The sequence below is a fragment of the Arachis hypogaea genome, chromosome 10, assembly GCF_003086295.3.
Source record: "Arachis hypogaea cultivar Tifrunner chromosome 10, arahy.Tifrunner.gnm2.J5K5, whole genome shotgun sequence".
NCBI lineage: Eukaryota > Viridiplantae > Streptophyta > Magnoliopsida > Fabales > Fabaceae > Arachis > Arachis hypogaea.
The window spans coordinates 37,182,889-37,254,977 of NC_092045.1; the positions used below are offsets into that span (position 1 = coordinate 37,182,889).

At 37.3% G+C, this 72,089-nt stretch overlaps 1 long non-coding RNA gene and 1 other non-coding gene across 2 annotated transcripts; both read left to right on the forward strand.

Moving 5' to 3' along the window:
- The first annotated feature begins 346 nt into the window (after positions 1–346).
- Positions 347–453, forward strand: LOC112718560 (small nucleolar RNA R71). The gene has a single exon (XR_003160894.1). It is a non-coding gene; the product is annotated as a small nucleolar RNA R71 (small nucleolar RNA).
- Positions 454–2,858: 2,405 nt separating this feature from the next.
- Positions 2,859–5,459, forward strand: LOC112715562 (uncharacterized). Its single transcript, XR_003159833.3, has 4 exons — positions 2,859–3,051; positions 3,145–3,200; positions 3,279–3,410; positions 5,197–5,459. It is a non-coding gene; the product is annotated as an uncharacterized lncRNA (long non-coding RNA).
- The last annotated feature ends 66,630 nt before the right edge of the window (positions 5,460–72,089 follow it).

The following is a 72,089-nucleotide window of genomic DNA, read 5'->3' on the forward strand; positions in this document are numbered from 1 at the left end:
ATAAGGAGCTTCTTGAGGGGCATTTTGAGCATTAACAACTGAAACCTGCATCTCACTCAATTGTTGAGTAATCATATTAATCTGATGAGACATAACTTTGTTCTGAGAAAGAAGAGCATCTAAAGCTTCTACTTCTAAAACACCTTTTTTCTGGGGCATCCCAGAGTTCACAGGATTCTTGTTAGATGAGTAGAGATATTGGTTGTTAGCAACCAACTCAATAAGCTCAGTGGTCTGCTCAAGTGTCTTCTTCATGTGAAATGAGCCACCTGCAGAATTATCTAAACACATTTTGGACATTTCACATAAGCCCTCATAAAAGATCTCCAGCTGAGTCCATTTAGAAAATATGTTAGGAGGGCATTGCCTAGTCAGCAGCTTGTACCTCTCCCAGGCTTCATAGAAGGTCTCACCATCTCTCTACCTGAAGGTCTAAACCTCCACCCTTAGATTAGTCAGATTCTGTGGTGAGAAGAATTTAGATAAAAATCCAATGACTACCTTATCCCAAGTATTCAAGCTCTCTTTGGGTTGAGAATCCAGCCACAGCTTTGCTCTATCCCTCACAACAAATAAAAAGAGCATGAGTTTGTAAACCTCAGGGTTCACACCATTTGTTTTCATGGTATCACAAATCTGCAGGAAAGTAGAAATAAATTGATTTAGGTCTTCCTGTGGAAGTCCGTGATACTAATAATTTTATTGCACAAGAGTGACTAGCTGAGGCTTCAGTTCAAAATTGTTTGCAGTTATAGAAGGCACCATAATAGTTTTCACATAAAAATCTACATTGAGGGCAGTGTATGAGCCAAGCACTCTTCTAGGTTGTTCATTCTGATTCAGATTTTCCACATTGGCATTAACAGCACGGTTACGATCCATAGTGGACTCTGTAGCTTCCTTTTCAAAAGTCTCACTCATATTTTCACTAGCCTTATAAAGTCTAGCTTGTTGCAAGAGCTGCCTCAAAATTCTTTCAAGTTCAGGATCAAAATTTGTAAGAGGTTCCTTGTCTTTATTCCTGCTCATAAACAAATAGAAAATAAGAAAAGTGGGCTTCTCTATTACGTCAAAGTGTAGAGAATTCCAGTGAGGTAACATGTGTAAAGAAATAAAATAAAACACTAAACAATTAACACAAGGAATTTTTGAAAATTATAAATAGAATTAAGCTAGAAATTTGAAATAAAATAAAAAAATGAAAAAGTAAATTAAAATAAAATTAACTAGGTAACACCAAACTTAATTTTAGAAATTAAGGAAAAGTACTAAGTAGAATTTTTTAAAATTAAGGAGCAAAAATTAAAAAAAATTAAATTAAAATGCCTAATCTAAGCAATCAAACAACTAATAGTTGTCAATCACAGTCACTCTCCGGCAACGGCGCCAAAAACTTGGTGCGGAATTTATAGTCCACAAACTAACCGGAAAGTGCACCGGGTCGTATCAAGTAGTACCTCAAGTGAATGAGGGTCGATCCCACAAGGATTGATGGACTAAGCAACAATGATTGAATGATTTACTTAGTTAGACAAACAGAAAATGGTGTTTTGAGAGTTCAAAAGCATTAACAGTAAATTTAGAGAATAAAAAAGCAAGCAGTAAATGGGTTGTGAAATATATGGAGAGAACCGTTAAGGTTTCAGAGATACTTATTTTTCGGATTAACTTTTCTTACCAACTATTTTAATCATGCAAGATTCAATTCCTTAGACCTTTTTAGTCTCCTCTAACCTTCATCAACTGCCAATTCCTTGGTCACTTGATTCCAATTAGAGGGTTAAGTTCAATTCTAGTTGATATGCCATAAAAATCCTAATTATCCAAATATAAGAGGATTATATGTCACGTATCCCGTTAAGTCCGAATAATTAGAAATTTAGGAGAAATTATTTTCAAGCTGTTGTTCAAGCAAAGAGCTTTTCCAATGCCACTGGAATCACGTCAATCGGACCTCTGTAGCACGAGTTATTTATGTTAGAGTGTAGGGAGGTCAAGGTTGACAACATCATTCGCTTTCTTCTCTTTTTCTACAGAAACTCCATCAAATCCATCTAAATGCTATCTGAAATAAACAGAATTGCACACGACTCAAAGTAGCATCCATAGTGGATAAAAGATAATTAATTCTTGATTAAACTCAATAATTTGAATGCAAATTCACTGGGAAAAGATAGGAAAGATGCTCACGCATCAATACACATAACCTAGCTCTCCAAAATATATCATAAGCCACTAAATGCAAATCTTAAAAACAAGTGCATAATATAAATATTTCCAAAAGAATGAGAGTCTAAAATCAAAGCGAAATAAAAGGCCTTCTTCGCTGTCCTTCCAAATAAACCTTCGGCTCACTGAGAAGCGTCGGGACTTGCATCTGAAATGTAATAATTTCCGAAACGGGTGAGAACATCATCCCTTATGGGGTTCTCAACAGGCAATAATTCTAAATAGAGACTATGTGTAAGAACGGCAACGAATCAACCGGTTAATTAAGTGAATTAATTGCCCAAATTAGATTCCGAAAGGTTAGAGAGAGAATTTGAGGATTTAAAGGTGATTTTTGGACTCAGTGGGTCTTTCTGAGTCAGAAAATGTGCTTTCTACGAAAAACCGTGACAAATTGCGAACCGGCAATTGAACCGGTTGAATCGGTTCAAGTCTGCCTGGTACCGCACGAGAAAAGTGAAAACCATCGAAAACCTTAGAAAAACATTAGAAATGGAAAACCGGGCTTTAATTTTAAAGATTTGGCCCGAAGTTAGGCCAAACGGGCTAAAAACGCTAACGGGTTGGACCGGACCCAAGTTGGGTCCAAGCCCAACATATAAATACACTTAAATGAACCCATTTCAGCCACTTTCACCCTCATAACCTAAACACAACAGCAGCTGAAGTGAGGAGAGAGGTGAGAGCTTTCCACCATTGTTACTATTCACTTCAAACTTCCCAAGCTCATATCTTGAGCTATGGAGCTCCGATCGCCACACCGTTTGCGGCTACGCGTTCCTTGTGAAGAGCTCTACAAAACCCACCCAAGAAACCCTCAAGGTAATCACGAAATCCTTCCAGTTCTGCTCTTCAAAATTTCGGGTTTTATTAGAGTTTTGGGTTAAATGGGTTTTTGTGATTTTGGATGTTTAGGTTTGCTCTAATCCTTGCTTAGCTTTGGATTTGTGTTATCAAATCTGTTGGGAAAGGTAAAAGCTCTTAAACCCTTGTGAGATTATGCTTATGTTGAACCCTAGGTTGATTTGTGGTGATTTATATGTATATAGTTTGATTATTGTGGCTTTGGGAGCTTTTGGAACTTATTTGTGCTTGTTGGAGTGGATTTGAAAGCTTGGATTGTGGTTGGAAGCTTGTTGGTACTCACTTTGAGTTTGGGTGCATAAAGGGAATCGGCCAAGGTATGGTTTCGGTTTCCTCTATGTAGTATATAATATTCATGGACACATAGGCTAGTGACCAATAGGATAGGTTGAACTAAAATGATGGTTGGTGTGCTAAATATTGATGAATTGATGAATGTTGAGTTGATTGTGATGAATTATAATGATATGATGATGTTGAATGATTGTATGGATTGGGAGTTGGTTCTTATGATGATTGTAGTGTTATGATTTAAGAAATGGTGGGTTTGATGGTGATTTTGATCATATGTGTTATATAGTTAATGTTGGAATTGAGAATAATGAAATGAGGAGGAAAATGTGGTGAGGTTGATGTATTATGCTATAACAGGTACATTTTGATGAAAAATGGAGCTTTGGATGGTTTGGTATGATTTGGTATGGGTATGGTGAGATAGGATGGTAATTGTGAAGTTGGAAAAATTGATTTTTTGGTGAACTTTGTTCGATCATAACTTTTGCCTCGGTTTTCGAAATTGATTGAAAATTATTTAGAATTAAAGATCTTTGAAAACTCTTTGAATCAGTATAAAGATTGTGAAAATTATAATTTTGTAGAGGAAGTTACGATCATTCAAAGTTGGTGTTAAAAATCTGAAATTTTGCAAAGTTGTAGAGTTTCATGATTTCTGAATTGTGCGGGTGCACACGTCTTGTTTCTCAAAAATTTATTTGTTTTCAACTATTTTGCCTTTTTAACAAGGTTGTAAGCTTCTATAACACCATTTTTAAGACATTTGGGCCTAGTTTTGAGTATTAGAACATGGGATATAAATTAAGGGCTCTAGTACATGATTTTAAGGTAAATTAGAAAACGGAGGCCTATGTTTCTGGCGTGCTGAGAATGGTTTGACGTTAGGTGAAGGATGATTGGTATATGAGATGAGAAATGATAGACTTTTAGTATTTGGAAACTGAGTTATAAAGGGACAGTGGTTGAGATGAGTCGGAGACTCGGATTTAAGTGATGGATATATGTATGCTGAAAATACTTTTGAAAACAACTGAAATAATATTTTTCTCATGATATTTTGAGACGCTATGCACCTGGCGAGGACGGTGGTTAATCCCGCCTGTCGAGGTAGCGGCGGCGGCGTAAGGATGGTGGTTAATCCTGCTTACGTTGAGATGTGAGGTCTGAGGCAAGAATATCCCGCTCGCATCCCTTCGGATCTATAGGGCGAGCAGGCGCCGGTACCTGGACAGTGATCCGGGCACTATATCTCGGGGGTTCCCATATAAGAAATCCGAAGGGCGACGTCTCCATGGAGATGTGTCGGGTTGGCAGTTGAACCGACAATGTGATATCACAGCCAGTAGGGCAGGCATTCATCATATGCATTTCCTATTTGCTTGTATGCTTTGTCTACTTGTAATGGTTTGCCTAATTGAATAACATGCTTACTTGCTATCTGAATTATTTGCCATATATGCTACTACTTGTGCTTTACTTGCTTTGCACATTATCTGTGTTTTCTGCTGGGATTGAGGAGGTTCGGAAGGCGGTGGCGATGGAATCGCATGGAGGATCGGTTGGTGAAGGCTGTGGGACAGCGGTGTTTGGTTAGAATAGAAATTCCTTAAGATAGATAACCTGGTTTATTTAAGTCAAGTTGGTATATTATGCTTAAATGTTTTATAATGCTTTAAGTTGAATCTTGTGATGGATATGAAAATTAGGATTGCCTTTGGCGTCCCGGGGTCTTATATCCTATATCACTGGGAACTGTTACCATACTGAGAACCTCCGGTTCTCATACCATATTGTTGTTGTATTTTTCAGATGCAGGTCGCAACCCATCTCGGTGAGTTGCTTTGGTTGGTGACAGGAGCGGAGAATCTTGGGTCATTTTGAGTTCTTTTTGGTTTATTTTGTTTATACATCTCTCCTTTTGTATTTTGTTTTGCCTAGAGGCATGTATTTGAGAGAACAAAACTTGTATAAGCTGTTTTCACTGTATGGTTTTGTATATCAGTATATGGCTAGCCGGCTTAAACTCCGTGAGTCGTGACTAGTTCCCAATGATATTATATACTTATCTTTTGTTATATCTTCTCTGTTTCTTATGCCTTAAGCTAGTAGCTCCGTTAGTACGTTTGTGCTTCGAAATTCTGTTTTTGAGCTATATCTTTTATCGGGCTTCTAGATTATACTATTCTTTATATATATATATATATATATATATATATATATATATATATATTATGTTTGAGTTTAGAACTGTCGTAATCTCTGATTAACCTTGGCTTTACGACGCGAGGTAAGGCTTAGGCTAATTAGGGTGTTACACTATGTAAAACCACATGAACCCGCTAGGCAATCCTAATCTCCAATCACACAAAGTTCAGGCCTAGGGTTCTTACCAATCCGATTCAAGGTAGATAATGCCTGCAAAAGTTGATGATGATGTAGCCAGCTTTTTGCCCTTGCAGCGCAACCATGGTGGGGCGTCTCCCACCTAGCACTTTTGTTTATTGTCTTTAAGTTAGACAATTGGGGATGCCCTTGCTATGGTGGTTTATCCTTGAATTCTTCCTTGAATCCCCACCAATGCTTGCTCATCTAATGTCTACCGAAATCCCAAATTATGTGCACAAAGCTCTCAAGCAAATCTAAACAAGTGACAATACCCCAAAGTTGTTGATTCCCAAATTGTATTCCAGGATCCCAAACCTTGTTTTTGCACCCGTCGTCTTGTTGATTACCATAGTTTCATCCGAGTGGTATGGCCTTGGTATCCTCACTCTAGCACCTAAATATCCTCCTAACCTACTCAATTGAGCTCTACGCCAATCATTGAGCTTAAACCTTGATGATCCAACCATAATGAACCGAGAATTATGTTTTCAACCACTAACCATCCCTATTTCGCTCTTGAATCCATATAGAGCCATAAGTTGACCATCCATTTCAAGCAAATTATATTCAAGCAAAATAAGTAATCTAAGAGATATGAATTTTACCCAGTTGAATGATATAATGGATGATAGTGACTTAGGAAGGGATGTTTCCAACAGTCGTGCAAGTTTCACTCCCTTGTACTCTTCTTTGACTACCTCCACCTCTTGGCAAGCATCTTCCATTTCCACTTTTCGACAAGGTTCTTTGTATTTAAGAACTTGACGGAGGATTAATGATGGTCTAGAATTTCTCAATAGAATTTCATTGCAACCATAGTCCAAACTAATAATTAACTCTCAATCAAAGGTTAAAAGGTTATCACAATACAAACCAAAATAACCAGGAGTAGAATCCCAAGTCATTCTCCCTAGGAATTACAATTGAGTGCTCAATTATTGGCTATGAGGGAATCCGGGGTGAGATAGGAATTGACACGAAATTAAATAGCAAGAAAGTAAATGGCAATTAACTAACAAAGGAAAGGAAACTCAAATGGTGAAAAGGTCTTGACAAGGGTTGATGGTCAAGGATCACTATCCTTGTTATTAACCACAGCATGATAATTACAAGAGCAAACCCACTTTGTCATCCTCAACATCGAAGAAAAGTCAAATGGGCTTATCTAATCCTAATCCATAAGTCCTAGCCAACTCACTAAATAATTTAGTGAAAGATCAGTTTGAATGGAAATAAGACCAATTAAGATCTCCAAATTATCAATCAACTTGGATATTAGTAACTCAAGGTACTAAAATGAACAAGATCATAAATTGTATAAATAATAAAATCTATATCTACTAAACTCAAGAAATCAATAACAACAATTCAATTAAGCATTAATAACATGAAAAGCATCAATTGCGTTAAAGAAAATTGGAATTCAACAAGAGAGTTCATAGCCAAAATTAACCAAAATAAAGGAACTAACAAGAAGGATTAAGTAAATCAAATACTAGAATAAGAAAATATAAAGAAAACTAAAATAGAACAAGATTGAAACCTAAATCTAAGGAGAATTTAAACTAAAAAATCCTAAATTCTAGTGAGAATAGGGAGCTTCTCTATTTAGAAAATACCCTAAAACATGATAAAAACCTAAACTAACTCTACTTCTTCCTTGCCCCTTGATTCTCCTTGAGAATTGCATGAAATACTTCAAAAATGAGCTGGATTTGGGCTTGAGAAGGTCCAGAAATCGCCAGCCACGTTTTTCTTAAGTGAATCACGTGCTTCATGTCATGCGTACGCATGACATGAAAAAATCCCACAGTATGCGTACGCGCAAGGCATGCGTACGCAAGACCATGAATTACTCAAAAACCTCATTTCCTTATGAATTCTCCACTTGCATGCTTTTACTTCACTTCTTCAATCTAATATTTGCCTTCTAAGCCTGAAATCACTTAACAAACATATCAAGGAATCAAATGAAATTAAAGTAAATTAAATTTAGCAAATTAAGAGCCTAAAAAGCATGTTTTCACTCGTAAGCACAATTTAGGAGAAACTCACAAAACTATGCTATTTCAACGAATAAATGTGAGATAAGTTGATAAAATCCACTCATTTCAATACAGGATAAACCATAAAATTGTGGTTTATCAACCTCCCCACACTTAAACAATATCATGTCCTCTTGCTAAACCCAACAAAGACAAGAAAGGGGTATCAGTTTTTATTCAATGCAAACTATCTATATGCAATCTATCTAAATGCATATAATTACTTGGTCAAAATAAATTAATTTCCAAGAATACGTATATAAATATAAAGGCTAAAGCAATCACAACCAAGTCAAATCCTTAATTGAATTGAGTCCTAGAAAAGAAATTTCAAGCTTGCAAGATAAGAGATGATCATAAGTAAAAATATAGAAATGAGCAATCGAATCCCTCACCGGATGTGTATACGCTCTAATTGCTCAAGTGTTTAAGGTTGATTCACTCAATTCTCCTCTAATCATGCTTTCTAAGATTTGTTTTTTTATCTAACAATTAACAATTATTCAATCCATACATGCAAGTATCATGAGAACTTTTTCAAGGTTGTAATGGGATTAGGGTAAGGGTAAAGATGCATATGGTCAAGTGAGCTTGAAATTTGAATCTTTGATTAACTTAAACTCTCACCTAACACACATAACAACCTATACAATTTTTAATGCAAACCTAACTACCCATTTTTCACTTTTTCACACACTCATGAATTCTTTCAATTTATACCACATATGCATTATTCTTATTACTTTACTGTGGGGTTAACATTTGTCCCATTTTTATTACTTTCTTTTTTTTCTTTTCTTTTCTTTTTCTTTTTCTTTCTTTTTCCTTTTTTTCTTTTTTTTTTCTTTTTCTTTTTCTTCAATTATATAACATAATATATACAAGAGACTAATGCATATGATTTAAATATTGAATACATGAATATGTACCCAATTCCAAAGATTTTTAATAAAAATACAAAATATCCTTTTTTTTCTTTCTACCAATGTTTTCTAAATTTCTCTACACTTAAAATGATACACACTCTCCCTAACCTAAGCTAATCAAAGATCCAAATTAAAGACATTTATTATTTTTCACTTAGGGGTAGTGATGTACTAACATTAAGAATAAAAGGGGATTAAAATAGGTTCAAAATTGGCTAACAATGGTAGATAAAAGCGTAAGGCTATTTGGGTAAGCGAGCTTAAATGAAATGAAGGCCTCAATCATATAGATGCATTCATACACAGAATAATAGACATAAAGAATCAGACAAATCAAAGATTACAATCATAGAAAGAGAATAACACATACAAGAATGAAATAGTGGTTGAAATGATACAACCATACATTAAGGCTAAAAAACTCACAAGGTTGTGTGTTCTAACTCAAAAACTATATTCCACAATATAGTTCAAGTAAGTTTCAATGAAAAAAAGATCTTAAGTCAAATCAATTTTGGAATGTCCTATAAATAAATTCGTTGAAAAATTTCATTATTTTGACTAAGTTTATATGTATATATGAAAAGAAACGCAATAAACTAAGAAAGATGCAATATATACAAACCAAGAAAGATGCAACTAAGAATTCTAAAAATATGAAAGTGTTTGGGATTAGAATGTTTCACCCAAAAAGTGGGGATTTGGTCGGACCTCCCTACACTTAAAAGTTTGCACGGTCCTTCGTGCATTCAAAGATGAGCAAATGGGGTATAGCGACTACACGGATTTCCACCTTCAACTGTTGGATCAACCGGCTGCTGCATATTTTTTTCTGCTTTCCTTTTTCTTATGGAGACTCATCCTGAAGAATTAAAACATAATATAGTAAGATGAATGAATTTAAAAACAAGGAAGAATATATTGTTGGAATGAGGTAATGACCACTAAAATGAAGTGAGTGAATCGGTGTGTGACATGGATGAAAAAAGTGTGTGAATTCTATGTTTACGCGTAGTTTAGAACTCACACACTAGCATTGAAAGCTTTATGTCAGCAATACACAAAAGAAGTATGCACTTCACTCATTCTAGTGTGCTTGAAATACCTTAAAGAAAACTTGTAGGTTAAGATAAACAAATAAGTAACAAAGGAGCATAAAAGCATTCAAGCAATAATCAAGCAATTGTGAAATGGATAATGAATGGACATTGTTGATATGCAAGAGAATTCAATGAACCAAATGAAATATGGAATCCGCAACACCTAATTGACAAAAAGTAGGGAACATGGGTGCTATGTAACTTAGAAAAAGAGAGATATGAAGTGAAATCGATGACATAGCAAGCACGGTCTACATAACTTGAAAACCACAAAAAGATGTCACTAGGTAAGCTTAAAATCCAATTTCAACAATTTCATAATTTCAATGCATCAATTTGGTGATGTAAATAAAAATCAATATAAGCAAGTATCACCTAACAACGAATGCATCGATTATACACAATTTCCTGATGATAGATAATGAAATCAAATCACATGGTGGCCAAAATATACAATTTAGAAAGGTGTGCGTACGCACACATCAATGTGTCTTCTCCTCTATATGAGATCTCCCATTTTGCATGCTTTCCTTCCACTTTTTTAAAGCCATTCTTGCTTATTGGACCTGAAATCACTCAAGAAAATATATCACGGCATCGAATGGAATAAAAGTAGAATTAAATTGATTAATTTAAGCATAAAAAAGCATATTTTCATATTTAGGTACAATTTAGAGAGAAATAACAAAAGTATGCTATTCAAGTGAATAAATATGAGTTTATGTGATGAAATCCACTCGATTCAAGCCAAAATTTACCATCAAATATGGACTTATCAATTGCCCGTTGAATTTCGTCAAAAATTCATTCTTACCCAAAAATTTTTGCATAACCATTTTCACCAATTCCAATTCCAATTCAATTCAAAACCATTCCAACACCACTTCTAAGCTCCCTCAATATACATTTATTGATTCTCTTCCCTTTCTAATCATTCAACACCCGTTCAATCAATTTCTTAAGATAACCTCAACATACACACTCATACAAACAAAATCCACAACCAATCATCATCAAATATCTCATACTCATTCAATATTTCATACCACTTACCTCAACTTACCTCATAGGAGATTCCTCACCCTATCACGGTCTCTGGCCTAATTTACACAAAGTACAATATTCATACACCCAATTCTCGATTAAAACTTCAATATACATGCTCATTTTCATGCAACATAGCACCAACATATATTACAATATCCAATTATAGCAATATCACATAGCACTTCTCAATTCATCAAAAACTCATTATTTCCACTCTCAATTTTATGCCAAAAACATATCAACCAGCTCAATACTAATACTAACCATTATTCAAGCATATCAACAATCAATTCCATTCAAATTATCCTAGGGACAAGTAACCTTGGTTTTCACAAAACCTTACATAATGCCTACTCAAAACTACCACGCGTACCTTAATGCCAAAATTCGAAGCTTCCAAGCCTTTCCTTTTCAAAGTTTCACCGAGCCAAGCTTCCAATAACTCAATCTTTATCCACTGAAACTAATGATGGATACCACTAAGAACATAAGCTAGAGAACCCTTATAATATCAAAATCACCAAAAATCCTAAATATCGAAATGAAAAATGTGATTTCAGCTTTGAATGAGAAACTAGAGATAGAATTTCAAGTTACTCACCAAACTAATTAGATATAATTGAAGAGTGTTCCAAGATGAACACGTGGCCATAAATGGCTCATCAATTAGAGCCTCGGAGCAAAAGTTATGATGGATTGAAGATGGTGAAGTTAGGGTTTTTGCTCTCACCTCTCTCTTTTCTCTTCTATCCGAACTCTCTCACTATAATGGGGAGAATGGTGGCTAAAATTTGTGGATATATGGGACTTGGACCCACTCGGGTCTAGTTCACTTGTTTTAGTCCCTTGGCACAAAATTAGGCCAAAATTTTTAAGATAAGCGTTTTACTTCGCACCCTAAATATTTTTATTTCTCCAAATTATAAATATTAAATATATAATCCTTTTTTTCTCTCATTTAATTTATTTTTTAGTTGTCAATTAATTATTTGGTATTTTGTGGGATTTTACATCCTACCCACCTTAAACAAAAATTTTGCCCTCAAAATTTCAACCGCTAAAAGTAAAACAGGTGAGGATAGTACTTCTTATCTCAACTCCCATTTCTCGATCCTTTATCAACCCTCGAAATAATATTATATCCCAAAACTTCTCTTTCACATCATAACAGTCCTAAAGCTCTCAAAATTGCCCCACTTCTGTAGTGTCACTCTGATTGTTTGCCTTCAAGAACTTATTTATTCACCCACTTCATGCAAGGCAAGTATCACAAACTATAAATGAATGTTTTCATTCCAGTATCATGTAAAGCAAATAAAATTATATGACTACTCTTGCATCTACCTTGGTTCAGAGTAGGTCAGCTTCATCTGTTGTCAGGGTGAAGACACGACCTTGCCTTGAGCTTTGCAGGTATTTTGATTCTTCCTCTCTGGACAATTCCATGATGTGATTGACAACACCACAAGAGTAGCATAAGCCCAAACCAGCTCTACACAGAGTAGTGGGATGATAGCTTTCACAGCTCTTACAAGTCAAATCATTGTGAAGAACTTGAGCTTGCTTCCATCTTTCTCTTCCTCTTAGTCATAGCAGCCAAGAACTCAACCTGGTTATCTGCTGGTGTGTTTCCCTCACTTCCTCTCCGTTCTTGTCCACGAGTTACCATTTGGGTCCTATCCAGACAAAATAAGTGATATCAAGGTGATCATTCTTAATATTTCAAGTTAAGTACTTCAATTTTTCAAAAGTATACTCATGAACTTCATGCTAAATATATCAATTAGATATCCTAAATAGCACAGGCAAAACTCAGAGTATGCATTAAAGCATAAGTAGTTCATTTCTCAAGCTCACAAGGACGAATTGCTCTGATACCGTAATGTAACACCCTACCATTTATTACCTTATGCTTAAGTGATAATTCAATTATGGTTTGGTGCTATGACTCAAAGTTAAGATATAAATATTTATATATAGAAAGTAAAATTATACTAGAAGCCTATGCAAAGATTTAAAACTCAAATAAAAGATAATTCGCCCATCATTCACACTCAAAAGCGTGTCAAATAATGTAGATAATCAAAAACTCGAAGGAAGAATAAGAGTAAAGAGACATGTATATATATATATATATATATATATATATATATATATATATATATATATATATATATATATATATATAAGTATATATATATATATAAGTATCAACTAGTCTCAGCCTGCAAAGATTATGTCGGCTAGAGTTACAACAGTAAAACAGTTGGATAGACATAACCTATCTCTCTAAAATACATCATAATCCTCTAAAGCAAGTCTTAAAAACAAGTGCAAAATATAAGTGTTTCCAAAAGAATGAGAGAGTCTAAAATTAAAGCGGAATAAAATGCCTTCTTTGCTATCCCTCCAGATAAACCTCCCGCTCATTGAGAAGCGCCGGGACCTGCATCTGAAATATAATAATTCCTTAAACGGGTGAGAACATCATCCCTTACGGGGTTCTCAGTAGGGCAATAATTCCAAATAGAGACTACGCAAAACCACATGAACCGGCTAGGTAATCCTAATCTCCAATCACATAAATTTCAAGCTTAGGGTTCTTACTAATCCGATTCAACATAGATAAACTAAATCTCAACTATATTAGTGATATTTAAATCTCAATATTCCGTTTACAAATTATCATCTTTCTCAATATCATAGATTCCCGACTTATTTAATCATTCATTATCAAGATTTAGTTTCAATAATTCTTTAGAGGGATGAAGTGACTGCCTACAACAAACTTTGAAAGTTGCTTGTTCCCAATCACTTGAAAGATAGTTATCATACACGTATGCTTATAAATTCTTGAACTAAAAGTGGTGTCTAAACACCAAACTTAGTTCCTTGCTTACTTCTATATACAAAAACAAGTGCATCTTACATGCGTGCATGCAACATCATGTGCTTTAAATCTATGAAAGGATAAACTACAAAACTAGAAAGTAAACAAGTGAAATGCAAGGTTACTTGATTTATATGATTGTTTGGAATTTGTGATTATTTATGATTGTCTCAAGGGTTACTTTGTGCTCAAATGATGTTAATGGTGGAACACCAAACTTAGTACCACACATTCACCCTTGATTTGTTTCTTTATTGGCACAATCACCTTTGTGTGCAACACCAAACTTAATTCCTTAAAATACACAGAAATTCAACAAACCATTTATTCTGAAAAGAGTATGAAAGAGTTACCTAAGGTTGGGTTGCCTCCCAATAAGTACTTCTTTAACGTCATTAGCTTGATGGTTGTCCCTTGTTAGGAAGGGTGATGATCATAGTGCTTCAGCTCTTCCCCTCTCACAATAAGCTTTCTTCTAGTGCTTTCTTTGATTATCTCAGCATGCTCTAGTGAAAGGATCTTGTTCACTATGTAACATTCAGACAATTGTGGAGGTTGCTCCCTTGATTGGTAGCTCAACATCACCTTATCCCCAGGTGAAAAGCCTTCAGTCGGGATTTTCTTATTTCTCCAACCCCTTGGCACCTTTTTCTTGAGATTTTTTCCCCTTCAAACAGTATTTTCTTCTTGGTAGGCTCAGGGTCAGGAGCTTTCTTGTTGATTGTCACAATTGGATGTGTTGCTTGTAGGTCTCCTTTGGTTTCCTTGATTCCCAGAGCTTTTTGCATCTCTTCAGCTTCTTTCTTCTCCTTCAAGCATGGGTTCAATAATTCTAAAGGTGACTCCTTGGATGCCTCTTTCATGTTTGGTTCTTCCTCATCAACCTTAATGCATTCCTTCTCTTGAATAGGGTCTTGCAAGTCTTTGAAGACATTGAACACTAGGTGCTCATCATGCACCCTCAGCATCAATTTCCCTTTTTCATCATCTATAAGTGCTCTCCCTGTGGCTAGGAAGGATCTTCCCAAGATAATAGGGGTGTTGCAGTCCTCATCTATGTCCAAGATCACAAATTCAGCTAGAAGGAAGAACTTCCCTACTTTTACCAGTACATTCTCCACCACTCTAATGATTGGATTTTTGATGGTTTAGAATTTCACTATTGAAATCTCGTTGCAAGTATAGTTTCTAAACCAAGCAATAATCCTTTCATACAAAAGATTGTTTGTCACTAAAATAAATCCCTAAAAGTAATAGCCAAAGTATTGGAACCTCGGGTTGTTCTCCCTAGGAATTGCAAACAAAGTGTTCTTGTTATTGGTTATGAGTTATGTTTGGGGTTTTGATAAGAGGCATGAAAAGTAAATGGCAATGAAGTAAACTAATAGCTAAAAAGGTCTTGGCAAGGTTTGGTGGTCAAGGATCTCTATCCCTATCACTAACCACAACATGAGAATTGGCAAGGATCAATCCCATTAAGTCATCCTCTAACTAGTAGTAAAGGAAAGTCAAATGAGCTATATCAATCCAAGTCCATAAGTCCTAACTCTCTACTAATTCAATTAGTGAGACCTAGAGTTAATGGCTCCCAATCATCAATTACTTGGACATTAGCAACTCAAGAGTTCCTAAGTTACCTTCCCAAACTAAGAGGAACAAAAATCTAACTCACAACTAAAAGGAGCATTTTAACAAACACATAGAAGGCAATAAAGGCAAACATTATTAATTGCAAGAATTAAAGGAGTATACAACTACAAAAATAAGATATTAACAATAGAAAGGCAAAGCAATTATGAAACAACAAAGAACTTACCAATTGCTTTGAAGAAGAAATGTAGACCTACAAAAGAAAGTTCATAAACTACAACTAACAATACAAAGGAATTACAAGAGAAGAAGAATTCTACAAGTACAAGAGAACAATTAAGGAAGAAAAATGGAAAATTAAGAGAGAAAAAGAAGAAGAAGTAGATCTAGATCTAAACCTAATCCTAATTCTAGAGAGAAGAGATAGCTTCTCTCTCTAGAGACTAACTTTCCCTCCAAAACTTAAACTAAACTAAACTAATGGTAACTAAATGCCTAAAGTTATGTGATTCCCCTTCAATCCTTGGCTTAAATAGCATCAGAAATGAGTTGGATTGGGCCCAATATGCTCCTAAAATCGCTGGCCACGAGTTGCATTAAGTGAATCACGTACATCTATTGGCGCGTATGCGTACAGTGCACGTACGTGTCCATTGTCTATAGACGCGTGGAAACTTTGGAAAATCTTATATCATTTTGAAGCCCCAGATGTTAGATTTCCAACACAACAGAAACCGACTCATTTGGATCTCTGTAGCTTAAGTTATGATCGATTAAGTGCGAAAAGGTTGGGCTTGACAACTTTGCGATTCCTTCTTTTCTTCATAAGTTCTCCATTTCTACATGCTTTTTCTTCATTCCCTCAATCCAATCTTTGCCTCCTGAACCTGAAATCACTTAGCAAACACATCAAGGCATCTAATGGAATCAAGGTGAATTAAATTTAGCTATTTTAAGACCTAAGAAGCATGTTTTCACTCTTAAGCACAATTAAAGGAGAATAACAAAAACCATGCTATTTTAGTGAATAAATGGGAGAAGAGTTGACAAAACCATCTAAATTCAACACAAGATAAATCCTAAAAATGGGGTTTATCACACTCCACATGCATGCTTGATAGATTTGCAGCCATTTGGAGAGCTATCCGTGTGGATTTCAATTCATGAATTTGAAGTTTCTTCATGAGAGACAGAGGCATAAAGTTTATGCTTACACCAAGGTCACACAATGATTTCTCAATTGTCATACTACCTATGGTGCAAGGGATATGGAAACTTCTAGGATCCTTTTTCTTCATTGGGAGAGTCCTCTGGATGATGGCATTATATTCCTTTGTCATCACCACAGTTTGTCCTTCTTTCAAGAATCTTTTCTTTGTCAACACTTTCTTCATAAACCTAGCATATAGTGGCATCTGTTCAAGTGCTTCTATTAAAGGAATATTGATACGGAGTGTCTTGAATATCTCCAAGAATTTAGAGTACTGCTTCTCTTTGTTTTCCACCTTGAACCTTTGAGGATATGGTAGCTTTGGTTGGTATGCTTTCACTGCCTCCTTCTTAGTTGAATTGTCACTTTGTATGGAGGTTTCTTGTCATTGTTTTTGTTCTCCACTTCTTCTTTTGACCCTCATTTATTGTGATCTTCCTGGATAGTGGCTTCTTTCTCCAAGCTTTGCTCACTTCTCAATGTGATTGCCTTACACTCTTCCCAATTTAGAGTTTTTCTTTTGTCCCTTGGGTTGTCTTCAGTATCACTAGGGAAGGTAGTTGCTTGCTTCATACCTATCTCTGTGATTTCTTTAGACATTTGTTCTATCTGCCTTTAAAGATTTCTTATTAAGGCCTCTTGATTTTTGAGTATCATGGCATGATCCTTTCTTGCTATCTCTTGATTTTGGATAAGTTTCTCCATCATCATTTCTAGATTAGAGATCTTTTGAGACTCTAGATGTGGTTGTACTTGCATGGAATGTGGTGGTTGTTGATGGAAATTGTTTGAAGCACTGGGAAAGGTAGTTTGTGAGTTAAATAAAGGTGTGGAGAAGTTGTTCTGGGAAACTTGTGAAGTGTTATGGGGGTTGGAGGTATGTATTTTGTGGTTTTGTGTATTGGTTAGTTTAGTGGATGGGTGGTTGTGGTTGTTTGTGTTGCGGAAGTTGTTGGGGTTTGAGTTCCTTTGTCCTTGGTTTTGATTCTCACCCCACCTCAAGTTAGGATGATTTTTCGAAGATGGATTGTATGTATCACCATGAAAATCTTGTTGGAACGAACTTGATGTGTTGTTCATGTATTGCACTTGTTCAAGGCCTTGTTGCTCATAGTTGAATATTTCAAAACCTTCTTCAGATTAATTCCATCCATTTGAGGAATGAACTTGGTTTTGTGTGCTCATAGCAGCTAGTCGCAGTCCATCCATTTTCTTACCCATCATCTCCATTTGTTGCTGAATTTGTTGGTGCATAAGCTTGTTTTGGGCTAAGATGTCATCTACTCCCTCAAGTTCCATTACTTCCCCTCTTTGGAGTTGTGTTGTGGTGCCTCTCCGAGGAGTAGAAATACTGATTGTTGGCCACCATGTCAATAAGATCTTATGCTTTTTGAGGAGTTTTCATCATCTGGAGTGAACCACCTGAGGAGTAGTCCAATGCTTTTCTTGCCGTTGGAGAAAGACCTTCATAGAAGTTTTGAAGTCTCACCCATTCAGTGAACATATCTGGTAGGCACTTCCTTATCAATGCCTTGTATCTCTCCCAGGCTTCATATAATGACTCTTCCTCTATCTGTCTGAAGGTTGCACATCTGTTTTTAGCTTGATAATCCTTTGCGTTGGGTAGAACTTGGCTAAAAACTTGCTCAACAAGTTATCTCAATTATTGATACTATCCTTTAAAAAGTTTTCAGCCATTGAGATGCCTTGTCCCTCAAGGAGAATGGGAATAGAAACAATTTATATATGTCAAGATGCACCCCATTTGTCTTGACTGTTTCAAAAATTCTCAAGAAAACAGACAAGTGTTGATTGGGGTCTTCAAGAGGGCCTCCTCCATAAGAGCAATTATTCTGAACCAAGGTGATGAGCTGAGGTTTTAACTCGAAATTATTTGCATGAATATTTGGAGTGAGTATGCTGCTTCCACAGTGTTTGGGGTTAGGAATGGTGTAAGAGGCTAGCACCCTTCTAGCAGGTTGGCCATTGTTGTTGCCTACCTCTTCATGGTGATTGTGTATATCATCCTCCATGACTTGGTCTGGGTCTTCTTCTGATGACTCCTCTTCTCCAACTACTTTCTTTCCTCTGGCTTCTCTTCCCAATATTTGAAGGGTTCTTTCTGGCTTAGAATCAAAGGAAGTTGATATTGATTTTCTTCCTCCTAGCATACATAAAACAAAAACAAACCAAAAGCAAGGTGATCACTCTAATGCCAAAGTTTTGTTAGAGTTAGATGACACAAAGTGTCAAACAGTTAGTGTACTTAAACAAAATGAAAGAAAAGAGTTTAACCTAGAATATCACCAACTTAATCAATTTTGATCTAAATTAATCCCCGGCAACGGTGCAAAAAACTTGATGACAGAAAATTTACACAACGTAAATTTCTCCAGCAAGTATACCGAATCGCCAAGTAATAACTCAATATTGAGTGAGGTCGATCCCACAGGAATTGATGAATTAAGCAACTTTAGTTAAGTGATCTTTCTAGTTAAACAAATATTTGATGAATTTTGGATGATTAACTCCACAGAAAAGTAAATGACTGGTGCACGAAATTGTGATCATCAATGGCGCCATCAACATGGTACGCTCAATTGCAATCTCAACTCTTTATCACAACTTCGCACAACTAACCAGCAAGTGCACTGGGTCGTCCAAGTAATAAATCTTATGCGAGTAAGGGTCGATCCCACGGAGATTGTTGGTATGAAGCAAGCTATGGTCATCTTGTAAATCTCAGTCAGGCAGATTCAAATGGTTATGAATGATTTATGAATAAAGCATAAAATAAAGATAGAGATACTTATGTAATTCATTGGTGAGAATTTCAGATAAGCGTATGGAGATGCTTTGTCCCTTCCGTCTCTTTGCTTTCCTACTGTCTCCATCCAATCCTTCTTACTCCTTTCCATGGCAAGCTGTATGTTGGACATCACCGTTGTCAATGGCTACAGTCCCGTCCTCTCAGTGAAAATGTTCAACGCGCTCTGTCATAGCACGACTATTCAGCTGTCGGTTCTCGATCATGTCGGAATAGAATCCAGTGATTCTTTTGCGTCTGTCACTAACGCCCCACAATCGCGAGTTTGAAGCTCGTCACAGTCATTCAATCCTTGAATCCTACTCAGAATACCACATACAAGGTTTAAACCTTATGGATTCTCTTGAATGCCGCCATCAATTCTAGCTTATACCACGAAGATTCCGATTAAGGGATCCAAGAGATATCCACTCAATCTAAGGTAAAATGGAGGTGGTTGTCAGGCACACGTTCATAGGTGAGAATGATGATGAGTGTCACGGATCATCACATTCATCAAGTTAAGGAACAAGTGATATCTTAGAACAAGAATAAGCCGAATTGAATAGAAGAACAATAGTAATTGCATTGATACTCGAGGTACAGCAGAGCTCCACACCTTAATCTATGGTGTGTAGAAACTCCACCGTTGAAAATACATAAGAACAAGGTCTAGGCATGGCCGAGAGGCCAGCCCCCATAATCTAAAAACTAGACGTCCAAAGATGATCTAGAGATCTAAAGTGATCAAAAAAGATGAAAATACAATAGCAAAAGGTCCTATTTGTAGATAGCTAGTAGCTTAGGGTTTACAAAGATGAGTAAATGACATAAAAATCCACTTTCAGGCCCACTTGGTGTGTGCTTGGGCTGAGCATTGAAGCTTTCATGTGTAGAGACTTTTCTTGGAGTTAAACGCCAGCTTTTGTGCCAGTTTGGGCGTTTAACTCCCATTCTTGTGCGAGTTCCGGCGTTAAACACCAGAATTCTTGAACTGACTTGTTGTTAAACCTGTTTCTTCCACCATTATTGTTGTTGAAACCTTGTTGAGGTCTCTGTTGATCCTTCCATGATAGATTTGGATGATTTCTCCATGAAGGATTATAGGTGCTTCCATAGGGTTCTCCCATGTAATTCACCTCTTCCATTGATGGGTTCTCAAGATCATAAGCTTCTTCTTCAGATGAAGCGGCCTTAGTACTGCTTAGTGCAGCTTGCATTCCAGATAGACTTTGAGAAATTATATTGACTTGCTGAGTCAATATTTTGTTCTGAGCCAATATGGCATTCAGAGTATCAATCTCAAGAACTCCTTTCTTCTGATTCGTCCCATTGTTCACAGGATTCCTTTCAGAAATGTACATGAATTGGTTATTTGCAACCATTTCAGTGAGTTCTTGAGCTTCTGCAGGCGTCTTCTTCAGATGAAGAGATCCTCCAGCAGAGCTATCCAATGACATCTTGGATAGTTTAGACAGACCATCATAGAAGATACCTATGATGCTCCATTCAGAAAGCATGTCAGAAGGACACTTTCTGATCAATTGTTTGTATCTTTTCCAAGCTTTATAGAGGGATTCACCTTCCTTCTGTCTGAAGGTTTGGACTTCCACTCTAAGCTTACTCAATTTTTGAGGTGGAAAGAACTTTGCCAAGAAGGCATTGACTAGCTTTTCCTAAGAGTTCAGGCTTTCTTTAGGTTGTGAGTCCAACCATATCTTAGCTCTGTCTCTTACAGCAAAAGGGAATAGCATAAGTTTGTAGACCTCAGGGTTAACCCCATTGGTCTTGACAGTGTCATAGATTTGTAAGAATTCAGCTAAAAACTGATGAGGATCTTCCAATGGAAGTCCATGGAACTTGCAATTCTGTTGCATTAGAGAAACTAATTGAGGCTTAAGCTCAAAGTTGTTTGCTCCAATGGCAGGGATAGAGATGCTTCTCCCATAGAAGTCGGGAGTAGGTGCAGTAAAGTCACCCAGCACCTTCCTTGCATTGTTGGCATTGTTGTTGTTTTCGGCTGCCATGTCTTCTTCTTTGAAGATTTCTGTTAGGTCCTCTACAGAGAGTTGTGCTTTAGCTTCTCTTAGCTTTCACTTCAAGGTCCTTTCAGGTTCAGGGTCAGCCTCAACAAGAATACTTTTGTCTTTGCTCCTGCTCATATGAAAGAGAAGAGAACAAGAAAATATGGAATCCTCTATGTCACAGTATAGAGATTCCTTGAGGTGTCAGAGGAAAAGAAAAATAGAAGGAAGAGGAACTTATCAAGAGAGAAGGAGTTCGAATTGTGCATTGAGGAGGAGTGTTAGTCCATGAATAGAAGGATGTGAAAAGAGGTGAAGAATTAAAGTAAAAGATTTTAAAATAATTAAAAGAAATTTTGAAAATTTGATTGGTGATTTTCGAAAACTAATATTGAGAAAGAAATAAAATGATTTTTGAAAAAGATTTTGAAATTAGAAATCAAAAAGATATGATTGAAAATTAATTTTGAAAAAGATGTGATTAATAAGATATGATTGAAAAGTTATGGTTTTAAAGAGATATCATTGAAAAGATATGATTGAAAAACAATTTAAAAAGATTTGATTTTTAAAATTAATGACTTGGCTAACAAGAAAAGATATGATTCAAATATTAAACCTTTCTCAACAGAAAAGGCAACATACTTGAAATGTTTGAATCAAATCATTAATTGTTAGCAAGTATTTTTGAAAATGGAAAGAAATTGATTTTGAAAATATATGATTGAAAAGATATGATTTGAAAAATATTTGACTTTGAAAAATTATGGAAACTTGAAAAAAATTTGCATTAAAAACAAAATCTTCCCTCTTGTGCCATCCTGGCGTTAAACGCCCAGAATGGTATCCAATCTGGCGTTAAACGCCCAGAATGGTATCCAATCTGGCGTTTAACACCCAAAATGCTACCCTTTTGGGCGTTAAACGCCCAGCCAGGCACCCTGGCTGGCGTTTAAACGCCAGTTTTCCTTCCTCATTAGGCGTTTTGAACGCCCAGCTTTTTCTGTGTAATTCCTCTGTTGTATGTTCTGAATCTTCAATTCTCTGTATTATTGACTTGAAAAGACACAAATTAAAAATTTTTTGGATTTTTTAATAATGAGGAATAATCAAAATGAAACTAAGATCAAATAAACAATGCATGCAAGACACCAAACTTAGAAGTTTGTATACTACTGACACTAACAAATTGAGAATGCATATGAGAAACAACAAAACACTCAAGACAAGAGAATTTAAAGATCAGAGCAAGGAAATCATCAAGAACAACTTGAAGATCAATGAAGACACATGAATGAATTCGAAAAATGCAAGAAGAATAGAAACATGCAATTGACACCAAACTTAAAATGAGACACTAGACTCAAACAAGAAACATAAAATATTTTTGGTTTTTATGATTTTGTAATTTTTTTTGGATTTTTCGAAAATTATATGGAGAAGAAAATAAAGAGATTCAAAATTTTTAATAAGAATTCCAGGAATCATGCAATGTTAGTCTAAAGCTTTAGTCTAAAGGAATTAGACATGGCTAGCCAAGCTTCAGCAGGACATTGCATTCAAGAGCTAAATTGATGAGAATCAATCATCTTTGGTGATGATGAAAACATCACCTAGTGTTCATTCTTAAAAATTTTGAAAAATACCTAATCTAAGCAACAAGATGAACCGTCAGTTGTCCAAACTCAAACAATCCCCGGCAACGGCGCCAAAAACTTGGTGCACGAAATTGTGATCATCAATGGCGCCATCAACATGGTACGCTCAATTGCAATCTCAACTCTTTATCACAACTTCGCACAACTAACCAGCAAGTGCACTGGGTCGTCCAAGTAATAAACCTTACGCGAGTAAGGGTCGATCCCATGGAGATTGTTGGTATGAAGCAAGCTATGGTCATCTTGTAAATCTCAGTCAGGCAGATTCAAATGGTTATGAATGATTTATGAATAAAGCATAAAATAAAGATAGAGATACTTATGTAATTTATTGGTGAGAATTTCAGATAAGCGTATGGAGATGCTTTGTCCCTTCCGTCTCTCTACCTTTCTACTGTCTTCATCCAATCCTTCTTACTCCTTTCCATGGCAAGCTGTATGTTGGGCATCACCATTGTCAATGGCTACAGACCCGTCCTCTCAGTGAAAATGTTCAACGCGCTCTGTCACAGCACGACTATTCAGCTGTCGGTTCTCGATCATGTCGGAATAGAATCCAGTGATTCTTTTGCGTCTGTCACTAATGCCCCACAATCGCGAGTTTGAAGCTCGTCACAGTCATTCAATCCTTGAATCCTACTCAGAATACCATAGACAAGGTTTAGACCTTCCGGATTCTCTTGAATGCCGCCATCAATTCTAGCTTATACCACGAAGATTCCGATTAAGGGATCCAAGAGATATCCACTCAATCTAAGGTAGAACGGAGGTGGTTGTCAGGCACACGTTCATAGGTGAGAATGATGATGAGTGTCACGGATCATCACATTCATCAAGTTGAGGAACAAGTGATATCTTAGAACAAGAATAAGCCGAATTGAATAGAAGAACAATAGTAATTGCATTGATACTCGAGGTACAGCAGAGCTCCACACCTTAATCTATGGTGTGTAGAAACTCCACCGTTGAAAATACATAAGAACAAGGTCTAGGCATGGCCGAGAGGTCAGCCCCCATAATCTAAGAACTAGACGTCCAAAGATGATCTAGAGATCTAAAGTGATCAAAAAAGATGAAAATACAATAGCAAAAGGTCCTATTTGTAGATAGCTAGTAGCTTAGGGTTTACAAAGATGAGTAAATGACATAAAAATCCACTTCTGGGCCCACTTGGTGTGTGCTTGGGCTGAGCATTGAAGCTTTCATGTGTAGAGACTTTTCTTGGAGTTAAACGCCAGCTTTTGTGCCAGTTTGGGAGTTTAACTCCCATTCTTGTGCCAGTTCCGGCGTTAAACGCTAGAATTCTTAAGCTGACTTGGAACACCTGTTTGGGCCATCAAATCTCGGGCAAAGTATAGACTATTATACATTTCTGGAAAGACCAGGATGTCTACTTTCCAACGCAATTAAGAGCGCGCCAATTGGGCTTCTGTAGCTCCAGAAAACCTACTTCGAGTGCAGGGAGGTCAGAATCCAACAGCATTTGCAGTCCTTTTCAGCCTCTGAAACAGATTTTTGCTCAGGTCCCTCAATTTCAGCTAGAAAATACCTGAAATCATAGAAAAACACACAAACTCATAGTAAAGTCCAAAAAAATGAATTTTAACTAAAAACTAATAAAAATATAATAAAAACTAACTAAAACATACTAAAAACATACTAAAAACAATGCCAAAAAGCGTATAAATTATCCGTTCATCAATGACATAGAAAGTAAATGTGCCGAATCTAAATGGCTGAATATAAAGAACTAGAAGTAAATTGCTGAAAAATAAAAAGCGGAAACTTAAATGGCAAGAAAGAAATGGCAAGAATGTAAATGACAAGGGAATGCAAATTGCATGAAAGTAAAAAGGATCCTGGGTATTGGGAAGTAAAAGAAACTAGAAATGCAAAAGAATTAAAGTGAAAAAGTATAACGGGTCAGATTCATTAGGGATTGGAGATATTATGATCCTCACGAATCAGTGGTTCTCAACTTCATTCTCAATCATATGAAGTAGATCTATGGCGGATTGTCAATAATTGAGTTCCAATCCCTTGGCAACCTAATTTCTCTAAACACAATCAATTGCCAATTCCTTGATCTAATTGTTCATGAGAAGAGGTTAAGCTCAAATTTCTAATCCATGAGCCACACAACCCTTAGGAACTCAATTCAAAGAGGTTATATGTCACGTACAAACTAAGAATGTGTTGATCAAAAGAGTTATGAGGGAGAATCTTCAAACTGAATCCTATGATCCCTTTTCCAAGGCTCACATAGATATTCAAGTATATCCAAACCCCCTTCCGATAGTGAATGGATCTATGAAGCACAAAAGCTTTTCCTTACCTACAACAAGCGGATTGAGAAGAATAAGAATTTTATTAATTCATCTGAATTACAACAGAGCTCCTCCCCCTAATGAAATGGGGGTTTAGTTGATCATCGCTCTAAAAAAACTGAAAAGGAATTGAAATTGCATGAAAGTAAAAGTAAACTTAATACAAGCAAATGAGAAATGTAAGGTGTAGTGATCTAAATCCTAGCTTTTTGGATCTCAGCGTCCCAGCCTCCTTTTGAGTTCAAAACTTCATCTATTTATAGTGCTTTCCCCAAGTTTTCACTTGATGTACTTCCTCTTGGCCTTTGGACTTTATTCTGATGCTTGGGCATGGCGCTTGTTAGTGAACTTGAAAAATGAGCGCCAAGTGCAAATGGTTCAGTTCCTCTTTGAAGTAAGCATCGAATACGCTCGCTTGCGAGCATGGGTGCGAGCGCTGGGGGCAAGCGTGACTCCACCTAAGAGAGTGCTATGCTCTTTCAAAAGCGTCACTAGTGGACGAAATTGCAATCATACTTTTGCAACTCCGCACAACTAACCAGTAAGTGCACTGGGTCGTCCAAGTAATACCTTACGTGAGTAAGGGTCGATCCCACGGAGATTGCAGGCTTGAAGCAAGCTATGGTTATCTTGTAACTCTTAGTCAGGAGATTAATAATAAAAAGGATTTTGTTTGTGTAAAGTAAAAGAGCATGAAAAGAATGGTACTTGTTATCCAATAATAGAGAGCAGGTTGAGGTTTTGGAGTTGCTCTGTCTTCTGAATTTCTGCTTTCCTACTGTCTTCTTCTAAAAACGCATGTCCCTTCCATGGCAGGCTGTATGTTGGGGGATCACCATTGTAAATGGCTACCATCCGTCCTCTTAGTGAAAACATGTCCTCTACAGTTTCCCGCATGGCTAATCATCTGTCGGTTCTCACTTGTGTCGGAGTAGGATACATTTATCCATTTGCACACTGTCATTGTGCTCAACATTCGCGAGTTTGAAGCTCGTCACAGTCATCCTATCCCAGATCCTACTTAGAATACCACAAACAAGGTTTAGACTTTTCGAATCTCAAGAATGCTGCCAATTGGTTCTAGCCTCTACCATGAAGGTTCAGATCTCACGAGTTTGAGTACTTTGTTGTCAGGAGATGCAGGTCAAACTCGTGGATTAGAAACCTAAGAGATACACACTCAAGATGTCGCCCAATGACTACATTGAGCTCATGTAGAATGGAAGTGGTTTTCAGGCACGTGTTCATAAGTTGGGGAATGATAATAAGTATCACGGATCATCACATTCTCCATGTTAAAATACGAGTGAGTATCTTAGAATAGAAACAAACGTGATTGAATAGAAAACATTAGTAATTGCATTAATCCATGGAAAGACAGCAGAGCTCCTCATCCCCACCTATGGGGTTTAGAGGTTCATACTGTAGAAGATACAATAGGATTTGTCAAAAATGTTATAAGTTCCAAAATAAATCTCTAAAAGTAGTTTTTATACTAAACTAGTAACCTAGATTTACAGAGAATGAGTAACTAGATGCAGGGAGTGTAGAAATTCACTTCCAGAGCCCACTTTGTGCCGTTTAAATGCCAGCTTGGATGCCAGTTTGGGCGTTTAACTCTAGCTTTGGTGCCAGTTCTGGCGTTTTACGCCAGAAAAGGGTCTCTGGTTGGTGTTTAAACGCTAGTTTGGCCTATCAAATCTCTGGCAAAGTATGGACTATTATATATTGATGAAAAGCCCAAGATGTCTACTTTCTAACGCATTTGAGAGAGCGCCAATTGGGTTTCTGTAACTCCATAAAATCCACGTCAAGTGCAGGAGGGTCAGAATCCAACAGCATCTGCAGTCCTTTTTCAGCCCCTGAATCAGATTTTTGCTCAGGTCCCTCTATTTCAGCCAGAAAATACCTGAAATTACAAAAAACACACCAACTCATAGTAAAGTCCAGAAATGTAATTTTTGCATAAAAATTAATAAAAATACAACAAAAAGTGAATAAAACATTCTAAAAACTATATGAAAACACTACCAAAAAGCGTATAAAATATCCGCTCATCACAACATAAAACTTAAACTGTTGCTTGTCCCCAAGCAACTAGACAAATAAAATAGGATGAAAAGAAGATCATGATGTAATAAAATCTCAGAGTCTTCAATGAAGCTCAAATTCAAATTAGATGAGCGGGGCTTATAGCTTTTTGCTTCTGAGTAGTTTTGGCATCTCATTTTATCCCCTGAAACTCAGAATGATTGGCTTCCTTTAGAATTCAGCATGCAGATAGTGTTATTGATTCTCCTAGTTTAGTGTGTTGATTTTTAAACACAGCTACTTATGAGTCTTGGCCGTGACCCTAAGCACCTTATTTTCCAGTATTACCATTAGACACATAAATGCCGCAGACACCTAACTGGGTGAACCTTTTCAGATTGTGACTCAGCTTTGCTAGAGTCCCCAGTTAGAGGTGCCCAGAGTTTTTAAGCACACTCTTTTCGCTTTGGATCACGACTTTAATCACCCAATCTCAAGCTTCTCACTTGGACCTTCATGACACAAGCACATGATTAGGGACAACTTGATGTAGCCGCTTAGGCCAGGATTTTATTCCCTTGAGCCCTCCTATCCATTAATACTCAAAGCCTTGGATCCTTTTTACCCTTGCCTTTTGGTTTAAAGGGTTATTGGCTTTTTTTTTTGCTTGCTTTTTTTCTTTTTCTTTCTTTTTCTTTATTTTTCGCAAAATTTTTTTTCGCAAGCTTTGTGTTCTTCACTGCTTTTTCTTGCTTCAAGAATCAATTTCATGATTTTTCAGATTATCAATAACATTTCTCTGTTTACCTCCTTCTTTCAAGAGTCAAACATTACTTAAATTTCAGTATAAAAAAAATTATGCACTATTTATGCCTTCATTCAGAGAGTTAAAGCAATGCCACCACGTATAAATAATTTGAATTTTTCTTTTTATATACTCAAGATATTTGCACCCTTTCTCTTTGAAAAAAAATCTACTATTTCATTCATGTTTGATGATGATAAGAAAATTATATTATACCCAAATTGATAAAAATAATACTAATGCTCATGCAATCCTAATACTAATGCTCATGCAATTCTAATATAGGTCCCTAATAACAAAAGTGATCACAGAGTTAGGACTCAACAACCTTGATTTTGGGAGATAGGTGCTCCTTCAATCTGTGGGACACCTGGCGCTTCAAGGGATAGCCTCTGGCGCTTCAGCTCCTGTAGCTCACGCCCTTGCTTCTTTTGTTCCTTGAGCAATTTGCAAAGTATGCTGTTTTGATTCTGCTGCTCTTCTTTGAGTTGATCCACAACTTCTTGTAGCTTGGTAACAGATGCTTCTAAGCGAACCCAATGCTTCTAAGCTCATACGCCCTCCTCTTGGTGGGGTTGTCTTGAGCTTGAGATCCATTCATTATCCTTTTAGTGATTGAGTGCTCAGTTGGGATGAACTCATCCACTCCCATCTGTACACCTGCATCCTTACATAATAGATAGATCAAGCTTTGGTAAGCCAATTTGGCCTCAGTAGATTCCTTTTGTGCAATTGTGTACATTTCACAAGGAATTAGCTGATGAACATCCACCTCTCTTCCCAACATAATACAGTAAATCATCACTGCCCTTTTTACAGTAACTTCAGAACGGTTACTTGTGTGAAGTATAGAATGCCAAATGAAATCCAGCCAGCCCTTAGCAACTAGTTTGAGATCTCCCCTCTTTAGTTGGTTTGGGACACCTTTTGTGTTGGTTATCCACTTAGTTCCAAGGAGGCATATGTCCTCTAGAACTTGATTCAGCTTTTTATCTTTAGCTATTCTCCAATTAAAGGATTCTGGATCATCTTGCAGTTGAGGAAGTTTGAGGACTTCTCTTACTTTGTCAAGGTGAAAGTAAATAATCTTCCCCCTGACCATAGTCTGAAAGGTGTGGAAGGCAGTTCCCTCTATTCTTTGCTTATCTGTTAGCCACGGATTTGCATAGAATTCATGGACCATGTTTCTTCCCACTTTCATCTCAGGATTAGCTAGGATTTCCCAGCCTCTATTTTGAATCTGCTCTTGGATCTCCAGATATTCGTCTTCTTTCAGATCGAATTTAACTTCTGGGATCACTGATCTTCTGCACGTGATTTTGAAGTAACGGTCTGCATGTTCTTTGGTGCAGAACCTCTCATGCATCCAAGGTTTTGGATTGTTCTCTTTCTTGCCTCTTGGAGTGGTTTATTTTCTTTCAGGGGCCATGATCTTGGTGAGTTTTAGCTCAGTGATCACAGAAAAACACACCAAACTTAGAGGTTTGCTTGTCCCCAAGCAAAAAAAAGGAAAGAAGAGGGATAGAAGGAGAGAAGGATTCGAATGGTGAATGAATGGGGATGGCTGAATGGGATTTAAAAGGGAGGGGGTGTTTTTCGAAATATTTTGAAAAATATATGATAGAAAGATTTGATTGGTAAAAGATAAACATGATATGAAAAATATAGGATTTTAAAATTTTGAAAGATATGAAAAAGATATGAGGAATTGAAATCAGAATTTTTGTTGATGCATCTAAGAAATAAAACATAAGGTGGATGAAGAAAAGGTTTGGAAAGAAATTGAAAAAAAATAAGGTTTAAAATTGTTTTGAAAAAGAATTTAAAAAGAATTTATAAAATCATTAATTTTTGAAAATTAAAATTGAAAGGTGAATGTTTGTGACATGTTTGGCGTTAAAAACCCAGAATGGTATACATTTCGGCGTTTAACGCCCATCTGCTAACCAATCTGGGCGTTTAACGCCCAGCCAGGTACCCTGGTTGGCGTTAAAAACCAGAAATCCTTTTGTCACTGGGCATTTTTCTGAACACCCAGGACGCTACCCATTCTGGCGTTATGGTGCCCATTTTGGCGTTTAATGCCCAAAAATGCCTCTTTACTGGCGTGTTTACGCCAGTGAGCTTTTTTTTCTGTGATTCCTCTACTCTATGTTCTGAACCTTCATTTTTCTAAATTATTTACTTAAATGTATTGACAAACATGAATAGCAAAATAAGATGACTCATATAATTGTTATAAACATCTAATTTATGCTGATGGCTGGGTTGCTTCCCAGCAAGCGCTTCTTTACTGTCTTTAGCTGGACTTTGCTGAGCTTTAATCTAGTCTCGGCTTTGAGAATTCTTGCCCAACATTGCCTTCAAGATAATGTTTGACTCTCTACCCATTAACATGAACTTTTTGTCAGAGTGAATATCTTGAAGCTCTACATATCCATATGGTGACACACTTGTAATCACATCTGGTCCCTTCCACCGGGATTTCAGTTTCCCAGGGAACAATCTGAGCCTAGAGTTGAATAGCAAAACCTTCTGTCCTGGCTCAAAGACTCTAGATGACAGCTTTCTGTCATGCCACCTTTTTGCTTTCTCCTTGTAAATTTTGGAATTTTCGAAAGCATTGAGTCTGAACTCCTCTAGCTCATTCAACTGGAGTAATATCTTCTCTCCAGCTACCGTAGCATCAAGGTTTAGGAACCTGGTTGCCCAGTAGGCCTTGTGTTCCAGTTCCACTGGCAAATGACAGGCTTTTCCATACACAAGCTAGTATAGAAATGTCCCTATAGAAGTCTTGAATGCAGTTTTGTATGCCCACAGAGCATCATCCAGACTTTTTGCCCAATTCCTTCTACGGGTGTTTACAGTCCGTTCCAGAATTCCTTTTAGTTCTCTATTTGAGACTTCAGCCTGCCCATTTGTCTGTGGGTGATATGAGGTTGCTACTTTGTGGTTAATTCCATATTGGACCAGAGCAGGGTCAAGCTATTTATTACAGAAATGAGTGCCCCCATCACTGATTAGTACTCTAGGGACACCAAATCTACTGAAGATATGCTTTTGGAGGAACTTCATCACTGTCCTGGTATCATTAGTGGGTGTTGCAATTGCTTCTACCCATTTAAATACATAGTCTACTGCCACCAGAATATAAGTGTTTGAATATGATGGTGGGAAAGGTCCCATGAAGTCAATGCCCTATACATCAAACAACTCAATCTCTAAAATTCCTTGCTGAGGCATGGCATAACCGTGAGGCAGATTACCAGCTCTATGGCAACTGTCACAGTTACGTATAAACTCTCGGGAGTCTCTATAGAGAGTAAGCCAGTAGAAGCCACATTGGAGAACCCTTGTGGCTGTTCGCTCACCTCCAAAATGTCCTCCATACTGTGATCCATGGCAGTGCCATAGGATCTTCTGTGCCTCTTCTCTAGGCACACATCTACGGATTATTTCATCTGCACACCTCTTAAAGAGATATGGTTCATTCCACAAGTAGTACCTTGCATCAGAAACCAATTTTTTCATTTGCTTCCTGCTGTACTCTTTGGGTATGAATCTCACAGCTTTATAGTTTGCAATGTTTGCAAACCACGGTGCTTTCTGCATGGCAAACAATTGCTCATTCAGAAAGGTTTCAGAGATCTCAGTAGGAGGGAGGGATGCTCCTGCTACTGGTTCTATCTGGGACAGGTGGTCAGCTACTTGGTTCTCTGTCCCTTTTTTGTCTCTTATTTCTATATCAAACTCTTGCAGAAGCAACACCCATCTTATGAGCCTGGGTTTTGAATCCTACTTTGTGAGGGGATATTTTAGAGCAGCATAGTCAGTGTACACAATCACTTTTGATCCTACTAAATAAGATCTGAACTTGTCAATGGCATAAACCACTACAAGCCACTCCTTCTCTGTGGTTGTGTAATTCTTCTGTGCGACATTTAAAACATGAATAGTATAATAAATGACATGCAGAAGCTTGTCATGCCTCTGTCCTAATATTGCACCAATGGCATGGTCACTGGCATCACACATTAGTTTAAACGGTAATGTTCAGTCTGGTGCAGAAATGACTGGTGCTGTGACCAGCTTAGCTTTCAGAGACTCAAAGGCCTGCAAACACTCTGTGTCAAAGACAAATGGTGTGTCAGCAGCTAGCAGATTGCTCAGAGGTTTGGCAATTTTTGAAAAATCCTTTATAAACCTCCTATAGAATCCTGCATGCCCCAGAAAGCTTCTGATTACCTTAACATTGGCAGGTGGTGGTAATTTTTCAATTACTTCTACCTTAGCTTGATCCACCTCTATTCCCTTGTTCGAAATTTTGTGCCCAAGGACAATTCCTTCAGCCACCATAAAGTGACATTTCTCCTAGTTTAAAACCAGGTTAGTCTCTTGGTACCTTTTCAGAACAAGTGCTAGATGGTCAAGACAGGAGCTGAATGAGTCTCCAAATACTAAGAAGTCATCCATGAAGACTTCCAGAAATTTTTCCACCATATCAGAGAAGATAGAGAGCATGCATCTCTGAAAGGTTGCAGGTGTATTGCATAGGCCAAATGGCATCCGTCTGTAAGCAAATACTCCAGATGGACATGTGAATGCTATTTTCTCTTGGTCTTGAGGATCTACTACAATTTGGTTGTAACCTAAATAGCCATCTAGAAAGCAGTAGTATGGATGACCTGATAGTCTCTCTAGCATCTGATCTATGAATGACAGAGGAAAATGATCATTTCTAGTGGCTATATTAAGCCTTCTATAGTCAATACACATACGCCATCCTGTAGCTGTTCTTGTAGGAACCAGTTCATTCTTTTCATTATGAACCACTATCATGCCTCCCTTCTTGGGGACAACTTGGATAGGTCTCACCCAGAGGCTATCAGAAATAGGATAAATAATCCCAGCCTATAGTAACTTAGTTACCTCTTTCTGTACTACCTCCTTCATGGCTGGGTTCAGCCGCCTCTGTGGTTGAACCACTGGCTTGGCATTATCCTCCAATAGGATCTTGTGCATGCATTTGGCTGGGCTAATGCCCTTAAGATCACTTATGGACCACCCAAGAGCTGTCTTGTGTGTCCTTAGCACCTGGATCAGTGCTCTCTCTTCCTGTGGCTCTGAAGCAGAGCTTATGATTACCGGAAAAGTGTCATCTTCAACCAGAAAAGCATATTTCAGGAATGGTGGTAGTGGTTTGAGCTCGAGCTTAGGAGGTTTTTCCTCTTCCTGAGGAGTTTTCAGAGGTTCTTCTGTTTCCTCTGGTTCCTCCAGATCAGGCTGAACATCTTTAAAAATGTCCTCTCGCTCTGATTCGAGACCCTCAGCCATATTGACCTCTTCTACCAGGGAGTCAATAATGTCAACACTCATGCATTCTTTTGATGTGTCTGGATGCTGCATAGTTTTGACAGCATTCAACTTTAACTCATCCTCATTGACTCTTGACGAACGGGTTTTCTATCAGTAAAGAAATTCACAAATATAATCGCGTTGTAAGTATAGTTCCTAAACCAACAGAGAATCCTTTCATGCAAAATTTTTGTTTGTCACTTAAGCAAACCCAATAAAAATAAATAACCGAAGTATTCAAACCTCAGGTCATCTTCTCAAGGAATTGTAGGGAGGTATTCTTATTATTGGTTATGGAAAAAATATCTTTTTGGGGTTTTTAAATAGGTTGAACAAGAAAAGTAAATTACAAGAAATTAAATTAATAACTAATAAAGCTCTTGGCAAGGTATACGAATCAGAAGTCCTATCCTAGTTATCCTTATCAATTGTTATGAGATTTGGCTTTTGCTCCCACTTGGTCAACCTCTAACTATGAAGGTAGGTTAAGTGGATAAATTAATTTTATTCCTCAAGTCCTAGTCAATTCCTAAGAAAAGACTAGAGTGAGGGGAATTCAAATCAACCAGCAAAGAATTCCAATTTTCAATCATCAGCTGAGTTTCATAACTCAAGAGTCTCTAATTGCTCAACCAGAGCTAAGAGTGTAAAAAGCTAAATTAAAACCATATATCTGAAATACCTCGAATTTAATTAATAAGATATCAAATGTAACATGGAAAAGTTCATAAGCCAATTTGGCAACATAAGTCATTAACAAATAATAGCATCATAATATCTAAAAGTAGAAGAGAAGTCAAAATAAAAGAATATTGAACCTGGTATGAAGAAACAATCCTAATAACTAAAAGAAATCCTAAATCCTTTAAGAGGAATCCTAATCCTAAATCCTAAGAGAGAAGAGAGAGCCTCTCTCTCTCTAAAACTACATCTAAAAACTAAAATTGTGAATTATTAATGAATGATGATGAATGAATGGATTCCCCCACTTTATAGCCTCTAATCTGTGTTTTCTGGGCCGAAAACTGAGTCAAAAATAGCCCAGAAATCACTGATTGCAAAATCTGTCACGCTGATTTTCGTCACTGTGACGCGTTCGCGTGGAGCACGCATTCGCGTTGCCTAGCTATATGGGCACTATAGCAAATTATATATCATTTCGAAGCCCCAGGTGTCAGCTTTCCAACACAACTAGAACCGCATCATTTGGGCCTCTGTAGCTCAAGTTATGACTGTTTGAGTGCGAAGAGGTCAGGGCTGACAGCTTTGCAGTTCCTTCAATTTCTTTTATTCCTTCCACTTTTGCATGATTCTTTTCCCTCCTCTAAGCCATTCCTACCCTGTAATATCTCAAATCACTTAACACACATATCACGGCGTCGAATAGTAATAAGAGAGGATTAATATTAGCAAATATAAGGCCAAAGAAGCATGTTTTCAATCATAGCATAAAATCCGGAAGGAAAAAAGTAAAACCATGCAAATAGTATGAATAAGTGGGTAAAGAGTTGATAAAAACCACTCAATTGAGCACAAGATAAACCATGAAATAGTGGTGTATCAACTCTCAGGGTCACTTCCCCTTTTTGGACGTCAATGAGAGTTTGTCCAGTTACTAGGAAAGGTCTTCCTAGAATGAGAGTTGTACTCTTGTGCTCCTCCATTTCCAATACTACAAAGTCAGTGGAAAAGGCGAATAGCCCAACCTTGACAATCATGTCTTCAATTACGTCTGATGGTATTTTAATAGAGCCATCATCTAGTTGGAAACATATCCGGGTTGGTTTCACTTCTTCAGTCAAACCAAGCTTTCTGATAGTGGATGCAGGTATTAGGTTGATACTCACCCCAAGATCACATAGAGCTGTCTTGGTACAAGCATCATCTAATGTGCATGGTATCATAAAGCTTCCGGGATCTTTAAGCTTCTCTGGTAAGCTTTTCAGAATGACTGCACTGCATTCTTCAGTGAGGAAAAATTTTTCAGTTTCTCTCCAATCCTTCTTATGACTTAAGATCTCTTTCATGAACTTAGCATAAGAGGGTATTTGCTCAAGTGCCTCTGCAAATGGAATCTTTATTTCAAGAGTTATGAGATAGTATGCGAAGCGGGTAAATTTTTTCTCCTGTTTCGCTTGGCGGAATTTCTAAGGATAAGGCATCTTGGCTATATATTCTTCAACCTTAGTTGCTGCAGGTTTATTACCTACAGAAGTAGTTGGAGAAGTGTGCTTAGGATGGTTGTTATCAGCACTTGTAGGTGCTTAATCCCTCATTGGCGTTTGAACGCCAGAATTGGGTGCTGAATGGGCATTTAACGCCAGATTGCCACCTTTTTCTAGCATTTGAACGCCAGAACTGGCATCTTTATTTGCGTTTAACACCAGGTTGCTGCCCTTTTCTAGCGTTTGAACGCCAGAGTTGGCAGCTAAATGGGCGTTTAACGCCAGTTTTTGGGTAGTGAATTGGTCATCCTCTATCAGATGTTCTTTTCTTGGCCTCCTGCTGCTTTAATTTGAGATGTTCAATGTCTTTCCACTCCTTAAATGAACAACTTGGCATTCTTCTGTTATCTGCTTGGATAATTGTTGTTTTGTCTGATTTAATTGTTTTTCCATATTCTGGTTAGCATCTTTGGTTTCTCGTAGCATCTCCTTAAATTCTGCTAGTTGTTTTGTTATAGAAAAGAGTTGTTGATTGAGTTCAGCAACTTGTTCTGGATGACTAAATTCAGTGGATACTGCCTCAGCCTCTTCTTTCATGGAGGACTCACTTCTTAAGTACAGATGCTGATTTCTAGCAACCGTATCTATGAGCTCTTGAGCCTCTTCAATTGTTTTTCTCATGTGTATAGATCAACCAGCTGAGTGGTCTAGAGATATCTGGGCCTTTTCTGTAAGCCCGTAGTAGAAGATGTCTAACTGCACCCATTCTGAAAACATTTCAGAGGGACATTTCCTTAGCATCTCTCTGTACCTCTCCCAGGCGTCATAAAGGGATTCATTATCCTCTTGTTTAAAACCTTGGATGTCCAGCTGATAAACCCCATTTTTAGGGTTTATCTTGTGTTGAATTTAGAGTATTTTGCTAACCTTTTCTCACATTTAGCCAATGAATTAGCATGATTTTGTGATTTCTCCCTTATTTGTGCTTAATTGTAAAAACATACTTTCTAAGCCTCTAATTTGATAATTTTAATTCTCTCTTGATTCCATAAGGTGCCTTGATGTGTTTGCTAGTAATCTCAAGATGAAATAGGCTTGGAATGATCAAAGGAGCAAGGAAGGAAGCATGCAAGTGGAGAGAAGCATAAAAAGCCAAAGAATTGATCCCGGCCAAGGACGCGCATGCGCACAAGACGCTCGCGCACACCTTACGAAATCGGCCAGTGACGCGTACGCGTACGCGTATCGTGCGCGTACGCGTCACAGTGCACACGTGATTCTTTTACTGTAACTCGTGCCTGGCGATTTTGGAGGGTTTCTGGACCCATTTGGCGCTGGAATTTTGTTAGAGAAGGATTAAAGAGGACCAAGGATTGAAGGGGAAGGCATCTTTCATTCATTGTATCTTACACACTCATTGGGATTAGGATTAGTTAGTTTTAGAGAGAGAAGCTCTCACTTCTCTCTAGGATTAGGAATTAGGGTTAGATTAGGATCTCATAGTTCTAGGTTTAATTCAAGTGTCTTTCTACTTCTACCTTCAATTGGTGATTGTTATGCTTTGGTTCTTCTTTCTATCCCTATTCTCTTGTTGTAATTTCTCTTATTTTGTTTCTAGGTTTTGTAATTGAGATACTTTTGTGCTTTTGTTTTTTTTAATAATGCAATTTGAGGTAATTCATGATAATTGTGATTTCCTTGATTGTTGTTGTTAATTCTTTGCATTCAATTGTTGTTAGAATTCATTCTTGTTGTGATTTACTATATTTTTCTTTTGTACCTTCCAAGTATTTGATGAAATGCTTGGAATGATGTTAGAGTAGAATTTTATGTTCTTGGCTTGGGAAAATAACTTAGGATTTCTTGAGTAACTAAAGTCCAAGTGATTGATAGTTGATAGCCATTGACTCTAGCCTTCATTAATTCATTTAGTGGAAAGCTAGGATTTATAGACTTGAATTGATATAACTCACTTGACTTTCCTTTGCTACTTGATTAAAGGATGACTAAGTGGAATTAATTCTTGCAACTACCATAATTGTGGCTAGAGATAATGATAGAGACCCTTGACAACCAAACCTTACCAAGACCATTTTGTTAATAGAATTTCATTACCATTTACTATTCATGTTTCTCATTCAAAACCCCAAAATAAACAAGTCCATAACCAATAACAAGAACACTACCCTGCAAGTCCTTTGAGAGACGACCCGAGGTTTAAATACTTCGGTTTATAGATTTTAGGGGTTTGTACTTGTGGAAAACAAATTTTTGTACGAAAGGATTATTGTTGGTTTAGAGACTATACTTTACAACGAGACTTCATTGGTGAAATTCTAAACCGTCAAAAATCCAATCATCAAAATGGCGCCATTGCCGGAGACTTGCAATGGTGTTATGTTATTGGTTATTGTACATATGTGAATATTGAAATTAGTTTGTCTTTTTCTTGTTTACTTGATTTTATTAGTTTTATTTTGTTTTTCAACTATGAATTCTCACTTTGGCTATGAGTTTGGTCCTAATTGTGTTGTAGGAAATATGAACTTCAATGATAACATGTACCAAGGATGGAATCAACAAAGATGGGAGGAGCCTCAAGGAATTGATCACTCCTATTGGCAACAACCCCCGGACACTTATAGGTATAATTTCTATCCTAATGCATGCCAATTCAATGGCTATGGTGACTCCTTTTGTGATAATCAACCACCACCATATGCCGATGAATCTTATCCTCAACATGATGCTCAACCATACTCACAAGCCCCTCTTTACAAAGTACCTTTATGTGACCCTTATCCATCATATAACCAATCACCCATAACACATCCTTGTGATCATTATGAGCAAGAACCTATAGAACCACCACAACCCTATCATGATTATTACCAAGAACCACCTCAATACTCACCATCTCTATACCCTTACCAAGAAGAACCACCTTCCTACCATGAACCCTCTCTCCAAAATAATGAACCTTCCTACTCACCCCAAGCCCCAATAGACGATTGATAAACCACTATTTTATCGTTTATCTTGTGCTCAATTGAGTGGATTTTATCAACTCTTTACCCACTTATTCATAATATTTGCATAGTTTTATATTTCCTTCCTGATTTTGTACTATGATTGAAAATGTGCTTCTTTGATCTTATATTTGCTTATTATTAATCCTCTCTTATTACCATTAGATGTCTTGATATGTGTGTTAAGTGATCTCAGAGATTACAGGGTAGGAATGGCTCAGAGGATGGAACGGAAGCATGCAAAAGTGGAAGGAATACAAGAAGTTGGAGAAATCGCTAAGCTGTCCAGCCTGACCTCTTTGCACTCAAACGGCTATAACGTTAGCTACAGAGGTCCAAACGACGCGGTTTTAGTTGCATTGGAAAGCTAAAGTCCGGGGCTTCGATTTGATAAGTAATTTGCTATAGCTGCCCCGACGCCAGGCGACGCGAACGCATGGGTCACGCGGACGCGTAACCTGGCAGGAACACAACCCGCGCGGCCGCGTCACTTTTCCGTGACCTGTATGTACCATAATACGCTGGGGGCAATTTCTGGGCTGTTTTTAACCCAGTTTGTGGCCCAGAAAACACAGATTAGAGGCTATAAAGTGGGGGAATCCATTCATTCATGAGGAGGCTCTCATAATTCACTTTTCACGTTTTAGATGTAGTTTTTAGAGAGAGAGGTTCTCTCCTCTCTCTTAGTATTAGGATTTAGGATTTCTCTTAGTTTTAGGAGTGACTCTCAATCCTGGATTCTTTATTTATTCTATTATTTTATTTCAGTTTGTTAATGTTGGTTTACGAACTTCATGTTAGAATTGATTTCTTTTATTAATGCATTTTGAGGTATTTCAGATTATGATTGTTTTATTCTGTTTAAGATTGCTTTCAATTCAATTTAGATTTATTTTTCCCTTTCGGCTTTGGTTAAATAATTGGTGACCCTTGAGTTATCAAACTCATTGTTGATTGAAAATTGGAACTCTTCAAGAATTAATTCAAGTTCCAATAACTCTAGTCTTTCCCAAGGAAAGACTAGGACCTGAGGAATCTGATGAACGGATTTTTGACGGTTTAGAATTTCTCAAATAAAATCTCGTCGAAGTATAGGTTCTAAACCAAGCAATAATCCTTTCATACAAAAAGTTGTTTGTCACTAAAACAAACCCCTAAATTTATAAACCGAAGTATTGAACCTCGGGTCGTTCTCCCTAGGAATTGTAATGAAGTGTTTTGTTATTGGTTGAGTTATTTTTGGGGTTTTGATAAGAGGCATGAAAGATAAATGGCAAGAAAGTAAACTAACAACTATAAAAGGCTCTTGGCAAGGTATGGAAATTAGAAGTTCTATCCTAGTTATCCTTCTCAATTGTGATGAGAATTGTTCATTGCTACCACTTAGTCAACCCTTACTAAATAAAAGAAAGTCAAGTGGATGAATTGACTTGAGCCACAAGTCCTAGCCAACTCCCAAGGAAAGACTAGCTTTAGTGCACTCCAAACCAATTAGCAATCTCTCCAATTATCAATCAACAAAGGAATTAGATAACTCAAGTGTCACTAATTACTCTACCTAAGCCAAGAGGAACAAAATCTAACTAATAGCTATAAGAGGCATTTCAACAAACACATAAAAGGCAATAAAATTAAACAACATAAATTGCAAGAATTAAAGAGAGATCTAACTACAAAGGCAAGAGATCATCAACAATGGAAAAGCAAAGAAGAACAATTATTATGAATTACCTCTTATTGAATTGAAAGAAAATAGAAGGAACAATAGTAGATCTACAACAAAATGCAAGAACAACATAAAGGAAATTACAACAAAGGAATGGAAGAAGATGAATGTAACAACAAAGAATTGAAAGGTAGAAGTAGAAGAAAGCAAAGATTAAAACCTAGATCTAAGAACTAATCCTAATCCTAATCCTAATTCTAGAGAGAAGTGAGAGCTTCTCTCTCTAGAAACTAATTCTAACTACTAAACTAAACTAATGGTAACTAACATGTGTTTCCCTCTTCATTCCTTGGGTTAAATAGCATCAGAAATGAGTTGGATTGGGCCCACAAGGCTTTAGAATTCGCTGGCCACGTTTTGCTTTAAGTGAACCAGGTGGCAGCAACGGTGCGTGCGCGTACTATGCGCGTTCGCGCCACCATACGTATAGCAACTATAGCAAATCTTATATCGTTTCGAAGCCCCTGATGTTAGCTTTCTAACCCACCTGGAACCGCATCATTTGGACCTCTGTAGCTCAAGTTATGGTCATTTAAGTGTGAAGAGGTCAGCTTGACAGCTTTCCGGTTCTTTCATTTCTTCATGAGTTCTCCAACTTTTCATGCTTCTTTCTTCATTCCCTTGATCCAATCTTTGCCTCCTAAACCTTAAATCACTTAACAAACATATCAAGGCATCTAATGGAATCAAGGTGAATTAGATTTAGCTATTTTAAGGCCTAAAAAGCATGTTTTCACTCTTAAGCACAATTAAAGGAGAATATACAAAACCATGCTATTTCATTGAGTAAATGTGGGTAAAAGGTTATAAATTTCCCTAAATCAAGCATAAGATAAGCCATACAAATGGGGTTTGTTAGAATCAGAATTAATTCATCCACATAACTTACCTTCATAGTTAGAGGTTAACAAAGTGGGAGAAGAATCCAATTCTCTTTACAATTGATAAGGATAACCAGGATAGGACTTCCTGTTTTCGTACCTTGCCAAGAGTTTATTTTATAGTTATTTATTTATTTTATTTCTTCTTATGCAACATACTGCTCCCTAATTTCTAAAACCCCTAATTTACAAACTCATAACCAATAATAAGAACATACCTCCCTGCAATTCCTTGAGAAGACGACCCGAAGTTTGAATACTCGGTTATCAATTTCAAGGGGGTTTGTTACTTGTAACAACCAAAACGTTTGTATGAAAGGACTTTTGAAGGTTTAGAAACTATACTTGCAACGAGGATTTATCCGCAAATTTCTAGACCACGCAAAAGTTCTCTCATCAAAATGGCGCCGTTGCCGGGGAATTGCAAACGTGTGCCTTATTACTGGTTATTGTAAATATTTGCTTTTTGATTTGTTTTTATTTTTTATTTTTATTTGCTTTTTCGTAAATTAAGAGGTTATTGATTTTTATTTTAAAATTTTTATCTTATCTTATCTTATTTCAAAAATCAAATTTAAAAATTTTCAATTTTCAAATTTCAAAAAAAAAATTCAAATTTCAAAAATAAAAAATTCAAATTTCATAATTTAAAATTCAAATTTCAAAATTTAATTTTCAAATTCAAAATTTAAATAACCTTTTAATTTCAATTTGTTTTTATTTTTGTTTTTAATTTTTTTATTTGCCATCATGAACTCTCACCCCTTTGGCTATGAGTCTGGTTACAATTATGTTGCAGGAAGAAGAAATTACAATGAGAACAGGCATCAAGGTTGGAACAATCAAAGATGGGAGGAGCCACAAGGACTTGATCAATCCTCATGGCAACAACCACCTCCAATGGACTATCAACAACCACCACCATATGCCTATGAACCCTTTCCTCAACATAACTTTGGACCACCAACCTCACAAGCCCCTTTCCGCCATTCACCTCCATATGACCCTAACCCTCAACCACCATACCAACCACCTTATGAGCCATATGAACTATATATAGAACCACCCCAATTCCAACCCAATTACTCCCAAGAACCACCACTTCAATATTCATCATCTCCATATCCATCAATTCAAGAGCACTATGATCCTACTTATGAAAGCCGAGTACATCAAGAGACAAAGGATCGTTTCAAGGAAACAGTGGGTCGATTTCAGGCAACCATTCAACAACTGGAGCAAGTAGTAATTCAATGGTTTCTAGGCGCTCAAATATACAAGGATCAGCCACAACTCCATGTGGACAGTCTACTGAAGAGCGTAGCATGACGGAGATACCAGAAACCCCAGTGGACAAGACAGAGAATGAATTTGTACTAGAACAAGTAGAAGACGCTGTCATTGTTCAAGAAGAAGAAGAAGTGGTTGAAGACTTAGGAGATGCAGAACCTCCATGGGAAAGTCAAGACATAGAGCCTCCTTCCAAGACGGTTGAAATTGATGCTGAGGAGGGTGTACAACCTCCAAAGCATATCATAGTTGAAGACTTGGAAGAGGTTGATCAAGAGATGGAGATTCAAGAAGAAGAAGCACAACCTACCATGTTCTTGGAAAGCAATGAAGAGGAGATTGAATTGAAAGAGAGCTACCAAGAGGAAGAGGTTGAAATTGAAGAAGCTTACAAAGAGGTGGTAATTATCAGAGAGGAGCACAAGGGAGTGGAGCTTACAATTTCATTAAAAATACCTCCCCCTAAGTTGCCATCATCCTTCACAACATTCAAGTGGGTAAAATTCATATCCCTTAGCTTTCTAATCCCACTTGAATATGGGCTACTGGAGACGGATGGTCAACTTAGAGCTCTTTGTGGCATCAAGAGTAAGAGGAAGATGGTTAGTGGTAAGAATTATCCTGCAAGGTTCATCATGGTTGGAAGCTTTAAGTTTAAACGCAAAGGTTGGTATAAAGCTCAACTGAATGGGTCTAGGAAGCTGTTTGGTTGCTGCAGTGAGAATTCAGATCACCTTTCACCTGGCTGGAAAAATGCAGATCGAGACAAAAACGGGTGTAAAAGTAAAGTTTGGGATCCTGGAATCTGTTCTGGCATTTGTCACCCCGGGAGCCTAAGAATTTGTTTGAAGCTTCTTAAGGGCTTTACATGCTTAGTTTGGAATCCCGGAGGACACTGGAATCACAAACATTGGTGGAGATTCCTGGATGAGTTCAAGCACAAGCCACCATAACAGGAAGCTCACCAAATGTCCAACTTAAGGAGTTTAACTAAAAGTGCTAGGTGGGAGACAACCCACCATGGTACGATCGTTCATTTTTCATTTTTATTTAGTTTTATTTGTTTTCTAGTTTTATTTTATTTTATTATATTGAACCTGGAGTTTTGCGTCACATTCATATTAACACTGCATTCTTCATTTTTCAAAAAAAAAAAGGATTTACGCACGCGACGCGGCAGCATCGCTGACGCGTCCGCGTCGTATGTGCGTTAAGAGGAAAAGAAATTGAACAGAGAGTTACACAGGAGCAGGGCTGGAGGCGTGCCAAGGGCACAAATCGTCCCACGCGACCGCATCGCTGATCCGGCCGCGTCATTTGCAAAATGGCTTCCCCACACGTCCGCGTCACCCACGCGACCGCGTGGCCCTGGATTTCGACGTAACAAGGTGTATGGCCGAAAGTTGAGCTGGAATTGGGCTGGACTCGTGCTGGAAGCCCAAGCCCTACCACGCGACCGCGTGCCCCACGCGGCCGCGTCATTTTAAGAAAAAGGCCACCCGCGCGATCGCGTCGACCACGCGACCGCGTCACCCTGGATTTTGGCAATACTAAGTTTTGAGCAGAGAGTTGTGCGACCGCGAGGCTGCACTTGTGCCACTAGCACAAATCAAGTCACGCGATCGCGTGCCCCACGCGTCCGCGTCGCCTAACCTTATTGCGCACCACGCAACCGCGTCACCCACGCGACCGCGTCGCCAGCGTCGCACAACCTCTCCAGATTAGTGCCAATTTTCTTATCTTTTCTTCTCCGAATCCTTATTCTTCTTATCTTTTCTTATTTCTTTCTTCTTCCTTTCTTATTTTCTCTCACTTCCATTCTACTTTATTTAATTTATTTGCATACTTTCATTCATTGTATTTTTTTTTTGTGCATATTTTTATTTTCTTTTCTAAGTTTGTTATTTTGGTGTTAAAATTTAATTGGGAAATTATTTTCTTGTAAATTGTTATGAAATTGTTTGACAATTATATATTACTTTTTGAAGGGTTGCTTGCATGTTCAATTTAATACTTTCAATAGCTTATTTACCATACATGCTATGTGTTTGTGAAAAAGCCCATATGGCATTATGCACTTCTCTATTATACTTTATACTATTCAATGCTTGCTTTTCATAAACTCCCTTTACTATTTTATTAATTGAATATAATTGTCAATACAAACATGGTGATTTATTACAAGTGATGCTTGGTCTATGCTACTCATGCCCTTTGCCGGCATGCCAATAAACACCTTGCATTCACTTGTCCTTATATGCACTAGCTATTTTCAATTGATGGCTTTTCACATGTACTCGCGAACATGTGTTAATGTCAATTACATCCTAATGTGCATCCATCACCACTCTTCCGTTCTCTTCCTTGCTATATATCTATTTGAATTTAATTTACTTTCTCTTCCCTTCTTCAGGATGGCCACCAAGGAAGGAAAGGAGAAAGCTACTCCCAAACCGCCGGCAAGGAAAGGAAAAAAAAGAGCTTAGCTAAGAAACCACAACCCCCATCCACTTGCACATCTTAGCATGCACCGAGGACGGTGCAATCTTTAAGTGTGGGGAGGTCGATACCAATCTCCATGGGTTAGTTATTTCTTGACTCAACACCAAAAATTTTTTATTTTATTTGTTTGTTCATTGTTGCATTTGTATAATTGATTGCATATTTGTTTGATTTTTTGCATATTTTACCACTTGGTTGAAGTAATATTTTCTTTTCCAAGAAACCTTTTAAAGTATTTCACTAATTTGAATAAAATTTTTTGTTACACTTGTTTGAAGAAATATTATATTGGAACATGGTTTAGAGCTCGAACACACAAAACCTGTAAGATTTTTGTGCCTAATTGATTGGTTGCATTTTATCAACCAATAATTTATTTTTGATGTGTGTTTTTCTCTCTAAAATTGTGATATTTGTCTTGCTTAATTCTATATTTCCATTATTTGATGTATACATGCACTTACATGATTGAGGCCTTTGTTTCACTGAGCTCACATACCCATATGGCCTTACCTTTCATTATCCCTTGCAAACCAATTTTGAGCCTATTATACCCATTTGTCTTTATTTTAGCACATCATCAACCCTAAGCAAAAAACAATAATGTCCTTAATTTGAATCCTTGGTTAGCTTAGACTAGTGAAAGTACTTATGATTTAAGTGTGGGAAAATTGTGTTTGGAAACATTTGGTTTGAGAATTGAGTATGTTAGAAATTTCTGAAAATGTGAAAGAAATGTTTAGGACATGTTTATGCATTCAATAATTTAATCATATGCATTGAGAAAAACAAAAGAAAAATAATATAAAAAAAGAGAGAAAAATAAAAGAAAAAGAAAAGAAAAGAAAAGAAAAAGAGCAAATAAAAGGGGACAAAATGCCCCAAAGTGAGTGGTGAAAGCAATGCATATGAGTTGTACTTGAAATTAGAATGTATGAATATGTGGAAAACATAGTTAATGGATGGTTAGATGTTGTATTATGATTACATGGATTGTCTAAGTTAGGTGGAAAAGTTTAAGTTAATTAAGGATTAAGATTTTTAGTCCACTTGGCCAAATACAATCCTACCTTGACCCTAACCCCATTACAACCCTTAAAAGACCTCTTGATATGTGTATTTATGCATTAAATTTTTGTTGATTGTTAGATGAAGAGCAAGCCTTAGAAAGCAAGGTTAGTAGAGAATTGAGAGAGTCGAACCTTAAACACTTGAATGATTAGAGTGTATACACTTCCAATGAGGGTTCGATGCTCGATTCTTTGTTCCCGGCTTTCATGAGCTATTTTCTTCTGTTAGTTTACTTTTACTTCATTTTTATGATTTGAATCAGTGAAATCCAGTTCATATATGTTCTTGAAAGATTTATTTATTTTTAACCAAGTAGGTAGAAACATTCTGCATGTAGTTGCATTCATATAGATAGGATTGCATTTCATATTAATCTACCATTCCTCTTGATCTTTATAGTTTCTCTTGAGCTTAGCATGAGGACATGCTAGTGTTTAAGTGTGGGGAGGTTGATAAACCACTATTTTATGGTTTATCGTGTGCTCAATTGAGTGGATTTTATCAACTCTTTACCTACTTATTCATAATATTTGCATAGTTTTATATTTCCTTCCTGATTTTGTACTATGATTGAAAACGTACTTCTTTGATCTTATATTTGCTTATTATTAATCCTCTCTTATCACCATTAGATGCCTTGATATGTGTGTTAAGTGATCTCAGAGATTACAGGGCAAGAATGGCTCAGAGGATGGAAAGGAAGTATGCAAAAGTGGAAGGAATACAAGAAGTTGGAGAAATTGCTAAGCTGTCCAGCCTGACCTCTTTGCACTCAAACGGCTATAACACTAGCTACAGAGGTCCAAATGATGCGGATATAGTTGCGTTGGAAAGCTAACGTCCGGGGCTTCGATTTGATATATAATTTGCCATAGCTGCCCCAACGCCAGGCGACGCGAACGCGTGGGTCACGCGGACGCGTGACTTGGCAGGAACACAACCCGCGCGGCCGCGTGAGCCATGCGGCCGCGTCACTTTTCCGCGACCTGTACGTACCAGAATATGCTGGGGGCGATTTCTGGGCTGCCTTTAACCCAGTTTGCGGCCCAGAAAACACAGATTAGAGGCTATAAAGTGGGGGAATGCATTCATTCATGAGGAGGCTCTCATAATTCACTTTTCATGTTTTAGATGTAGTTTTTAGAGAGAGAGGTTCTCTCCTCTCTCTTAGTATTAGGATTTAGGATTTCTCTTAGTTTTAGGAGTGGCTCTCAATCCCGGGTTCTTTATTTATTCTATTATTTTATTTCAGTTTGTTAATGTTGGTTTACGAACTTCATGTTAGAATTGATTTCTTTTATTAATGCATTTTGAGGTATTTCAGATTATGATTGTTTTATTCTGTTTAAGATTGCTTTCAATTCAATTTAGATTTATTTTTTCCTTTCGGCTTTGGTTAAATAATTGTTGACCCTTGAGTTATCAAACTCATTGTTGATTGAATATTGGAATTGTTCAAGAATTAATTCAAGTTCCAATAACTCTAGTCTTTCCCAAGGAAAGACTAGGACCTGAGGAATCAGAATTAATTCATCCACATAACTTACCTTCATAGTTAGAGGTTAACAAAGTGGGAGAAGAATCCAATTCTCTTTACAATTGATAAGGATAACCAGGATAGGACTTCCTGTTTTCGTACCTTGCCAAGAGTTTATTTTATAGTTATTTATTTATTTTATTTCTTCTTATGCAACATACTGCTCCCTAATTTCTAAAACCCCTAATTTACAAACTCATAACCAATAATAAGAACATACCTCCCTGCAATTCCTTGAGAAGACGACCCGAGGTTTGAATACTCGGTTATCAATTTCAAGGGGGTTTGTTACTTGTGACAACCAAAACGTTTGTATGAAAGGACTTTTGAAGGTTTAGAAACTATACTTGCAACGAGGATTTATCCGCAAATTTCTAGACCACGCAAAAGTTCTCTCATCAAAAGGAAAGGAGAAAGCTACTTCCAAACCACCAGCAAGAAGAGGAACTAAAAAAGCATTAGTGGCAGAGCCTTCTTCTACCACAGTCAAGCCCTCAACAAAAAGAGTTAAGAGGATAATAAAGGTTGATGAAAAGGAGAAAGCCTTTCCAGCAAAGGACGCTGCGCGATTTCCCAATCGCTGTTGTGAGCAGATGTTCCCTATCCTAGCAGAAAAGAACTATAACAATGAATACCTTCTAATCCTCCCATCCAATATTGCCACCTTTGTTGAGCCACAAATTGAACAAAGACAATGGGGTTTCTTACGAAGACAGCCGAGGCAGGTCAATCTCTCTTGGGTAGTTGAGTTCTACTCCAACTTCTACATACCGACCCTGCAGTCTGTTTATGTCCGGTAGAAGTAAGTGCCCATTACAGAAGAGGCCATCCAGCAAGCTCTAAGTCTTCCCCCTTTTCCAGCAGGAATGGACGCTTTTCAAGAAGCTACCCTTCAGCGCCAGAGATACCAACTTGACTGGGACTCCATCCTCGGAGTTATTGCATTACCTGGCAGCCGTTGGATCTACGGATACCACCGTATCCGCCCTAAGGGAATCTTGGCTTCCACACTTACCTTGGAGGCTCGCATATGGGCACAGATCATGTCCCATTACGTCTTTCCGAGCACTCATGAGTCCTCCTTCACTGCAGACATGGCTGTTCTACTGTGGTGCATCCTTACAGACCAACCTCTGAATCTCTCAAGACACATCCGGAATGCTATGGAGCATGTGCAAATCGCGGGCAACCTACCTTTTCCCGCCCTGGTCTCAGATCTTGTTTCAGCCGCCGGAGTCTCCTACAGAGCTGGGGACACCAAAGCCATGCTTCCACGGGATGATCAATATGTCCCTAACAGGAAATACCTCAGACTTTCAGCAGCCACTACAAGCCAGCATACTGAGCCAGTTGAAGATATTCCTTCTTCAACACCACAAGCATCTACAACTGAGAAATTTCTCCAGCAGATACTTGAAAAGTTGGATCGGCATGAACAAAAAGCTAAGATGAGAGAGCGCCGTAACAAGCGCCGATTCACATACCTCAAGGAGCTGATCATGGGCAAATTTAAGGACTCAGACACTCTGGACTCCACTTCTTTTACCAGCACCGAGAGCTATGATAGTCCCGACTGTGGAGATACTGCTACCAGCCCACCCCTGTTCCTGACAGATGGCACCGATGACGGTGCAAAGCCTTAAGTGTGGGGAGGTCGGTCAGTACCTGACTTCCGAAGGTAATTTCTCTTCTCTGTACACCAATAATTAGGATATTTTAGTTAGATTTTCTTCCCTTTATAGAATAGAATAAATTGCAGAGGTTAGAATAGTTGCATGCATGTTCTACTTGATTGAAAAGACAATACGTTTCTTTTAAAAATCTATCTTTGGAATAAAATTTCACTAATTTTTTAGAAAATTGTTATGATAAATCTGCTTGAGTTGAATTTGTAACATGACGTTTGAGCTAAAGAACACACAACCTGTGAAAGATTTGATCCTTTATGCATGGTTACATTATTTAACCATAATTATTATATTCTTGTGTGTTTACTTCTCTATGATTGTAATCTATATTTTGTTTTATCTTATATGTCCAATATTTATTATATTTACATGCTTGTACATGATTGAGGCCATTATTTGTTTAAACTCACTTATCCAAATCAAGCCTACCCTTTTCAATTACCCTTGTTAACCACTTTGAGCCTTTAAAAACCCCATTTGTTCTATATTTTACCACATTACTAACCTTAAGCTGAAAAACATTTGCATATCCCAAATTGAATCTTTGGTTAGCTTAAGATAGAATTGTGTGTGCTAGTTAAGTATGGGAAATTGAGGGAACAAAAGTTGTTAAGGGAATGTGTTATGAAAATTTAAAGGGAATTTGGATACCTACTCATGTGAAACTATAAGAATTGAAAAAAAAATCTATGTGCATTAATAAGCTTTATTTATTTCAATTCAAAAAAAATGATGATAAATAAATAAATAAGGGGACAAAATTACCCCAATGTTAAATTCAGAATTCAAAAATCAATGCACATATGATAGAATCAAAATACAAAGTTGAAACAGGAGTATGGGTTGAAAAAGGGAATTATGGGTAGCTAGGCATGAATTTAAAGTATATAGAGTATATGTATATTAGGTGAGCGCTTAGGTTAATTAAAGATTCAATTTATGAAGCTCACTTAACCATATGTATACCCTTACCTGCACCTTGGCCCCATTACAACCCTGGAAAGATCTCATGATGTTTGCATTGGTATATTAACTGTTGTTGATTAGTTAGGAGAAAAACAAAAGTTAGAAAACATGACTAGAGAAGAATAGAGTGATTACCCTATACACTAAAGATCAGAGCGTACATACATTATCAGTGAGGGTTCGATGCTTGAATTTTCATGTTTCCTGCTTTCATAAGCTATCTTCTTGCACTTTTATCTGTTTTATTGTATAATGATAGAATTAGTGGAATTTGATTTGTAATTGTTTTGAAGGGCTTATTTACTTTTGATCAAGTGGACAATAATCATATAGTTGCATTTATTTATATATGTAGGATTGCATTGCATTTCATGAGTTTCTACATGTTCATACTTATTTCCTTGTCTCCTTCAATTTAGCATGAGGACATGCTAATGATTAAGTGTGGGGAGGTTGATAAACCACTATTTTATGGTTTATATTGTGTTTAATTGTGTGGTTTTGTCATGATCCTTACCCACTTATTCATTAATTTAGCATGCATTTAGATTTCCTTCCTAAATTTAGTACATGTTTGAAAATTGCTCCCTAGAGACCTTAATTATTTACTTTTAATTCTCCATTATTCCATTCGATGCCGTGATCTTTGTGTCAAGTGTTTCAGGCTTTATAGGGCATGAATGAGTTGGAGATTGGAAAGGAAGCTAGCAAAAATGGAAGGAACACAAGAGTTTGAGGAGATAACCAGCGAGAAGTGATGCGGTCGCATGGCTCACGCGACCGCGCGAAGGAGCCAAATCGCAGTGACGCGGCCGCATGGCTTATGCGGCCGCGCGGATTGGAAAGTGCAAGCGACGCGGTAGCGTGGACGACGCGAACGCGTGGCGAGGAAAAAGCGCAAGCGACGCGTCCGCATGGATGACGCGATCGCGTGACATGTGCGATCTGCATAATCTGCAGAATTCGCTGGGGGCAATTTTTGGACCTTATTTCGGCCCAGTTTTTGGCCCGGAACAGCAGACTAGAGTCAGAGAATATGTAGAAACAAAGACATTCATTCAGTTTTTTGGAGATCTAGTTTTCTCTCTAGTTTTTAATTTTAATTTTTAATTGATCATAGCATTGGAACATTGAGAAGAGTTATTTCCTCATCAAGACTTCATCACTCTAGTTTGTCTTCTTAACTTGGTTCTATTCTTCCATGTTCCTTGTTTTTGTTCAATTTTGTCATTCAGATACTTTTATGATTATTTAATGCAAGGATTATTTCTTTTTCATTCAATTTCAATTTCAATAACTATGTCTTTTTTTTATTCCCTTTCATGTTTTATGGATTTATTATTTACAATGCGTGAGTAGTTTCATTACTTGATGGGGAATTGATTAAAAAGGAACTCTTGAGTTGGAAGGATTGAAAGAAAATTTGTAATTGGGTTAACTGTTGAATTACCATCCTGTCACCGACGCCAATCCCTTTGAACTAAGTGGGTTGTAACTTGTGAACAGATCCAATAATTCAACTTGTTTGACTTTCCCTTACCTAGTAAAGGATAACCAAACAGAGCAACCATTAATTATAAATTAATCTTAAAAATCACTCCATCAATGATAGAGATCCCAACCAATCAATTCCCAGTCAAGGCTTTTATTCATATTATTTAATTTCCCTCAATTTAAATCCCAATTTACTCAACTCAACTTCTTGAACATCTGATTAATAAGACAGCACACTTCCCTGCAACTCGTTGGGAGACGACCTGGGACTTAAAACTCCCAGTAATTTTAATTTAAACTCTCTGTGACATATTTCTAAATTGATAGGCAGATTTTTGGTGAATTAAGAACTATACTTGCAACATAATCATTTTAATAATTTTTAATTCACTAGCTTCTGCTTCCCATCAACGATCCTCTCACTCTGTTACTCCAAGGACAAGAAGCCATGGAGTGGGATACACTTGAGTTTGTGACCAATTTGACCAAGGTGGTGCACACTTTAGCCTATCAATGTTTGAATACTCAAGGTACTTCCTTGACCACATGTGAAAAGTCAAAAGAAGAGCAAAGCATAAAGGAAAAATTGGAAAATCCGGTGGAGAAAGAGGAGTCAAATTTTGTGTTGGAACAATTGGAGGAGCCTATGATCATTGAAGAAGAGGAAGAAGTGGTTGAAGATTTAGGAGATGTTGAGCGTCCAAGGGAATGTAGTGTCATGGAGCACTCTTCCAAGAAGCTTGATATTGATGTTGAAGAGGATGCGCAACCTCTAAGGCATATCGTTGTTGGAGACTTGGAAGAGATTTATCAAGAAATAGACTCAATTATAGATGAATTTCTATCTAAAATTGAATCTTCTCCCATTGGACAAGGAGTTGGAATAATAGAAGAGTGTGCACAACCTCCCATACCCTTGGTGAATAATGAGGAAGAGGACAAGTCGAAAGCGAGCGACCAAGAGGAACAAGTTGGCATGGTGTATATCGAAATTGAAGAATATGAAGAGGTTGATCAAGAAACGGATTTATTCATCAATGAATTCCTATCCAAAATTGAATCACCTCCCATTGAGAAAGAAATCAAAATTCTTGAAGACAACACCAAGCTAGATGACAAAGGGGGAAAAGGTTGAAAGTGAAGAAGCTTGTTAAGAGGTAGGGATATTCAAAGAAGAGCATAAAGAAGTCAACCTTGTATTGTCTAAGTGTGGGGAGGCTCTCCTTCCCAAGTCACCATCCTACACAACATTCAAGTGGGTAAAATTCTTATCTTCAAGCTTCACTTTCTCACTTGAATATGGTTTGATTGGAACGGATGGACAACTTAGAGCTCTTTGTAGAACTAAGAATAAGAAGGAATTGTGTAGTGGTTGGAAATTTGGTATTAGGCTCATTAAGGTCAAAACTTCAAGGTATAGGAACCATGATTGGAAGAATGCCACTTTATATGGGTCTCGACGGAAGGCTTAGTGTGCTAAAGAGAATTCTATGTGTCAACCACCCGGAAAGAAAAAGTATAAAGATCAAATTGAAGACGGGTGCGAAAATAAGATATGGGATCCCGGATCGAAGAATGAAGACCAATTAGGGGAACTTATATCTTGGGTTGAACTTTGCCCAAGCTTGGCGAAGATGGTTGCAATTTCTGTTGACCATTCAAGAAGCAAAGATCCTTGGAGATTCAAGGATGAGTACAAACATAAGCCACCATGACAATGAGCTCCTCAAAATGTCCAACTTAAGGACTTAAACTAAAAGTGCTAGGTGGGAGACACCCCACCATGGTAAACTCTTTCCATTCTCTTTTAGTTTTTTTTAATAAGTGATTTGAGTTGCCATTGTAGGTAGATTTTCATTTCATATTGATTTGTTTGTATAGATTGGTTGTTAGTATATTGTGCTTATTAGTAGATAAATAAATCCTAAAATCAAATTGCATTTTTGTGAATTGTATGATATTTGATTGAATAAAGAGTTGTAGGCATTATGAGAGCTCTTGGGCATTTTTTCTGCTTTTTGGGCAATTAAAAAAGGGGGGTCGGACGTGCGCGCACGCAATATGCGAACGCGTCCATGAGCGTATGCATCACCATACTGAATTCCAGAGAGTTGGGCCACTCTTATGCAAGCGTTAGGCTTTTAGCCCAACTCACCTCACGTGAGCGCACACATCGCACATACGCACCAATAAACAAAAGTGTCAATGCACGCGGGCGCACATCTGCCGCATACGCGTCACCTGGCTGATGCCACCATTCAATACATGCCTCCCGAGAGTTGGGCGAGCGTTGGGCCAGCACTATGCCTCCAGCACAACTCCTAGCACGCGTGCACACACCGTACGCGCACACATCCTAACCAATTCTCACCACCCACGCGTAAGCGCTTAAGGCGCGCACGCGTTAGTTCCCAAATTCACCAATGCACGCGGACGCACATTGTGCGTGTCCACATCGATTCAAAAATGGGATAACCTTAAGGACGCGACGAGGACTCGCGCAGACGCACCGCCAACCCCCTTCTTCTCTTCCAACGTTCCTCTTACTTCCTCCCTTCTCTTCCCAGTCACATTTCCGACCACCGCGCCGGCGCGCCTCCACCACCGTCGCCCCTCTCTTCTCTCACTATCATCCCTATTCTCTCACTCTCCTTCTCACTCATCCTTCCTCTCTCACTTTCCCTCCCTCACTACTGCAACCTCAACCGAGCGTCGCCGCGGCCACCGCACCGTCGCTACCATCTGAGGCGACAACTCTATTTCTGACCTGGCTCATCTCTACTGCCTATCCCACCACCCATTTCCTTCCATCCCGAGTCTGCTCCCAGGTCACTCCTCTGCTTCTAGTCTGCTTCTCTCATTTTATTTTTCCAGTAGAATACTACTAGTTTTAGTTAGTTAGGATTTGATTTTCACATATTAGGATAGATAGAAATTACTGCTGTTAGGTAGCTAGGTTCTGGATAAAGGATTCTAGGCCTGATAATTGTGTCGTAATTGTTTACCTGCTTGTGTACATATTGCTTGCTGCTGATTGGTTTGACTATGTTTTGCTATGATGTACTCCTATTCTGCTGCCATGCTTACTTGATTCTGTGATTAATTCTTGACTAGTGTCTTGGAATCACTTCTTGCTCATTTGGCTATCCGGGAACGTCCATATTATAGCCGGAATGCTGCCCGATTTTTCCCAAACTATTTTAACTCTAATTCTTCCTCAAGGGATTGAACTTGGCACTTACTGCTCAACCTTTTCCTAACTCACCCCAAGTTCAATGCCCAGGGTTTTTGGGCCAGTATTTCACTCTTAATTTTGGTTCCTGTGATCATTACATAATGCTCATTTCCTCACAATAGTTGGCATGCTTTGATTGTGTAACTTCTTTTTACTCACATCATTTTGAACTCTCATAGTTACACAATTGCACTTTATTGTTTGTAACACCAATTATTGTGAAGTCCATTTTTGGCATTTCTATATTTTCATGCCTGTGAACATGACCGTTGCGCATAACTTGTAATTCTCTCCCTATTAGGCAATGCTCCATCATACCACTAATTACCAACTTCACTTTTCTAATTCACTAATTTCTTTAACCACTAACTTCACTTTTACTTACACTTGACTCTTTAACCATTCTCTTAATGTATGATGATGAATATGCCTAATCTTTGAGAATTGTGTCACATTGGTCAGAATCCTGAATTCTTGGTTTATGTTTCCATTTTTCTAGGCTTACTTGCAAACCAAGCTTTCTATTTCAAGTTCACATCATGATTACTTGCCATCCATCTTGCATCCTGAATATGCTTCTATTTGCTTCATACTACGTGTTTAACTGCTTATATTCTACCATATTCTACTTTCAGGATGTCGGACAAAGGAAAGAGGAAAGCACCATCTTCCTGAAAGAGAAAGAGAACACCAGAACCTACTCTTGCCTCAAACACAGCAGCCCCAGCCAAAGCCAGCACCTTTCCCTGACCCTCAGGATTAGCATCGGGGACGATGCTTGATCTTAAGTGTGGGGAGGCTGCCGTTGGCATCATTGGAGGACTAGTGAAACATTTTGGGCACATTTCCTAGTTATATCCTCCTAGCTATCCTATTTTGCATGTTATTGTATATACTGTGTTAGATATTTTGGAACATTTTGGTTGTTGCATACTCTTTTATTTTGGATATTAGATATTAGTTAGATTTTTCTCTATATAGTTATTTTCTTAGTAGCTTTTTCTCTATATATTTATCTTCTTAGTAGCTTGTAGTTGTGATTAGAAAATATTTTGGAATTGTTAAGACGTAGTCAACCCTTTTACATATGAAATTTGTTTTGATTGGAAATAGAAAGGGTAAACTAAGGAACTTTTTAATCACAACAATGCTTAGACAAAATAATGGAACTTTTCAAGGAACCCATCTAGAGAGCACAACCCAATTGATTGAAAAATTTTTGTAGCTTGCTTGAATTCATACTTTGTGAAGCATGCATTGAGCTAAGAACACAAGCTTGTGATATTTGAGCCTATTGATGTGGTTACACCTTATAAGCACTTATTTTCCATTCTTGTGTGCAATTGTTCTCTTTGTATGATTGTGATCCTTGATTTTCTTAATTCTATATGCCATTTATTCCTTGTATTCATGCATTTGTAGGATTGAGCCTACGCTTAACCAACTTATTCTCATTTTAGCACATTACAAAGCCCAAGGCGGAAAACCAATGAAAGTCCCTTGCTTGGATCTTTGATTAGCCTAGGCTAGTGAGAGTGTTCATTATTCAAAGTTGGTGAGGCTTGGGAATATTGGATGGGATAAAAGGGGTAGTTACACTTCCATATTTAGGAATTGGGAATACATACTCATGTATTGATTAAATGTATAGGACCTTATGCAATTGATGTTCTTGTACAAAGTATGAAAGAAAAAAAATGAAATGAGAAAAAACAAAAGAAAAGAAATATAGAAAAGAAAAAAAGAGAAGTAAAAGAAAGAAAATGAAAAGAAAGCAACCAAAGGGGACAAAATGCCCTAAAGTGAAGCTCAATGAAGGAATCAATGCATAGGTGTTGTGAACCAAGAAAAGACAACGCATGAATATGTAAGAAAATAAAGAATGGGTAGTTAGAATAGTTTGAATTTGTATAGGTCGTTGCATAGGTTAGGTGGGAAAGTCTATACTGATCAAAGATCTAAACTCTAGTCCACTTAACCATAAATGATCCTACCTTGACCCTAACCCCATTACAACCTAAAGAAAAGACCTCATAATGAATGCATGCATGCATTGAATAGGTGTTGATTGTTAGAAGAAAATCAAATTTTGAAAAGCATGACTAGAAGAGAATTGAGTGAATTAACCCTTAAACACTTGAGTGAATATAGCAGATACACATCCGGTGAGGGTTCAAAAGTTCAATTGCATGTGTTCACCCATATTTTCTATATTCTTGCAAGCTTGAATTTCTTTTGATAATTCAATACAATTATGGTTTGGGCTTGATTCCTAGTGCTCTAGCTCTCATGCTTATACATGTTCTCTTGGAAGTTAAATTATGTTGACCAAGCATTTTCATTCACTTTAGGTAGTTGCATTTAGATAGGTTCATATAGTTTAGTTGCATTTAATAAAGATCATACCCCTTGTTTCCCTCTTATTTTAGCATGAGGACATGCTAAGGTTTAAGTGTGGGGAGGTTGATAAACCCCATTTTAGGGTTTATCTTGTGTTGAATTTAGAGTATTTTGCTAACCTTTTTCTCACATTTAGCCATAGAATTAGCATGATTTTGTGATCTCTCCCTTATTTGTACTTAATTGTAAAAACATGCTTTCTAAGCCTCTAATTTGATAATTTTAATTCTCTCTTGATTCCATAAGGTGCCTTGATATGTTTGCTAGTAATCTCAAGATGAAATAGGCTTGGAATGGATCAAAGGAGCAAGGAAGGAAGCATGCAAGTGGAGAGAAGCATAAAAAGCCAAAGAATTGATCCCGGCCAAGGACGCGCACGCGCACAAGACGCTCGCGCACACCTTGCGAAATCGGCCAGGGACGTGTACGCGTACCCTGTGCGTACACGTTGTAGTGCGCATGTGATTCTTTTACTGCAACTCGTGCCTGGCGATTTTGGAGGGTTTCTGGACCCATTTGGTGCTGGAATTCTGTTAGAGAAGGATTAAAGAGGACCAAAGATTGAAGGGGAAGGCATCTTTCATTCATTGTATCTTACACACTCATTAGGATTAGGATTAGTTAGTTTTAGAGAGAAAAGCTCTCACTTCTCTCTAGGATTAAAAATTAGGGTTAGATTAGGATCTCATAGTTCTAGGTTTAATTCAAGTCTCCTTCTACTTCTACCTTCAATTGGTGATTGCTACACTTTGGTTCTTCTTTCTATCCCTATTCTATTGTTGTAATTTCTCTTATTTTGTTTCTAGGTTTTGTAATTGAGATACTTTTGTTCTTTTGTTTTTTTTTAATAATGCAATTTGAGGTAATTCATGATAATTGTGATTTTCTTGATTGTTGTTGTTAATTCTTTGCATTCAATTGTTGTTAGAATTCATTCTTTTTGTGACTTACTATACTTTTCTTTTGTACCTTCCAAGTGTTTGATGAAATGCTTAGAAGGATGTTAGAGTAAAATTTTATGTTCTTGGCTTGAGAAGGTAACTTAGGATTTCTTGAGTTACTAATGTCCAAGTGATTGATAGTTAATAGCCATTGACTCTAGCCTTCATTAATTCAATTAGTGGAAAGCTAGGATTTATGGACTTGGATTGATATAACTCACTTGACTTTCCTTTTCTACTTGATTAAAGTATGACTAAGTGGGATTAATCCTTGCAACTACCATAATTATGGCTAGTGATAATAATAGAGACCCTTGACAACCAAACCTTGCCAAGACCATTTTGTTAATAGAATTTCATTACCATTTACTATTCATGTTTCTCATTCAAAACCCCAAAATAAACAAGTCCATAACCAATAACAAGAACACTACCCTGTAAGTCCTTTGAGAGACGACCGGAGGTTTAAATACTTCGATTTATAGATTTTAGGGGTTTGTACTTGTGACAAACAAATTTTTGTATGAAAGGATTATTGTTGGTTTAGAGACTATACTTTACAACGAGACTTCATTGGTGAAATTCTAAACTGTCACCAGCCTTAACTGTGTCATCCTTTTTGGAGGGAAATATTGATTCAGGAATTTTTCTGATAATTATTTCCATGTTTTTATGCATGCTGTAGGTTGGTTATTTAACAACCTTTTGGCTTGATCTTTTACAGAAAATGGAAACAGTAATAATCTGTAGACATCCTGATCTACTTCCTTATCACGTACTGTGTCAGCAATCTGTAAGAACTGTGCCAGAAACTCAGTAGGTTCTTCCTGTGGAAGCCCAAAATACTGGCAATTTTGCTGCACCATGATAATGAGCTGGGGATTTAGCTCAAAATTATTAGTTTTGATGGGGGTATACAGATACTACCCCCATATGAAGCAATAGTGGGGTTACTATATGACCCCAGAGTCCTTCTGGACTATTCAGTTCCACTTAGATCCATGATGGAGAAAGGGAGGTGATGTGAATTGTGAATAAAATTTTATTATATATATATTCGTTTTCGGACTGAAATAAATAATAATAATAAAATTGGAAACTAAAATAATTAATTATTTAAAAAGATTTGAAAATTTTTTATGAGGATTTTTGAAAAAAAAAATGAAGAGAGAGAAGGTGGTTAGGAAGTTTTGAAAAGGATATGATTTTAGAAATTTTTAAAAAAATATGATTTGGAAAAGATATGATTTTTAAAAATTTTGACCAAGTCAACCCAAGGGATTCAAAAATAATGAGTAAATAAAGGAATATATATTTTTGAATTTAATGAGGAAAGAGAAAAACAGTAAAATAACACCAAACTTAGAATTTTTAGATCAAAACAAAGATAACAAACAAGAAAAATCTGAATGTCAAGATGAACACCAAGAACACTTTGAAGATCAAGATGAACACCAAGAACAAATTTTGAAAGTTTTTAAGAAAACAAAAACACAGAAGACACCAAACTTAAAAAATTTTATACTTTGGACACTGATAATTCGAAAATGTATAAGATAACAAGCAACAAAAGATACCGAACAAGAACAATTTGAAGATCAAGAAAGAACTAAGAACATATAATTAAAAATATGAAGGAAAACTAAAAACATGCAAATCACACCAAACTTAAAACATGAAACTAAACTCAAAGAAAAATAAAAAATTAATAAAGAAAAACAGGATTTTTGAAAAGAAAAAAAATAGAAGATGCAACTCTAGTGACTCTAAACCAAAAAAAGATAAAATATTTCCTAATCTAAATAAGAGGATGAATCGTCAGTTGTCCAAACTCGAACAATCCCCAACAACGGTGCCAAAAGCTTGGTGCACGAAATTGCAATCACACTTTTGCAACTCCACATAACTAACCAGAAAGTGCAATGAGTCGTCCAAGTAATACCTTACGTGAGTAAGAGTCGATCCCACGGAGATTGCCGACTTGAAGCAAGCTATGGTTATCTTGTAACTCTTAGTCAGGAGATTAATAATAAAAAGGATTTTGTTTGTGAAAAGTAAAAGATCATGAAAAGAATGGTACTTGTTATTCAATAATGGAGAGCAGGTTGAGGTTTCGGAGTTGCTCTGTCTTCTGAATTTCTGCTTTCCTACTGTCTTCTTCTTCCAAAAACGCATGTCCCTTTCATGGTAGGCTGTATGTTGGTGGATCACTGTTGTCAATGGCTACCATCCATCCTCTTAGTGAAAACATATCCTCTACGGTTTCCCACATGGCTAATCATCTGTCGGTTCTCACTTGTGTTGGAATAGGATACATTTATCCTTTTTGCACACTGTCACTACGTCCAACATTCGCGAGTTTGAAGCTCGTCATAGTCTTCCTATCCCAGATCCTACACAGAATACCACAGATAAGGTTTAAACTTTTCGGATCTCAGGAATTCTACCAATTGGTTCTAGCCTCTACCACGAAGGTTCAGATCTCATGAGTTTGAGTGCTCTGTTGTCAGGAGATGCAGGTCAAACTCGTGGATTAGAAACCCAAGAGAAACACACTCAAGCTGTCGCCCAATGACTACGTTGAGCTCATGTAGAATGGAAGTGGTTGTCAGGCACGTGTTCATAAGTTGGGGAATGATGATGAATGTCACAGATCATCACATTCTCCATGTTGAAATACGAGTGAGTATCTTAGAATAGAAACAAACGCGATTGAATAGAAAACAGTAGTAATTGCATTAATCCATGGAAACACAATAGAGGTCCTCACCCCCCACCTATGGGGTTTAGAGGTTCATACTATAGAAGATACAATAGGATTCATAAAAAATGTCATAAGTGACCGGAACACTTCACATATTGAGAGAATACAAAACCTGAGATATAGTGCCCGCCACACTCTTCGGATATAGTGCCTGACACACTACACCAACAAAGAGAGAATCATGAACAAGAGGGATTTTACCACTATCCTTGCTCGAGCTACAACCGCATGTCAACAACTGTCTCAATTCCATCCGGCAGCAAGCGGGACAAAACCATAATCCGTGTGTCTACCCAAGAAGCTCATATACCATTCGGGAGCAAGTGGGACAGAACCACAATCCTTGCATCTATCACAGAAGCTCAAATATCAATGATAGTCGGATTTTCTATCGGTAAAGAATTGCACAAATATAATCGCGTTGTAAGTATAGTTTCTAAACCAACAAAAAATCCTTTCGTACAAAAGTTTTGGTTGTCACAAGTAACAAACCCCTAATAAAATTGATAACCGAAGTATTCAAACCTCGGGTCATCTTCTCAAGGAATTACAGGGAGGTGTTCTTATTATTGGTTATGGAAAAAGTATCTTTTTGGGATTTTTAAATAGGTTGGACAAGAAAAGTAAATTGCAAGAAATTAAATTAATAAGTAATAAAGCTCTTGGCAAGGTATAAGAACTGGAAGTCATATCCTAGTTATCCTTATCAATTGTGATGAGAATTGGCTTTTGCTCCCACTTGGTCAACCTCTAACTATGAAGGTATGTTAAGTGGATAAATCAATTTGATTCCTCAAGTCTTAGTCAATTCCTAAGAAAAGACTAGAGTTAGGGGAATTCAAATCAATCAGCAAAGAATTCCAATTTTCAATCATCAGCTGAGTTTGATAACCCAAGTGTCACCAATTACTCAACCAAAGCTAAGAGTGTAAAAAGGTAAATTAAAATCATAAATATGAAAGACCTCAAATTGAATTAATAAAGATATCAAATGTAACATGGAAAAGTTCATGAGCCAATTTGGGAACATAAGTCATTAATAAATAATAGCATCATAATATATAAAAGTAGAAAAGAAGTCAAAATAAAGGAATATTGAACCTGGTATGAAGAGACAATCCTAATAACTAAAAGAAATCCTAATCCTAAAACCTAAGAGAGAGGAGAGAGCCTCTCTCTCTCTCTAAAACTACATCTAAAAACTAAAATTGTGAATTATGAATGAATGATAAGTATCCCTTGAGTCCCTGCATGTTCCCTGGCTTTATTCTGTGTTTCTGGGCCGAAAGCTGGGTCAAAACGCGGTCAAAAATCATCCCTAGCGTTTCCTGAATCTTCTACAGATCGCGCATGTCACATGTACACGTCGGTCAAGCGTACGCTTCGTTTGACGATTTTCCTCTCCACGCGTGCGCGTTAGGCACGCGCTCGCGTCGTTTGCGCGAACTCCAATCCACGCGTACGCGTCGCTGTAATTTTTTCCAAATCGCGCAGTCGCATGAGTCATGCGTCCGCGTCAGTGTTCGCTAGTCATCTCCTTGGTTTCTTGTGTTCCTTCCATTTTTGCAAGCTTCCTCTCCATTCTCTAAGCCATTCCTGCCCTATGAAGCCTAAAACACTTAACACACGGATCACGGCATCGAATGGTATAAAGGAGAATTAAAATACACAATAAAAAGATCTCTAGGAAGCAGGTTTTCAACTATGGAATAATTTTGGGAAGGAATTGTAAAATTATGCAAATCATATGAATAAGTGGGCAAGAATTTGATAAAAACCACTCAATTAAACACAATATAAACCATAAAATAGTGGTTTATCAACCTCCCCACACTTAAACATTAGCATGTCCTCATGGTTAGCTTAAGAAGATAAAATAAACGAGTAGGGAAAAGCAAGACTCATGCAATGCAACCTATGAATGTGAATGCAACTACATGCTAAGATGTTTCTATCTACTTGGTTAAAAACAAACAAGTTCTCCAAGACAAATACAAACCAAATTCCACTAATTCAAATTATACAGTGAAAACAAGTAAACTTGTAAAAAGATAGCTTATGAAAGTAGGGAACATAGAATCAAGCACTGAACCCTTACTGGTAGTGTATATCACTCTAACTCTCAAGTGTATAGGGTAATTCACTCTACTCTTCTCTAATCATGCTTTCTAAACTTTGTTCTTCACCTAACTAATCAACAATATTTAAGGTACCAATGCAAGCATCATAAGGTCTTTTCAAGGTTGTAATGGGACTAAGGTAAGGGCAAGGATATATATATATATATGGCTAAGTGAGCTTTATGAATTGAATCTTTAATTAACCTAAGCTTTCACCTAACATACATATACTCTATATAACTTTAGAATCATGCCTAGCTACCCAAAAATTCTTCATTTTGCATTACCTACTCATGCATCAGCTTTTCTTTAATTTTTATCACATATGCATTGATTTTTCATTAACTTAACATTGGTGTAATTTTGTCCCCTTATTTATTTATTTATTTATTTTTAGTAGAAAAATAAACATAACTTATAAATGCACATGGATTTTCCATTATTTTTCTATTTTGGTTTTTCATGAGTAGGTTCCCAAATTCCCAATATTCAAATAAATTAGAAACATGATACATTCCCTTATTAACCCATGTTCCCACAGTCTTCCCATACTCAATTAACACACAATTTCTATCTTAAGCTAACCAAAGATTCAATTGGGATATTTAGTTGTTTTTTCTGCTTAAGGCTAGTAATATGGTAAAATGTAGAACAAATGGGATTAAAAGGCTCAAAGTGACTAACAAAGATAATTTAAAGGGTAGGCTTATTTGGGATAAGTGAGCTAAACAAATAATGGCCTCAATCATATGCATGCATATAACACATTAAACATTGGACATATAGGATGAAACAAAATACAAATTACAATCATAGAGAAGTAGACACACAAGAATAAAATATTTATGGTTAAATAGTGTAACCATATAAATAAGCTCAAGATCTCACGGGTTGTGTGTTCTTTGGCTCAAAAACCATGTTCCAAGTACAACTTCAAACAAATTTAACACAAAAGTTTTGATTTAAATTAGTGAAATTTTTCAAAAATAGGGTCTTAAAAAGAAACTCATTACTTTAACCAAGCAGTAGCTAAATGCATAAAATAAAACATTGGTGTTGAGAAGAAAATAACTAACACATGGAGATCGGTATTGACATCCCTACACTTAAAGATTGCACCATCCTCGGTGCATGCTAAGATGTACAAGTAGACGGGCTGCTCCAACTGATGCCTTACTCTATAGATTGTGTAGATTGACTTGCCTGTCTCCCCGTATAGAAGTTCTTCCTTTTCCCTTCCTCGATGGCCATCCTGAAAGAAGAGGAAAAGAAGGAAAGTAACCCAGAAATAAAGATAAGAAAATGAATAAAATATGGGTGTTAATTCCAAATAATAAAGGTCTCAATTACATGGTAGCTACAACATGCAAGTGAGAAAACAGTAAAAGCAAATGTCATATCAATAGTGCAAAAAGTGCAACAATGGGGGAGAGAGTTAGTAAATAATGAAAGACAATATAAATTCATGTCAACGCAAAAGGAATACAGGGATCATAAAAGATTGATATTGACAGAAAAATAATATCACCCAACATTGTAAAACAAGTCACTAAGCATCACAATAATACCAGAAAAGATACAACAATTGAAAAAGAAAATTTAACACTAATAAAAATATGCACGAAATTAAAATGCAATGAATGAAAGTATGCAGATAAACTAAATAAAAGATAGAAGAAAGAAATAAGAAGGGGAAAGGAAAAAATTAGGATTTGGGGAAGAAAAGATAAGACATTTGGCGTTGATCCGGATAAGCTGTAAGGCGCAGGTGATGCAGACGCATGGGTCACGCGTTCGCGTGATTGGCGATATTTTCAAGTGACGCGGATGCGTGGGTCACGCGTTCGCGTGACTTGATTTGAGCTACTGGCGCGAGAGCAGCCTCATATTCACGCAAGTCTCTGTTTTAAACTCTTATTGCCAAATTTTTGGGTGACGCGTTCGCGTGGGTGACGCGATCGCGTGAATGGCCATACTTTGAAAAATGACGCGGACGCGTGGGGCACGCATTCGCGTGGTAAGGCTAGTGCTTCTAGCATGATTCCAGCCCCATTCCAGCCAAACATTCTGCCATACACCATTCTACGTCGATTTTACAGGGCCACGAGTTCGCGTGGGTGACGCGGATGCGTGGGGAGGCTATTTCGCAAACGACGTGAATGCGTCAGTGACGCGGTCACGTGGGCGAGTTTGTGCCAATAGGCACGCCTCCAGCCACACTTTCGCGTGACTCTCTGTTCACTTTTCTTTTCTTCCTAATGCACTTGTGACACGGATGCGTCGCATGCGTTTTTTTTATGCAAAATGCAGAATGCAATATGCAGATGCTGATGCTGATGTTATGAATAATTCCAGGTTCAATAAAATAAAGTAAAACTCAAAAACAAACAAAACTAAATAAAATTATAATTGAAAAAGGAACGATCATACCACGGTGGGTTGTCTCCCACCCAGCACTTTTAGTTAATGTCCTTAAGTTGGACATTTGGTGAGCTCCTTGTCATGGCGGCTTGTGCTTGAACTCATCCTGAAACTTCCACCAATGCTTGCACTTCCAATAAGCTCTATCAATACCAAGTAAATTTCTCAAGCTTTGACGGAGTTTTTCACAAGCTATGAGCTCCCAAATTTGATCCTCATATATGCCTGGATCCCAAATCTTGTTGCTGCACCCGTTTTTAAGTGGAATATGATGATTCCATTCGGGTGGTAAGCAATCTGAATTCTCACTATGGCATCCAAACAGCTTCCTAGACCCATTCAATCGAGCTCTACACCAATATTTGCACTTCAACTTGGAGTGTGCAACCGTATTGAACCTTGCAGGGCTAACTTCTACCACTAACCATTTTCCTCTTACTCTTAATGCCACAAAGATCTCTAAGTTGACCATCTGTCTCAAGTAAACCATATTCAAGTGGGGTGAGAAAGCTAAGGGATATGAATTTTACCCACTTGAATGTTGTGAAGGATGATGGTGACTTAAGTGGAGAAGTCTCCAGCAACTTTGGCAAAGTGATATCAAGCTCCACTCCCCTGTGTTCTTCTCTGACAACTTCCACCTCCTTGCAAGCTTCTTCAATTTCAACCTCTTCCTCTTGGTAGCTTTCGTCCGATTCAAGTTCTTCTTCATTGTTCACCAAGGGCATGGGAGGTTGTGCTTCTTCTTCTTTAATCTCCATGTCAAGTCCAATAGGAGAGGATTCAAATGTAGATAAGAGTTCATTAATGATTGAATCCATCTCTTGATCGTCCCCTTCAAAGTTTTCAACCATGATATGCCTTGGAGGTTGTACACCCTCCTCAACATCAATTACAAATGTCTTAGAAGGAGGCTCTATGACTTGAGTTTCCCATGGAGGTTCTGCATCTCCTAAATCTTCAACCACTTCTTCCTCTGCAACTATTATGGCTTCCTCCACTTGTTCCAATACAAATTCATGCTCCCTACTATCCACCGGAGTTTCTAATATCTTCTTCATTAGATTACTCACATGAAGCCATGGGGGTTCCTTGAGTATCCGAACGTCGGGAAGGTAACCGATTTATCGCTTGGTCCAGTTGGCAAAGGGTTGTTGAAGAGAGAACGTTTGCGTGGTCTAGAATTCAAAATGAATTTTTGTTGCAAGTATAGCTTCTAAACCAACAAAAGTCCTTTATTACAAACGTTTTGGTTGTCACAAGTAACAAACCCCTTTAAAATTGATAACCGAGACTTTAAACATCAGGTCGTCTTCTCAAGGAATTGCAGGGAGGTGTTCTTATTATTGGTTATGAGATTGTGTAAATTGGGGTTTTGAAATAGGGAACAGGTAATTTAAATGGCAAGGGAGTGAATTAATTATCATGAACACCAGTGCAAGGTATAAGAACTGAAAATCCTATCCTAGTTATCCTTATCATGTGTGATGAGAACTGGGTTTTAATCCCACTTAGTTATCCTTTATTAAACAAAGGAAGGTCAAGTGGACTAATTAGCTTGATCCTCAAGTCCTAGTCAATCCCTGTGGGAGGACTAGCTTTAGAGTGATCTAGATCAATTAGAATCTGCCCATTTCAATCACTGCTGAGTTTGACAACTCAAGTGTTACCAATTATCTAACCAAAGCAAGGGAGAAAAATCCAAATTATTTATATCATAAATAAAAGAAACAAATCATAGATCTAAAAATACCTCAAATTATATTAAATAGAAAATCAATCTAAACATGAATGGTCATTAAACAAATAAAAGAAAAAATAAATAGAAGAACATTGAACCTGAGATGAAGAAGAAATATTCCTAATTTCTAAAAATCCTAATCCTAATCCTAATCCTAAGAGAGAGGAGAGAACCTCTCTCTCTAAAACTACATCTAAATTATGAAAAGTGAATTATGATCAGATATTAATTGTCCCCCTTCATTCCTCCACTTTACAACCTTTAATCTGTGTTTTCTAGGCTTGAAACTGGGCCGGAAATAGCCCAAGATTCGCTGGAAACGAATTCTGCCACGCTGATTTTCACAGATGCGACACGTCCACGTGGAACACGCGTTCGCATCACCTAACTGTATGGACACTATAGCGAATTACATATCAAATCGAAGCTCCGGATGTTAGTTTTCCAATGCAAGTGGAACCGCATCATTTAGATCTCTGTATCTCAAGTTATGATCGTTTTAGTGCGAGAGGGTCAGGTTGACAGCTTTGCAGTTTCTTCAACTTCTTGTATTCCTTCCACTTCTGCATGCTTCATTTCCATCCTCTAAGCCATTCTTGCCCTGTAATCCCTGAAATCACTTAACACACATATCAAGGCATTGAATGATGATAAGAGAGGATTTAAATAAAAGAAAATAAAGGCCAAAGAAGCATGTTTTTAATCATAGCACAAAATCTGGAAGGAAAACGTAAACTCATACAATTAGTATGAATAAGTGCATGAAAGATTGATAAAATCAACTCAATTAAGCACAAGATAAACCATAAAATAGTAGTTTATCAATCTCCCCACACTTAAACATTAGCATGTCCTCATGCTAAGCTCAAGAGAAGCTATAAAGGAGTGAAGAGAAATGATAGAGAGTATGAAATGCAACCTATCTATGTGAATGCAACTACATGCAAAATGTTTCTACCTACTTGGTTAAAAGTGAACAGGTTCTCCAAGACAAATATGAATCAAATTCCACTAATTAAAATTATACAATAAGAGACAAGTAAACTTGTAAGAAGATAGCTCATGAAAGCAGGGAACATAGAATCAAGCATTGAACCCTCACTAATAGTGTATATCACTCTAGTCTCTCAAGTGTATAGGGTTATTCACTCTACTCTTCTCTAATCATGCTTTCTAAACTTTGTTCTTCATCTAACCAATCAGCAAATATTTAATGTACCAATGCAAACATCATGAGGTCTTTTCAAGGTTGTAATGGGACTAAGGCAAGGGTGAGGGTATATGTATGGCTAAGTGAGCTATAAATTGAATCTTTGAGTAACCTGGGCTATCACCTAACTTACATACATTCCGTATAACTTCTAAAATCATGCCTAGCTACCCATAATTCCCACTTTTGTATCACATACTCATGTATCAACTTTTTTTTTAATTTGTGTCACATATGCATTGATCTTTTATTAACTTAACATCGGGGTAATTTTTGTCCCCTTATTTATTTACTTATATTATATATTTTTTTCTTTTTTTATATAGAGACATAAAAACTAAAATAATATATCAATGCATATGGAATTTTTAATTTTATATTTTACATGAGTAGATACCCAAATTTCCCAATATTCAGAATTAGAAACATGATACATTCCTTATTAACCCATGTTCCCACAGTTTCCCCACACTTAGTTGATGCACAACCTTTATCATAAGCTAACCAAAGATTCAATTGGTATATTTAATTTGTTTTTCCGCTTAAGGCTAGTGATGTGGTAAAATATAGAATAAATGGGGATTAAAAGGCTCAAGGGGGCTAACAAAGATGGCATAAAAGGTAGGCTTTATTTGGGATAAGTGAGTTAATAATCAAATATGGCCTCAATCATATGCAAGCATGTAAATACACTAAATAATGGACATATAGACTGGAACAAAATCTAGATTGCAGTTATAAAGAAGAAAACACACAAGAATAAAATATTATGGTTAAATAATGAAACCATGCAATTAAGCTCAAATCTCACAGGTTGTGTGTTCTAGCTTTTAACTATGTTCCAAATACAACTTCCAAACAAATTTAACATTTAAATTTTGATTTAAATTAGTGAATTTTTTTTTCAAAAATAGGGTCTTAAAAAGAAACTCATTACTTTAACCAAGTAGTAGCTAAATGCATAAAATCAAACAAACATGCAAATGCAACAATGAACTTAACAAAGAAAATGAAACAATGGTGTTGAAAAGAAGAAAATAGCTAACCCATGGAGATCGGTATCGACCTTCCCACACTTAAAGATTGCACCGTCCTCGGTGCATGCTGAGATGTGCAGGTGGACGGGTTACTCCAACTGATGCCTTTTTCTATAGATTGTGCAGATTGACTTGTCTGTCTCCCCAGTTAGAAGCTTTCCCTTTCCCTTCTGATGACTCGGATAATTTATACGCTTTTTGGCATTGTTTTTAGGTAGTTTTTAGTAAGTTCAAGCTACATGTAGGGATGTTTTCATTAGTTTTTATGTTAAATTCACATTTCTGGACTTTACTATGAGTTTGTGTGTTTTTCTGTAATTTCAGGTAATTTCTGGCTGAAATTGAGGGACTTGAGCAAAACTCTGAAAAAGGCTGACAAAAGGACTGCTGATGCTGTTGGAATCTGACCTCTCTGCACTCAAAATGGATTTTCTGGAGCTACCGAGCCTCAAATAGCCCGCGCTCAATGGCGTTGGAAAGTAGACATCCAGAGCTTTCTAGCAATATATAATAGTTCATACTTTATTTGGGAATTGATGACGTAAAGTGGCGCTCAACGCCAAGTACATGCTGCTGTCTGGAGTCAAACGCCAGAAACACGTCACGACCCGGAGTTGAACGCCAGAAACACGCTATAATTCGGCGTTCAACTCCAAAAGAAACCTCAGCCCGTGGATAGATCAAGCTCAGCCCAAAGACACACCAAGTGGGCCCCGGAAGTGGATTTATGCATCAATTACTTACTCCTGTAAACCCTAGTTGCTAGTTTATTATAAATAGAACTTTTTACTAGTGTATTAGACATCTTGGGGACGATTAGTTCTCAGATCATGGGGGCTGGCCATTCGGCCATGCCTGAACCTTTCACTTATGTATTTTCAACGGTGGAGTTTCTATACACCATAGATTAAGGGTGTGGAGCTCTGCTGTACCTCAAGTTTCAATACAATTACTATTACTTTCTATTCAATTCTCTTTATTCCTATTCTAAGATATTCGTTGCACTTCAACTTGATGAATGTGATGATCCATGACACTCATCATCATTCTCACCTATGAACGCGCATGACTGACAACCACTTCCGTTCTACCTTAGGCCGGGCGCATATCTCTTAGATTCCCTGATGAGCGGATAATTTATACGCTTTTTGGCATTGTTTTTAGGTAGTTTTTAGTAAGTTCAAGCTACTTTTAGGGATGTTTTCATTAGTTTTTATGTTAAATTCACCTTTCTGGACTTTACTATGAGTTTATGTGTTTTTCTGTGATTTCAGGTAATTTCTGGCTGAAATTGAGGGACTTGAGCAAAACTCTGAAAAAGGCTGACAAAAGGACTGCTGATGCTGTTGGAATCTGACCTCCCTGCACTCGAAATGGATTTTCTGGAGCAATAGAACTCCAATTGGCGTTCTCTCAACGGAGTTGGAAAGTAGACATCCAGAGCTTTCCAGCAATATATAATAGTCCATACTTTATTCGGAAATTGACGATGTAACTTGGCGTTGAATGCCAAGTACATGATGCTGTCTGGAGTTAAACGCCAGAAACACGTCATGATCCGGAGTTGAACGCCCGAAACACGCTATAACGTGGAGTTCAACTCCAATAAACGCCTCAGCTCGTGGATAGATCAAGCTCAGCCCAAACATACACCAAGTGGGCCCCGGAAGTGGATTTATGCATCAATTACTTACTCATGTAAACCCTAGTAGCTAGTTTATTATAAATAGGACTTTTTACTAGTGTATTAGTAATCTTTTGGCCATTCGGTCTTTTGATCATTCAGGGGGCTGGCCATTCGGCCATGCCTGAACCTTTCACTTATGTATTTTCAACGGTGGAGTTTCTGCACACCATAGATTAAGGGTGTGGAGCTCTGCTATACCTCAAGTTTCAATACAATTATTATTACTTTCTATTCAATTCTCTTTTATTCTTATTCCAAGATATACGTTGCACAACACCTTGATGAATGTGATGATCCGTGAGACTCATCATCATTCTCACCTATGAACGCGCGTGATTGACAACCACTTCCGTTCTACTCTAGGCCGGGCGCATGTCTCTTAGATTCCCCAACAGAATCTTCGTGGTATAAGCTAGATAGATGGCGGCATTCATGGGGATCCGAAAAGTCTAACCTTGTCTGTGGTATTCCGAGTAGGATCCCGAGAATCCGAAAAGTCTAACCTTGTCTGTGGTATTCCGAGTAGGATTCCGGTATTGAATGATTGTGACGAGCTTCAAACTCCTGAAGGCTGGGCGTGATGACAAACGCAAAAGAA